We start from the raw sequence: 72,089 nt of genomic DNA, 5'->3' as shown, positions 1-72,089 counted from the left end.
GTGAGTAGGAAAGGAACTTACTGAGCCATGAGTGCTCACAGCTTACTTTCTTGTACCACAGATAAAAGCAAGGAATGGATGAACTAGGGGAGCAGCAGGAGGGGCTAAAAGGATGTGTGTGGTAGTGGCTTGGCTAAAGGAGAAAGACCTGCTTTTGTTTAATAAGAACTATGCCTAGTTTATGTTACTACTTTATGACTCCATGACATTTAATTATGTGTTTGGGTATTCTGACTTAAAAATCATGTTAAGTATGCTATGTGGTTTTATATGTCCAGGTGATTAGTCATGGTGATTTTAAAGAAAAGAAAAGTTTTTAATTTCTATAAATAAGACTTCCGCTGTAGTAAGTAGGTATGTATGTTAAAGTAACCCCCGTCACCTTAGCAGGAGGGGCGGGGCGTTACATAACCCCTCAAAATACATTTGTATATATAAAAAGGGTGTTTTCATATTGAAAACAAGGATGGATTGGTTAAGGGAGACTAAGTTGAAGTTTAGGTTGAGGTTTGCTTCAAATTTTGAACATTTGAACCTTTAAACTTCTAAATTTGGGTTTCCTAAAGGTTTAGGGATTCCATGTCATTGTTGGTGCAATGACAGAAGGCACGACCATGTCTTTAGGGGGAGGTACTCTTTAAAGACATGAAAACTATTTTTCATGAACGTTGGAAGGTGGTTAACCTTCTTTTAAGAACATGCTCAAGGATTGAGCGTTTGAACTTTAATGGAGAGTGGATATCCTCATTGTTCAAGTGGTTCAAGTTAGTATATGCTCATGAATGAGCATTCGATACAAATGAAGGGTATGGGACCTTCATTTGGGTTATTGGACCTTGTTAATGCTCAAGGTTGAACATTTAATTACAATGGAGAGTGGATTTCGTCAGTGTTTAAGTTGTAAATGCTCAAGGTTGGGCATTTGTCTACATTGGGGGAGAATGTAGGGTTGATAATGAAGGGTATGGGACCTTTATTATCGTGTTGATCACAACGAGTGAAGTTGTGAACAACGATGAGCAACTCTTCAGGGGGAGAGTCTCAAAGGGGAGGGTTGTCAACAAGTGAATTTGTGGATTTGTGCCAATAAGGGGAGAATGTAGGGTTTAAGTTAGGCCTTCATTATCTAAGAGGGAGTCTGCCTTCTTAGAGGGAGAATGTAGGTTGTAACTTACGCTCTCATTACCTAGTGGCATGAGAAAGAAGTTTGAGGCTATGGGACTAGCCTAACTTAAAGGTATTGTTAAACATCAAAAAGGGGGAGATTGTGAAGCCAAGCAGAAGGGAAGTCCTGGCGAGTGAAGCCAGACACGGGGAAATCCAGATGGGTCAAGGTTGACCAGACATTTGGTGAAAGTCCAAGTAGGTCAAAGGGATTGACCAGATACTTGGCAAGAAGGGAAAAGTCCAAGTAGGTCAAGGGAGTGACCGGATACTTGGCACGATGAGGAAAAGTCCAAGTGGGTCAAAGGGATTGACCGGACACTTGGTGAGGGAGTCGTAGCAGGTCAAGGGTGACCGGATACTAGGCATGATGAACCAACAGGTCATGGATTGACCGGATGTTGGTTTGGGGGCTTGGGACTTGGTTTTGGGCAAAAACTAAGTCTGGATCGATCAGCCGATCGATCGGCCGATCGATTGGGAAGGTCCCCGCGACAAGCCTCGAGTGGGCAAGTCGCAGAGTGCACAGAACGCCTTTGGATCGATCAGTGGATCGATCCAGAGACCCCCAATAGATCAGTGGATCGATTGGGGTGGAGCGTTTTTACGCGATAAAGGCTGGATCGATCAGCCGATCGATCTAGGCTATTCCAGAAGAGTACAGAGGCGCTCTGGATCGATTAGTGGATCGATCCAAAGCCTCCCCCGATCGATTGGGAGCAATCCAATCGATCGGGATCTGACCGTTGGCGCAGATAAAGGCTGCAGGCGTGCGATTCCTTCGGCAGAACTCTCAGCCATTTCTTCTGATTCTCACCAGCAATCACAGAGCTTCTCCACAGGGTTCTCACCGCCAGTTCTTGAAGGTTCTTGGAGGTCTTCCAAGTCAAGAGGCGGATCTACAGCAAGAGAAAAGCTAGTGTTAGGGTTTTCAGTTGTAAAACCTGTAAGTTATTGCTTGTATTTGTTTTCCTTTCTTTCTTCTTGTACTGTGAGCTTGTAGGGCTTCTCCGCCTTCGGTAGTTACCGAAAAGGAGTGATTTCTTAGTGGAGGGTGCGTGAGTAGGTGTGGATCCTTGGACTAGTCACCTCTTGTGAGGTGGATACCAAGTAAACCATCCTTGTTAGCATTGTGTAGTTTGTTTGTGTATTTTCCGCTGCGTATTTCTGAAGAAACAAGCTACAACGAGCACCTAGCACGCAACAAGCTATTCACCCCCCCCCCCCCCCCCCCTCTAGCTACTTTTCGGTCCCAACAATATTAGATATAAATTTTTTGCAATTATACTAGATTACCTGTCAAGTGTGTCACTTATGACGAATGTCTGACCAGCTAAATAGTAAGGAGCACCTTCTGGAACTTCCTACTCAACCAGAGAAACAAGACTAAAGCATGGAAACTAGATAGATTTATTAAAGTGAATAATATCATTATTTACCAATTACCTTCTCTCCTTTGTGTGGAGGATCATTCCTCTCTCCAAAATTCATAATCCTTTTGCTCATTGCAAATATCAGGAATAGCAGACCAGATATTATGGTGTGGAATCATGATCCTTTTGCTCATTGCAAGATACCCTTTTATTAATCCTAGGGGAATTCATCAATTGTTGATTACTACCTAAAAACAATTAATTTGTCTTTAAACTAATCCTCATAAAATATGATGGCAAAAGGTACCTGTCATCGAGAGAACCATTACACTGAATTGGAGTAAATGGTGGATGCCTTCCAGGAAGAGGAATAAGTAATATTTTGTGAGCAAACAATTGAAGATCTGTTGTTAGACCATTAGTTCTCTTGATATCTGCAATCTTTCATAAACAAAAGAGAACACTCTTAGTGCTAACCAATCTGCACTTGTCACTAGATGCTTGAAAGATCTAAAAGTGAAAAACTATGGAAAATTGACAAATATTAATCAAAGGACTACATAATGGAGAGAAAGAATAGCAACATCTAATAGTTATCACACATTGCAATAAACTATGAGAAAGGTAGCACACAGATATAATTAGAAATTCTTGACAATTCTGACATGCTTAAAAAAAATTAGTATGGGGAAGTATTAGCAAATAAAGGACTAGATCTAATTAAATGAGTCAAAGAAATCACCTTCTCACATGTCTCTCATTCTACTGTGAAATCTTGCAGCATAGTTACACAGATCCAATGGATCAGAGCCAGGTCGAAAATGTAGTAGACAATCTTAATTCATTACATGAAAGATGTGTGATGAGAACCATACCCGCTGTGGGTCTCAATCGCTTCAAGCTGGCGGAGGGCAATCCAAAGCCAGAAGGTGATCATGTGGCAAGGAACCATAGCGGGCCCTGCAAAGGAGGGGATCCCAAGGAGCAGCACCTCCGCCCAATGAGCATAGGGTGTTGCAAAGCCAATAGGCGTCGTGAATTCATGGTGGACACAGTGTATCTTCTCGTACCCCCATTTGCAGTGCAGTAGTCGGTGAATCCAGTAGTTGCCATAGTCCTCCACCACGAAGTAAACCAAGAGTTGCAAAGCCACTTCCCATAGTGAGGGAAGGGGAAGCCCAGTCCTTATCCCCACAAACTACAAATAACTCTTTTAGTAAAGATAGAACAAAAATCTTCAAGAAAGTGGATTGAAAGAAAAACAATGATGCTTTTATCTGGCTATGTAATTAAAAAGTATATCAACAGAAAATATAACAAATTGAATAATGCAAAAAAAAAGTGAGGTACTTGTTATTGAACTAATAAAGAGGTTTTTTTCTCCCTAGAAAATAGATCAAATTGCAGTGCAACCCTAAGGAATCAAGAAGAGACCTTGATGGTGGGGTAGGAGGAGAGTTGAAGCGGGTCGACGATGAGGAGGAACACCCGCATGACGTCCTTATAGCACTGGAAGAAGGAGGTCGGCGGGAGGCAGATCTTGGGCTGGATCTTGAAAGAGGAGACGGAGGCAGGGAAGCCAAGTTCGATGAGGGCGAGCTGGAGCGGCGCGAGGGAGAAAATGACGAAGAGGAAGATGATGTTGTGGTAAAATAGGAGGTAGTTGGGCATCCGTGCGGTGTAACGGAACCAAATGTCCTCGGCGAAGGTCAGACTCCGCCCCAACGCCGCCTCCGCCTCCCCCAGCGTCGCATACGACAACATCGCCGGCAGCGCAATAAGCGATCGGAACGAGAGCGACGATACCGTCGGCAATGGGGATGTGGATCCGAATCGCCGGAAAAGGCTGACGCGTCTAGTGCTCCGCCACTGGTGGCGCCGCGATGGCCATAGTGGAGGAGCAGAGAAAGGAGGAGAGAGAGGGAGGGGACAAATGTGATCGCTCTTCCCGGCTATTGCTGCTCCTACGCGGCTCCAGTGAGCGAGAGATTGTGAGAAAAGAGGGACGAAAATGCTTAGGGATAGAGAAGGTAAGGGGGGAATGCGGCGGCAAAAAAATTTCGGGGAGAGGGAAAGAAAAAAAGCGGCGGTAAAAAATGGTGAAGGGGAAAAACGGCGAAGGAAAAAAAAACACCGGTATTCAACATCACTTAATAGACAACGGTTTTCAAAAACCGTTGTCGTAACTCCAAAAAAGCGCACATAGACAACAGTTTTCAAAAACTGTTGTCGTAGCCTTTAAAAACCGTTGTCGTAGCCCCAAAAAAACATAAATAGACAACGGTTTTTAAAAATCGTTGTCGTAGGCCAAAAAAAACTACTAAAAGACAACGGTTTTTGTTAAAACCGTTGTTAAAAGGCAAAACAACAACGATTTGGCATAAAATCGTTGTCGTTTCAGTGTTGTTGAATGAGGATTTTGTTATAGTGTCCTCATCCTCAATGAGTATCACATCATTCGATTCTCTTACAAGAGATCCATATCTCTCAAGAATATTACGTGTCCTACTTGATCTATGAGGAGGTTGTATTATAATCGGTTATGGTTCTTGACAAAGCATCTCATTAGTGCTTATTACAATCCCTTGAACTTTATCAAGTTTAACCATACTCCCACTTGCTTTCTGTAAGAGAAATTCTTTCTCTAGAAAGGTAACATACCTTGAAACAAACACTTTTTGTTCCAAGGGGTGATAGAATTGGTAAATCTTAATTTCCTTAGGGTATCCAATAAATAAACACTTATCAGACTTGGGGTCCAACTTATCTGATATAGTCCTCTTCATATAAGTAGGACACCCCTATATCTTCAAATAAGATATAAGGGATTTCTTACTAGTCCATACCTCATATGGAGTAGTTGAGATTGCCTTCATTGGGACTCTGTTTAGCAAGTAAATAGCTATCATGAGTGCATAACCCTAAAAGGTCTTGGCAACATATGCACGATCCATCATTGATCTAACCATGTCTAACAATATTTGATTATGCCTTTCTGATACACTATTATGTTATGGTGTATAAGGCGGAGTCCATTGAGACAATATACAATTATCCCTTAGATAATCTAGAAACTCTTGGTTTAAATATTTACCACCTCGATCGAATCGAAGTATCTTAATATTTTTACCAAGTTGTTTCTCTACTTCACTTCTGAATTCTCTAAACTTTTCAAAGGCTTCAAACTTGTATTTCATTAGATACACATATTCATAACAAGAGTGATCATCAATGAAAATAATAAAGTAGCTATAACCTCCTGATGCATGAGTTGTCATTGGCCCACATACATCGGTATGTACGAGCCCAAGTAACTCATAAACTCGTTCACCCTTTTGAGAAAAAGGTAACTTTATCATCTTACCTTTTAAACATGAATCACATGTATCAAATGTATCTAATTCAAATGATTCAAGAACTATAATCTTTTGCAATTCGGACATGTGTTTCTTGCTTATATGGCCAAGGCGACAATATCACGAGTAAAAGGTTAATTAATTATCTATTTGAGTGCGTTTATTGCTCTTTTTGATATTGAGTACATCACTAGATATATATAACGCGCAGATGTCATTGCATAAAGTTTCAGTGCCATAAAGAATGTCATTTAAGGTTATATAACAACAATTGTTACTAAATGTTAAATGGAAACATTTTCTATTTAAGCAATAAATAGAAACAACGTTCTTTATTAATGTTGGAACAAAATAAAAATTATCTAGTTCTAAGACAAGTAGTCCACTAGGAAGCTTTAACAAGTATGTTTCGATGGCGACTGCAGCAACCTTTGGTTCATTCCCAACTCGCAGACTTGTTTCTCCCTTGACGGGTCTTCTACTATTCCTTAGCCTCTTTATGTCATTACATATATGTGTGTTACACTCAGTATCAAATATCCAAGTATCTGAGGAAATAGCATGACAATCAATAACAAAAATACCTGAAGAGGATGGGGCATTAGATGTCTTATTCTTCTTCAAGGACTCAAGATAGATCTTGTAGTTTCTTCGCGAGTGTCCTATCTTGCCACAATGATGGCATGGACCCTTTTGTGTCGGTTCTACTGTCTTGGCCCTTTTACTCTTCCCTTTAGCCTGATGTTTTGGCTTTCTCTTAGAACCTTTCTTGGAGGAGTCTACTAACATCATAATTTTCTATTCACCCTTAACAGAAGGCTCCATAGTCTTGAGCATATTTATCATCTTGGGGATAGTTGATTTCAAATTATTCATCCGATAGTTATTCAGAAATTGTGAATGACTTTTCGGCAAACTATGTAGAATTAAGTCAATACTTAACTCATGATCCATCGTAAAATTGAGTGATGATAAACGCTCTATGTAGCTGTTCATCTTTAATACATATTGTACTGCAGACGAACCCTCCTGCATCTTTGAGTGAAAGAGAAGCTTGGAGACCTCAAACCTTTCGGATCTAACTTGCTCATCAAATAGCTCATAAAGATGATAGACAATATCATAAGAATCCAAATGCTCATACTATTTTTGTAATTCAGGAGGCATAGCGGCTAGTATGATGCAACTAGCAAGTACAGAATCATCCTTATATTTCTGAAGGGCCAACAGTTGGTCCGCAGTTGCATCGACATCAAGACTGGTGGGAAAGGCTGATCAAGGACATAAGCTAGCTTCTTAGTTTTGAGAACAATTCTCAAATTTCAAAACCAGTCCAAGAAGTTTGGTCCAGTTAGTTTGTTCGAGTCCAAAATTGAATGCAGATTAACAGAAGTCATAATTAAATGATTAACCTAGAAATACAGAAACGAGAATGTATACGAGACATGATTTTATTTATGTAAACAATTTACATAAAAACTCTCTTATTTATCAAATTCAAATACCCTTATTTTGAATTCAGGAGATGGTAGGTTTTCTCCAAGTGGATTGATATCCACCATAGATAAGAATACCTTGACTTTGGCCAACAAGTCATTCTTAGCTATAGCGGTAGATAACATATTTACCGATTGCATATCACTTATATGCAACTATCACATTATGCTAGCAACTAATTGATCTTTGCATAAACATCAAGTTGTTAATATATTAACAAATATACATCACTCAACTTCACCTCTATCCACATTGATCATGGCTTTGATATAATAAATCAACGCTTTAAGTTTAAAACCAATCCATTAATCATGAGATTGCATCTCTATAGTTTAAACATGTTTAATTTCAAGTTGAGCTTGACTTTGGTCAACAACTCAAATAAGAACTTAAACTCTGGTTCTTACTATATTAATAGAAGGTGTAGGTTTTAATATTAAGTAAGAGATTTAGGTCTCATCTACATCATGCAAACTTCTATTTATATGACATTACACGCATGGAATAAATGATGACATGACACGTCGCACGTATGACATAAATGATGACATGACACATCACACGCATGACATAGCATGACACATCATACATATGGTAAAATCTAATCACATCACACGCATGGCAAAAACTAATCATGTCATAATTAATGCATCTACATGACATATAATATGATATGTTCATGGCATAAATTTACATATGTTATAATTCTATTCTTGAAATAAAAAATTTATTACAAATCTAATTTTAATAAATCAAGATTTATTTAATCAAATTAGGAAATCAATTTCTAAATTTAATTAACATATATCATCTACAATCTTTCTATCAATAAAGAATTTTTAATTATTTTGGAAACAAATTTTCAAATTAATTTCCTAACCATTTAGGAAATAAATAATTAATATTTCTTAATTTATTATAGAATAATTCAAAATCTAGATTTTTTGTGATTTTTCAAACCATTCCAAATTTGGTATTTCCTCACAATTTAGGAAAATTTTCAAAAATGAAATATTTTAAGAAATCTAAAAATTTCAGAAAATATTAATTCTATAATTTAATTTAAAATATCTCAAATCTAAATTTTTTATGATTTTTAAAATCCTTTAAAATTTGGTTTTTCCTAACAATTTAGGAAATTTTCTAAAATAGAATATTTTAATAAATCCAAAAATTCCAGAAAGATTAATTATATAATTTAATTTAGAATATCTCATATATGAATTTTTCTTTTAAAAAAAAATAGAATCTTTCCATATTTGATATTACCTAACAAATTAGGAAATTTTCCAAAAATATAATATTTTTTAAAATTTCAGAAAAGATAATTTCTAAATTAACAAAATATTTATAAATTTAATTTTCTGAAATTATTTCAGAAACTTTCCAAAAATAGAATTTTCTAACGATTTAGGAAACTTTCCAAAAATAAAAAAATCTTAATAATTCCAAAAAAAATTCTAAAATTAATTACAACACAAATTACGAACTATAAAATAATTTTATGATCATGTCGAAACACGATCAGACTTTGATACCACTGCTCGAATATGTCAATTGCGGTGTATGCAAAAACATGTTTCCTAAACATGCGCAGCAAAAAATAAAAAATAATAATTCCTAAATTATTACATCACACCACCATATATATACAAGGATACAACATGTCAAACATGATCGCATAATTAAATTTTTACAAAAAGTAAATTTACGCTAGGTGTACCTTACGGATGACCTATAATGAGAATGACATCAACCGTAGCGACGTTGTCGAACATCACCTCTATTTGTATCCACATCGAGCTCCTCAAGACAACTCCTTGAGTACAAACCTCTCCTTCGGAAGTTACTAGCCACAAGCGAAGAAGAGGGATCAAGAGGAAGAAGAGAAGCACACAAGGGAGAGCACGGCAACACGGAGAAAACATCTCCTTGTTGTTGTGTGGCTGGCGACAAAGAGAAGGGGAGAGGAAGAGAAGAAGAGAAATTGGGTTAAGGTTTTCTAAAAATCTTACAAGTCAATTAATGATCTCATGTGTATAATCTTCTCTCAACCATATCAATATATATCCCTCATTAATGAGTTGGATTAGAAAACCCAAATCCAATCCATTATCCCTTAACTAAAAATTAGCCCATTAACCCCTTAGTTTGGTTCACAACTAAACCATATTAGTTCATGACTAATTCATAATTAAACATGTTGGCGCTACTCGGAATTTCGTTCTGTTTCCCCTGTACAAAAATTTGTACAAGCATAGAACTTTTCCTAGCAACCCATGTGCTTTTCAGAAGTTAAACTTGGATTGTAAACGAAACTTAATATTATTAATCCAAGTTTAACCCATGTGTTCATCAGAAATTAAACCATATTACAGAAGTTGATTAAATATCTATTTCAAGGATTGGCTTCCAGGTCATTGGCGAGGCACTCGGCCTTCTTGGGTATGGGATCATCTGCCACTTCCTAGTCAAAGCCTTTCAAATAAATTGAATATTTAAACTCCTTACAGTAAACCCTAGGTTAAACTACAGAGACCTCAATCAAAGAACAAGATTGCTAGCCTCTTGTGTTGGTATTTCAGGATCCATACAAAGGAAAAATAAACTAGTACACAGCGGAAACAATTAACTAGTTATACCTTTCTTTGTAGCTTAAAGACCTCTTGATCTTCTATTGTATTCCTCTCCTCCTCTTGGACGTCGTGTGGGCGACGATCTACCAAGACGCAAAAACCACCCAAGTCCTTCTTTCTTCCAAGACTTTCGGCCACCAAGGGATCAAAACTAGGAACACCACCTCTTGTTCTTCTTTCTTCCTTGCAACCTGCCAGCCACAAGATGGTTGAAGCCTCTTGATGTCACCAACCTTAGGTGAGAAAGAAAGGGGAGAATAAGAATATGAGGGGGGTCGGCCACAAGGAGAATAGAAGAGAAATAGAAATTGTGTAGATGATTATTTCCTCCATCATCTATCCTCTTTTATAATCCTTGGTAATGGCTAAAAAGGAAAGATTTTAACAACAATTAAAATCTCTCTTTTAAATTTCCTATTATGGATGGCTACAAAAGGAAAGCTTTAAAATTAAAAACCCCTCTTTTAAACATTGTAGATGGCTACAAAATGGAAAAATATTTTTAAAATTAAAGCCTCTCTTTTAAATCATGATTACAAAAAAAGAAAAGTTTTAACAAAAATAAAATCTCTCTTTTAAACCATTGTAGATGGCTATAAAAGGAAAGATGTTTTTAAATTTAAAACTGTCTTTTAAAACCATGTGGATGGCTTCAAGAAAAGAAAATTTTTAAAATTTAAAATCTCTCTTTTAAAACATTGTAGATGGCTACAAAAAGATAGATTTAAAAAATTAAAAATCCACTTTTAAACCCATCTTGGTCGGCCCCTTGCTTGGGCACCAAGCAAGGGGTGGCCAGCCCCTTGGTTGGGCACCAAGCAAGGATGTGGTTGGCCATAAGGATGGCTTGGGTAGATGCGAGGCTTTATACATAGAGGCTACAACAGGGACCTAGAGGAGGAATTGGTTTTGGCCTCCTAATGAGCTTGAGCTTCATATTTCGACCCGAACACCCAACTTAAGTTCATCAATAATAACTCATACCACTAAAGAGTTATTATTGAACTACCGCACCAATCTCATATTACATTATGGGCTCCTTCTTATCATGAGTGTGTTAATCTCCTTATGTTTAAGATATTGAATGTCCATTAATTAAATGAGTTACTGACAACTCACTTAATTAACATCTAGCTCCAAGAGTAGACCACTCAACTTCATTGTCATGTCAGAACTAGGTCCACCTGCAGGGTTTATATAATAATCCTTATGAGCTCCTCAAGGGGACATCATCACCCTAATAAATAGGACACAGTTTCCTTCTATAATCAACAACACACCATATAAATAATATTATTTCCCAACTTATCTGGCCTATTAATTTAACGAATAAATCTCACCCTTTGATAAATTAAAGAAATAAATACTAAGTACATGTGCTTGTTATTATATTGGGATTAAGAGTACATACATCCATAATAACAGAGGTTTTGTTCTTTTATGCAGTTAGTATAAAAGGAACAACCTCAAATGATCCTGCTCTATACACACATAGTGCACTACTGTAATTTTATAGTTAAGATAAACTAGTGTCAAATTACACTACAACCATTCCAATGGTTTGTCCCAATCCATCATGTTTGTGAGCTTCTATTTATAATTTATAAGGAACTGATAACATGATCTTCTGTGTAGCACCACACACCATGTTATCTACAATATAAATTAAATGAGCAACTATATTTAACTAAATGCAGACATTTGACCAATGTGATTCTCATTTCAAAATAAATATTTATACAAAAAGCTAGGCTTTTAGTATACATTCTAACAAAACCAAATATAGTCCAACTCTTCCATAAGAGATGTGACCCATCCGTGCTTCCATTGCGACAAATATTTATATATTTGTCTTATATATGATCCAATCAAACATTTATCTCTTGATTTAAGAATCTTATCCTTTAACTTGTTTTATGTCGTTTAGAGACTTGTTAGTGCTTGTGACCTAATAGGTTCCCAGTTTATCTTGGTAATCCATAATTAACTACTTAATTATAGAACGATCATGAGTGACACCTAGTAGTCCATCATGATCTCCAATTAGTTAGAAAATCATAGTTGATCTTAGAATTAATTCTAAACCCTTCAACAGTTACAGTAAGTCATGCCTCGTTCTTCACTCATCTTATACCCACTTGGTTCAGGACATGGTTTATATGTCTTGTCCCCACTAGGCTGATTACATCACACCTAGCCTAAGTAATACTTCCTTGTTCTGTGAATTCAAATTACTCATACATATGTACAAGAGTCTCTCACTCTTAACATGTGATGTTTTGGCCAAAGACTTTAAGTAATAATCCTAACGAGTGATCATATGGTATACGTCTCCTTGCAAGGAGCAGTGAATCCTCTGTGGGTTATCCAAACACTTTCGGACACTTCAACTTATACCCAATAATCTTGGGTCCACACCTCAATGAGATGTTTGATTAAGATCTCAAAGTATAAGTTTTCATGACCAAGATAACTTGTATACCTCAAGTCTAAGGAAACTTGCACTTGTGCTGCAGTAAGTACTTCACAAACATATCTATATATATGTAGAGAACCATATGAAGTATTACAGTGAGTCACTCTAATGAACTAGTTACCATAACCAACATCCACGTTTAGCTCTCGACATCCCAATGTCTCCAGCCAGTGGGAAAATAACTGCTTGGCCAAATCAAGGAGTATAACCCATGCTAATCTTATAGAATTGATGATATCCGAATACATCAATTTGACGGCTAGGAGAATTTCAATATATTCATAATTGTACATGTAAAGATAATTACTAGTTGCGATATAATCACAAATTCTCTCATTCTATGAATTATATTACGAGCATTCAGTAAATGAGTTTAAGACAATCAAACATATAATATGAACTCAAATAATGAATCTATACTTATCAAATAAATAAAAAAAATCGTAAGGTGATTGCCTTAGGGCATCCCTTAAATTCTAACATTTTCTCCCCGACTTCTTGTCTCTCGAACGTTGTGCATATCTTCTCGTCCACCAATGTATTCTTCCACAGCATCTTGTCCCTCGGATACACCGAGCCCGTCGGTTCCTTTTCCGTACCATCTTTCTCACTAGCTACGTCTTTCACTCGACTTCTTGTATTCCTATGCTCCTGTGCATTTAAACACAAGGATCAAATACATAAGACCTAACTTAACTTAGTTAACTATATCAAAACTACCACTGAGTACTTACACAACCGGACTTGTGATGATTTGATTTATACTAAAGGTTGTACTGCATTGTAGGACGACATCTGTAAGTTGAAAGTAATATTGTAGAAGTAGAGAACTAAACCCCACTTGCTCAATCGACTTCAGGGTCATTCGGTTTAATCTGTATGTCTTGGTCCTGAATGGAGAGATAGGTCTATTAAGCCCACCCAACTATAGAGATGTTCGGCTTGAGAGTGAACACTTAGCTTATATAAGCCCGACCGTCCTTTGAGCCAACCGGATATAAAATAGAGTTATGTTGTGTGGGTTATAATTTCGATTGGACTTTGTGTCGGCAAGTTTCTCACAAGTGGAGCACTGGATATCCTTCAAGCACGATCGATCCTTAGGCTGATCATCTTTATACTGAAGGCCTTAACACCGAGTGAGGAACTAAATCCTGATGAGGATGATGTCCTGACTGTTACCTCACCTTGACTTTGACTACCACCTCTCATTCACTTTGACTTCCACGTCACTTCTAGCTCCGCTTATAACATTCCATATCACTTATGAAGTTGATTCGGAGTGCAAGTTGGTGATTGAAACGGAAGCGTTTTCATGGAAGATCCGAAGACAGAGGAGAAGGTTGACGACAAGAAGCAGCTTGAGAAATTACACGATGAGATCATTAGCTGTTGTCTGATCGGTTGGGCTCTGCAAACTGTGATGTAGATTAGAAAGCAAGGGTACTTTCTTTGTGCTGTTAATTGGCTAATTAATCCCAAACTTCTCTCAAAATTAAATATGGTATCCGAGTTAATTTTCATTTCTAATTAAGGTTCTACTATAAATTAAGTTACTTAATTGTTAAGTTGATTGAATGGCGACGCTGAAGATCATACTGAAAGGATAAAAAGTTTTTAACTTTTAGATTACATGTTCATGATTTAAAAGTAATTTTAAAAAAGAAATAAATTAAAAAGATGATGTGACTTTCTCTAAATCTAGTGGTACTTAACTTTAGAGATGTGAATATACCATCCATCCGTCCATTGAGCGCACCACCCGCTTCCCCGAAATTGAATGTGCCATTTTGGTGTTAACTATAACTGTTAATAAGAACACCACCCACTTCTCCACTAAATTAGATCACTTCAGCTACTTTTTTTGTCATGCCCAGCTAAATTTGATAAAAATATGTTCTTTTTCTTCTTCTTCTTTTGTCCATCAGACAGTCAATTTAAAATGCGAAAAACAAAAATTTAAAGAACATATCAGTAACTAACTTTGAGGCTTTCAGGTTTGATGCTTATCACCTGCAGTTGATTACTACAGATTGAATCCTCTCTCTGTACATATCTATATATCTACATGTCAAAGCTCAGAAGCTTCCAAATGTGTTGCAATCAGAGAGAGAGGTGTAGGCATTCTCCATTCCAGCAAGACTCAAACTTTTCACAGATCCAGGTGACTATGAGGAGGAGGAGGAAGCTCAATCTGACGTTTGTTCAATTCCTCTTCCTGCTCTCAATCTCACGCTTTGCGAGTCTCCGCTCTGATGAGCTCCCGAAGATGGCCTGCGAGTCTCCGCCCTATGCCTCCTTCACCTTCTGCAACGCCTCGCTCCCGGTGGCCGCCCGCGCCGCCTCCCTCGTCGCCGCTCTCACCCTCCCGGAGAAGATCCAGCAGCTCTCCAACACCGCAGCCGCTGTCCCCCGCCTCGGCCTCCCGGCGTACCAGTGGTGGTCCGAGTCCCTCCACGGCGTCGCCTCCAACGGACCCGGCGTCGCCTTCAACGGTTCTGTTCGTGCTGCAACCGGGTTCCCCCAGGTCATCCTCTCCGCTGCTGCCTTCAACCGGACGCTGTGGCGCGCTCTCGCCCGCGCCATCGCAGTCGAGGCCCGCGCGATGCACGCCGCCGGCCAGGCCGGCCTCACCTTCTGGGCTCCCAACATCAACGTCTTCCGCGACCCCAGGTGGGGCCGAGGCCAGGAGACACCCGGCGAGGATCCTTTGGTCGCCGCCCACTACGCTGTCGAGTACGTCATGGGATTCCAGGGCCAGAAGAAGTCTTCCGTCGCAGGGGACGACGACAGCTCGTTGTCCTTGATGCTCTCCGCCTGCTGCAAGCATTACACCGCTTACGATCTCGAGAAATGGGGCAATTTCACCCGATACACCTTCAATGCACTGGTATCTAACCAAAAATTTCAACTTTTTCCTCGGATTGCTCGCAAAGATGGGTAATTTCGCCGGAAACTCATGTTCTTCCTTGTGAATTGCTGATCAGGTAACAGAGCAGGACATGGCGGACACGTTCCAACCTCCATTCCAGAGCTGCATCCAAGAAGGCCACGCGAGTTGTCTCATGTGCTCTTACAACCAAGTCAATGGGGTTCCCGCTTGTGCTCGTGGCGATCTCCTGGAGAAAGCCAGAAAAGAATGGGGATTCCAGGGGTAATTCTGCTTCTATGAATATTAATTCCTTCACAATTTCTTCGGTTTTGAAGCAGCACTACAGATGCACTTCAGTTGTCTGATGATATTACTGACTAAAGGCTCAGGCCCATTTCCTGCTCGCTTTCAAATTGATACAACTCTGCTTCTACTCTCTTGGTTGAGGATTGATTGATTACCTAACAAAAAATGCAGGTATATTACATCGGATTGCGATGCTGTTGCAATAATCCACGAGAACCAGAATTACACCGCTTCACCTGAAGATTCAATAGCTGATGTTCTGAAAGCAGGTCAGAGCTGATCTTGCCTTGTTATAGCCTGTTAACATACTAAAGATTTTGAGAGAATTCACTAGTCTGATATTTTCCTATCTAGTTTCAATTTCATCCTTATCTCAGTACAACTATGATCATCATGTGTTGATTTATGAAGGAATGGACATCAACTGTGGAACATACCTACTTCGATACACTGAGTCAGCCGTCAAGTTGGGGAAGGTCCAAGAGGAAGATATCGATCGCGCCCTCCTCAACTTGTTCTCAGTGCAGCTGAGGCTTGGGCTCTTTGACGGTGATCGTGCAAGGAAGCATTATCGACGACTAGGACCGAAAAATGTGTGCAGTCATGAGCACAGAGAGCTTGCTCTCGAGGCGACACGACAAGGCATTGTCCTTCTCAAGAATGCCAAAAGCTTTCTTCCCCTGAGCAAGGATGCTGTGGGTTCTTTAGCAATAATAGGTCCTGCTGCCAATGATGCAACCATTTATGGTGGTGATTACACTGGTAATTACCAAATATGATTAAATTTCTTTTGCATCCAAGTGCAATATGCATAACATGGTAATTCTAACAATTTGTAGGAGTCCCTTGCAATCCAATAAGCTTTTTGGAAGGCCTCAAGATGTATGTGCCAAGAACAGCATATGCACCTGGTTGCATTGATGTGCCTTGTCAAACTACGTATGGCTTTGAGGAAGCTATTAACACTGCTAGAGAAGCAGATGTGATCATTGTGGTGGCTGGACTGAACCAAACTGAAGAAACAGAAGATCATGATAGGGTCAGCCTGCTGTTGCCTGGCAAACAGATGGAACTTGTAAGTGTCGTCGCAAATGCCAGCAAGAATCCTATAGTACTGGTTCTGATGGGCGGGGGACCTGTCGACATTTCCTTTGCCAAAGATGATCCTCTTGTCGCAAGCATTCTTTGGATTGGGTATCCAGGCGAAGTGGGAGGGCAAGCACTCGCAGAAGCTCTCTTTGGAGACTTCAACCCAGGTTAACTTGTTGATTCATTACCTTGATTTTAGTTACTAACGTAAAGTATGAGTCATGATGCCTAATGTTTGATCTTGGTTCAAATAGGTGGGCGGCTGCCTGTCACTTGGTATCCTGAGTCCTTCACCCATGTACCGATGAACGATATGCACATGAGAGCTGATGTATCACGAGGTTATCCTGGTCGAACATATCGATTCTACACAGGAAAAGTGGTCTATGAATTTGGATATGGGTTGAGTTACTCAAACTTCTCATACAGATTCTTATCAACACCTATAATGATAAAATTATCAGCATCGACTGCAGAGACTTGTATCAGCAAGCAGACCAAATATGCGATGAAAGATGGTTTAGATGCTCTGAAGATCGAGGATATCTCATCCTGTGATGCTCTGAGGTTCCATGTGGAGGTTTCTGTGTTTAATAATGGCGATATGGATGGAAGCCATGCAGTGTTGTTGTTTTGGAAACCCAAAACTAGAGGTGAAGGCTTCCCACTGAAGCAATTGATTGGATTCGAGAGGGTGCAAACAAGAGGTCAAGGAGAAACGAAGGTTCAGATTTTGGTAGATCCTTGCAGGCATCTCAGCACAGCCGATGCAAATGGAAAAAGAGTTGTTCCTCTTGGAGCAAATGTCATAACCATTGGTGATTTGGAGCATGAGTTCATCATAGAAGCTTAATAAGGGCTGTTTATTTAAAATATTGATCGATTAAGAATTGGCCATTGTGCCATGAGAAAATAAAGATCATTTTAAAAATATTGTAAAAGGAAACAACAAAAATGATAAGGTAAAAAAAAACAGAAAAATATTCATGACTCTTTAATCTGAAATGATTGAGAATCAACTTTATGCGTTAGATTAAGAAGACTTAACAAGATAAGACATGACTTTTAGTGAAATTTTAGAGCTATTTTACATCAACAAAATCTTTGGGATAAAAGTTGTTTTAGGGAGGAAAAAAAACATTTTAATAATTATATAATTAGTGATAAGATAGTCTGCTTTTCCTTGCTAGTTGTGATAAGATAATATCATTGGTTAAACGGCAATTTACCAAATCATCACCTAGATATCTTAATTGACCAAAAGGCGTATGCTACTTTGGTATTTACCAAAGGACGCACTTTTTCAAGTGCACTTCCCTTTTTATCCTTCTGACCAATCAAACTTTTTGTTATCGTTTTTCTTTTCTCCCTCTTCTCTTTCCTATCTCCTCTTTCATCAACGACATTTAAAATTTAGTTAATTTTTTGATAACATTTTAATACGTTTAGATGAGTTAAAATAAACTATGAATAGCAAATTTAAACTCCTTGCAACATCAGGAATCTACAGGAACTGAAATGAGTGTAATCTGAGGTCTCTAGGTCCATCAATGGGTTTCGGTCAAAACTCACTAATGGACCTAGAGAGCTCCGATTGCACCCATTTTAGTTTCTATGGATTCCTGGTGTTGCAAGGAGTTCAAATTTGCTATCCATTATTTATTTTGACTTTTAGAAAGTGTTAAAATACAAGAAGAAAGAATCAGCAAAAAAAATTCATATCAGGCCCACGTTGGGCCTGATATGATTCATATCAGGCCTAACGTGGAGCTTTTTTGCTGATTCTTTCTTCTTATATTTTAACACATTCTAAAAGTCAAAATAAACAATGGATAGCAAATTTGAACTCCTTGCAACATCAGGAATCTACAGGAACTGAAATGGGTGTAATTTGAGGTCTCTAGGTCCATCAGTGGATTTCGGTCAAAATCCACTTATGGACTTAGAGAGCTCCGATTGCACCCATTTCAGTTTCTATAGATTCCTGGTGTTGCAAGGAATTCAAATTTTCTATCCATTATTTATTTTGACTTTTATAAGGTGTTAAAATACAAGAAGAAATAATCAGCAAAAAGGCTTCACGTTAGGCCTGATATGAATTATTTTTGTTGATTCTTTCTTTTTATATTTTAACACCTTATAAAAGTAAAAAATAAATAATGGATAGCAAATTTGAACTCCTTGCAACACCAGGAATCCATAGAAACTGAAATGGGTGCAATCGGAGCTCTCTAGGTCCATCAGTGGGTTTTGACCAAAATCCACTGATGGACCTAGAGACCTCAGATTACATCCATTTCAGTTCCTGTAGATTCCTGATATTGCAAGGAGTTCAAATTTGCTATCCATTGTTTATTTTGACTTTTAGAAGGTGTTAAAATATAAGAAGAAAAAATCAGCAAAAAGACTCCACGTTAGGCCTGATATGAATCATATCAGGCCCAATATGGATCTCACTCTATTAAGAATTCTCAATTGTTTTAGGAACTCTTCATTTCCAATGTAGTATTTTATTTTGACTTAAATCTCAGTTCATGATGTATGTCTTTGTTGGGGGTTTGAAAAATTATGTGGAAAAACCTTAACTGCTGAATACCTCTTCAAATATCTTGGATTGGATATTGAAAAGTAATGATTTTTGCAATTCCTCTACCTTTTGCTTGGCATCTTTTTCCCATTTAAATAATTGACACACTTTTCTTTCAGCCTTCAGAATTTGGAGTGGTGTCTCTTTGTCCTTTTCCCTTATTTCTCGTAAGTGATCTCATTTTCTGGATTAATTTTCTTTTACAAAGAAAGAAGAAATAAGTGAGTCATGACTTATTTGCAGTTACATGCTAATAGAAGAATTAGGTCTATCTGGTATTGTGTCAATTCTATTTATTGGAATTATACGTATCTTCTCTTTTTTCAATAACTATACTATGACTATTTGTTCTAAGTGTTTGCATATGTATTTCTTATAGGTAATGAAACATTATACATTCTATAATTTGTCAGAGAACTCTCAACGTTTTGCTACTGCCTTTTTCCACTTGATTTCATCACTAGCTGAAGCATTTATGTAGGAGGATATGCATTGATGCCCTTATCTATTTTTCTACTTAGAGCAATCATAAACACATCCATTATGAAATGAAGAGTTCCTAAAACAGTTGAGCATTCCTAATAGAGTGAGATCCACGCTGGGCCTGATATGGAATCATATCAGGCCCAACGTGGGCTTGATATGATTCATATCAGGCCTAACGTGGAGCTTTTTTGCTTATTCTTTCTTCTTATATTTTAACACCTTCTAAAAGTCAAAATAAACAATGGATAACAAATTTGAACTCCTTGCAATATCAAGAATCTACAGGAACTGAAATGGGTGTAATCTGAGGTCTCTAGGTCCATCAGTGGGTTTCATTTTAACAAGAAAGAATCAGCAAAAAAGTTCCACGTTAGGCCTGATATGAATCATATCAGGGCCAACGTGGGCCTGATATGAATTTTTTTTTCTGATTCTTTCTTCTTGTATTTTAATACATTCTAAAAGTCAAAATAAATAATGGATAGCAAATTTGAACTCCTTGCAACACCAGGAATCCATAGAAACTGAAATGGGTGCAATCGAAACTCTCTAGGTCCATCAGTGAGTTTTGACCGAAACCTACTGATGGACCTAGAGATCTCAGATTATACCCATTTCAGTTCCTGTAGATTCCTGATGTTGCAAGGAGTTTAAATTTGCTATTCATAGTTTATTTTAGCTTATCTAAATGTATTAAAATGTTATCAAAAAATTAACTAAATTTTAAATGTCGTTGATGAAAAAGGAGATAGAAAAGAGAAGAGGGAGAAAAGAAAAAACGACAAAAAAAAATATTTGATTGGTCATAAGGATAAAAAGGAAAGTGCACTTGAAAAAGTGCGTCCTTTGATAAATACCAAAGTAACATACGTCTTTTGGCCAATTAAGATATTTAAGTGCAAATTGCCATTGGTTAAATGACGAAGGTATGCACTTATCGCGCGTCTTATCTCCGCCGGTCGATTTGTGATACTGATACATTGACAGAGAAGTCTCGATTTGGAAGGTTCCAGCACACAGGAAATGCAGCTATTTTTTACCCCAAAAAAAACCATCATTTCAAATTCCCAAAATCCCGCCCAATTCTCCTCATCTTCTTCTTTCTGTTCACCATTTATTGCACGAGGGCGAAGCCCTAAGCAGAGGAGATCTCCGCCAGGGCCAATCGAAGCCCTGAGTCGCCGCCGCCCACTCCCACAGAAGCCTAAATGGCGACAACAATCGGGATGATGGACTCAGCGTACTTCGTCGGGCGGAACGAGATCCTGACCTGGATCAACTCCACCCTCCATCTCAACCTTTCCAAGGTCGAAGAGGTTTGTCGTCTGCCCTTGATGATTTGATCTTATGTTTCGACAGATGCGAGTAAGTTCTGATGTGATCTGAAAACGGATGGCTCGGTGGCCAATGGGTGGGGTTTTCAGGCGGCATCGGGGGCGGTGCAGTGTCAGCTGATGGACGCCGTGCACTCGGGGATGGTGCCGATGCACAAGGTGAACTTTGACGCGAAAAGCGAGTACGAGATGATCCAGAACTACAAGGTCCTTCAGGATGTATTCAACAAACTCAAGATCACTAAGGTTTAACTTCTCCTCCGTTTATGCTCATCACATTCTGTTCTTTCCTTACCTTTACCTTTTTTTTTTTTTTCGAGGGGACCGTTCTGCGGTGTTTGTTTACATGCTTTACCCCTAGCAAAACTTAGTTTTCCACATTACCAATAGTTACAATACAGATTGAAGCTCCTGCCAACAATTTAGGATTACGAATATGCGTTGTTTCTGTGTCCATAGAGCACTCATTCTTTCATGATCATCTAATTCAAACCTAACCATATGATTATCGCATAATGATAACTGAAAGTCGTGAGAGTACACCTTATTGTAGTAGAAGTCAGAAATGTAAGTTAGAAACAAAAAATCAATCTTTTTGAAAACTGAATTGTCTGTCTTCTGTTATTCGAAATTTCGTTGATATTCATGCAACTTATATTACTCGGGTATTCAAATTGTTCAATTTTATACGTTTTAGGAGGAATTCAGTGTTGAATTTGCACAATATTGTGTTAATATATATATATATGCAATGATTCTATCTGAAATTGGGGGAGATGAAACACTAGGCAAGTGACTTTGATTGGGCTCTACTGTTAACTTGAAAAAGACTCCACTTTGTGCACATGTCGTGCAGTCCTACGTATCAAAAATAAAGAATGAAGTGAACAAATGTCAACAATCTGATCAGGGAGGGATTTTTGGCACAGACATTTCGACACTCAAGTCAAATAGGTGTCCAAGAGGAAAAATGTAGTGAATAGTAGCAAAATGAGCGGTAGAATAAAGTGATGTATTCTCTGCATGAATCTCGAAGTATTGTCAAAAATGGATCGACCCTTATGACGTTTTGACATTCTTTCCAGAAATGAGCTTACCATTTTTGTGATTTGCAGAGTAGAAGTTTCTTTCCTAAAAGTTGCATAGGGAATATTTTTTTATTTCTTTGACGCATAAAATGCCAAAAGGAATATTAAGTTGTTGAGTTGATGGACCCCTAATATGCCTTGTTGGTCAGCCGATCGAGTCCCCTTGGTAGCCCAATCGGCTCTTGTTCGCAGGAGCAATCATGTCAAATATAAGATGCATGTCACTCTTAAGGACTTGGTCTGCATATGTCCTCCATACAAATAAAAAGCTTGGTCTGGTCGAGCGGTGTGTCTAGCATGTCTGATCGGACTTTTGTTTCGATTGGCTAGAACATTCGGTGGGGACCTTTGACTTAGCTTTGAATAGCATTGATACGACTCACGGCTTTATCGATGTTGAGGGATTCAGGATCCGACTGGATCAATAGTCCAATTGGCTTAGGCCGTTCGAGCGAGACATACAACCTTATTAGCTCTGAGTGTTGACTCCTTTTTGATCTTGATTGCCACATTAGCCGGGCTCGTTGACTGTGACTCGACTTAGAGGGGCCCACCTTATTAGTCATGCAACTAAGAGGCTAAAATAGTATACTCCTTGTAATCTAGCTTTATGATGATTAGGAATGCTGAACTGATATGACCTGTTCACTTTACATTTTGTTTCTTCTGATGAATTAATAATGTGTTATTGAATCAGTTAGCTAAACTTTGTTGCATATTATGATTAATGAAATTATACTGAATGATATTCTTAATGTTAGCACATCGAAGTAAACAAGCTCATTAAAGGAAGGCCATTAGATAATTTGGAGTTCATGCAGTGGATGAAGAGATATTGCGATTCTGTCAATGGTGGCATCATGGGGAAGTAATTTGTCAACCATTTTTGTTCTGCATATCTATTTCTTTGGACTGTTAATAAATGCCTGAACACTTTCTTTTGATCCATTCCCTTAACATGATATTAAGAAAAATGTTTATTTATGTTCTCTGGTTGTCCCAGAAATTCCCTTCACGTTAGAGAATATTATGCACACGCTGTGATCATGCTTCTCCATTCCATTTTTTTAAGAAAACATCATTCACCATCAAAATTGACGATGGTTGTCTTCTTGACTTCAATCCATAGAACATAACAACAGATCTATCTACATGGTTTGTGCAAACAACTGCATGACCATTACCAAATGTATACAAGTTAAAAAGCTGATCCAATGTCATAGTCTTGCCATCTAACTTGGCTTAAGGTAGCTTATTTCCAGGGTTGTTTTTTAGTGGGACAAAACTGGTTGGGCATACTCATGTTCTAACTAGTTCAATATAAATCTCCAGTTTTGGAAAAAAAAAATTCTAGAACTTGATATGACCCTGAACATTGCTAGTTCCTAAAATCTCTTTTATCTGAATGTATTTTCAAAGATATAATGCTGTGGAGCGAAGGGATGGTTGCAAGGGAGGCAAAGAAGCAAACAAGAAGACAGCACCTTCGCAATCATCTGTAAGATCTTCCTCATCTGCCCCTAAAACTCAAGCATCGCATGGAACAAAAAAAGGCGACAGTCATGCTATGAATTCTTCACATAAAGTCACAAAACCTGCAGCAAATTCTGCAACTCAAGCTTATGATGAGCAGGTTTGTTAGATGGATGATAAGATTGTGTTTTCAATCGATAGTGAAAAAACATCAAACTTTATATGGGCTTGCAAATTGCAGATCACGGAACTGAAGCTCTTTGTGGATAGTTTAGAGAAAGAAAGGGACTTCTACTTTGGAAAATTAAGGGATATTGAAATCTTGTGCCAGAACCCTGAGATTGAGCACTTACCAGTAAGTGTAATACTTTTTTGATAAAAGAAGCAAATGCTTTTTCAAATTGTATCATATATTTTATTATCATCAAAATGTCTAATCATTATCCAATTGCCTTAAAAAATTTCATGATTGTCAAAATATTTCCTTACCAGACGTTTTTAAAACCTAAATATGTAGATAGATTTAGGTTTTAAAATGTAGAAATTTCCCTTTTGTTCCCTATAATTTCCCTTGCTTTTCCAAATCTCCTTTGAGTGTTAAACTTATCAAAATTTTCTAACTTTTAGTTCATTTAACAAAAATGTGTTCGCTACAGTGCTATTCCCATAACTGAACTAAGTTTGCTTGATAAAATGATATATTGAATATTCTGTTTAACATTCTGATCATCTATTTTTATTCTGTACTTGGAAAGAAACGTAAACTGTGAAGATACTTTTTTTTGGTAAAAAAATGCAGGTAGTTAAACTGTTGTTTGATGAACATTGTCACTGTGCTACAGATTGTTGCTGCTATCCAAAAGATACTCTATGCGGCAGATGATAGTCACTCGGTAGTGGCAGAAGCTCAGGCGATGATAACGCATCACCAGCAGCAGGCTGAAACGCCTTGCACTCTCAGCCCTATCCTAGAAGCCTCTGAGGAGAGGCCGAAGCCAAAGAGAAAAGATATCAATACCCTTGAGTTCGACATGGCAGCCAGCTCCACGCTGTCCCCCAAGCAGAAGTTCTCTGACATCTCCGACGTCCATTACTGTGGCTCTCCGCTCACAAACTACTGACCAATACTTATTTTCAAGTTAACGGTATTGGCTCGGTACTCTACAACTACTTGTCTGCCACTGCATGTTATCTAAACGGTTGGTTTTCTTTTTCTTTTTCCTTATACATCTATCCTGCAATTTGTTGAGATTGAGTACATCTGATGTGAAATTGTGTCAAACGATTTCCTTGAGCTTTTGATAAGGGCGTTGTCTTGTCCATCATCATAAACTCAGATGGTTTCCTCCGGTGATTTCTTTGGCTCATCAATTCTTATTTTAAAGCAAGTGCATTTGCTTACCTGTCTCTCCATGTTAATTTAGTGCTGCTGTTTTTGAATCTATCCAGCAATTTGTTTGCCCTTGTAGAGAGATTTGAGTACGTTTATCTGAAACCTGTCAGAATGATTTGCATGATCATTTTGGAAGACGATCTCTTTGCCCGTCACCATAGTTTTGGGCGATTTCCTCAGGTGTTTTCTTCTTTGCAGCATCGGGATACATTTTGACTTTGCCAGATATTGTTGTCGTCGTGTTTTCAGTTTTTAACCTTCATGAAAACAATATAATTTATCTGGTTGATCTCAAATAAGAGGCGGATCACGTAACCAATCAAAATTCATTCATTTACGAGCAATGAAGTCACCGTATTTTCTTTTATCCATATCTGTCCGTTGCCTATGATCACACTTTACTAGCCTGCAAAATTTTAAATTTTAACTATTTTTTAGTTCAGATGATATATATATCCAGTGATATCCAATTTATTTATAAGGGCGATTGATCTAATTTCATATAAGTTTTTTTTTTATAGACATAAATCAAAAAGTACTCAGATGATTCTTCAATCTAGCATTCTGTGATCAACCGTATACTAAAAAAAATACATCTGTTAAATCGCTAACATTTCACTATTTAGAACATGAGAATTAAAGAGGCTCGACCCGAGTTCGAGCAAGTTTGTGAATTTGAGCTTTTTAATCATGAACTTGAGTTCGGTTCGAAAAATTAAATTTAAATAACAAAAGATGTTGTAGCTATTTAATCATGGACTCGGTTCGAAAAATTAAATTTAAATGACCAGATGTTGTGCAGCCGCTGTGATTCAAACCTTCTACCACTAATAAACTCAAAAAAATCTTCTAGTCACAAACCTCTTTAATTTATTATTTATTTTTAAAATAATAATTATTTTAAATATTATAATATTAAATTAACCGGGCTCGATAAGACTTAATGAGTCAGTATAAAATTGGCTTGAATATTAAACGAGCCAACTTGATTTCGATCAATTCTGAACTCGAGTCGAGCTTTGACCGAGCAACTCATGAGCAACTTGACTCATTTACACCCCTGCTTTCATGCATACTTGCTCGACAATTGAATATACGGAGCCTATCACCAGCGTGAATCATTCATCCTGTCTTCTATCAACTAATTAGAATATTCAACCCTCCCGGTTAGTCCATACCGCAAGGAAAACATTTTAATTTTGTAAAATTATTAATATTTTTTGAGCTATTAGGTAACATACAAAAATTAAAATCAATCTTATAGATTCTCAAAAATCCATCTGAAACCTATAAAAGTTCTAAATTTTCAGATAATTTCGATTCAATCACCATTAATTAAACTTCTCATGGGGAAGACCGACCAAACGAACCCCAAGCATGAACAGGAACTCAGTCCACATACTGGAAACATCCACAACAGAAAAACAAGTTGGATCTAACTGAAACTACAAAATTTCACGTACAAACACAGACTAACCTAATGAGCCTTGATCCTTATGCTTATGTATGAAAAAGAACTCAAAGTTCATATGCAGGAAACCTTGCCTGGGAAAGATTAATCATGTCCAAGAAGAGGTAAGCCATTCCGGCTTGTCCTTCAAAAAGTGAATAAGGATGATCACCACCGTGCATCATCCCTTCTGCGATCAAATTATCAGCCAAATCCAGCAGAAAACAAACAAATGCCTTTGCACGACCCAAGTACTTCATATTGCCAGTTAGTCTGTAAAGCGATAGGAAAACATACACATTTCCACTCATGCCATGGCAAATTCCCACTCTCTTCAGCAAGCCTCGTTCCCACACCACATCAGCAGCTTCTTCTGCTGCTTGAAGAAACTTATGATCCTGGAGTACCTGACAAGAGATGTAGATGGTTAAATTTCATGAAAAATGTTCAAAGTTCAAATAAGAAAGGAAGGGAAGAGATGGAAAGAAGAGAAGAAGAAGAAATTCCTTGTCTTGCAGTCAAACAAATTCATTCTGTAAAATATTCCTTCACAAAGACAAGCTGCCACTTTAACTGATGGGATTGATATCATGTGCTTCATTCCCTTACCTGAGCAGCTTTGGTGAGGGTGAGAGCAACACCAGGTGCACCATGGCACCAATGCACAAGACAATCTGCATTGAATCCCTCGGTTGATGGGTAGTTCCCACTGATGAACCGGTTGTTAATCATGTAGTTAAGGGTGCCCTTAACATATTGCAGGTCATCTTCATTGAGATTAACATCCATCAAAGCATGCATGATCCCAGCAAGGCCATGGGCCGCCCCCCAGTACCTCTCACCGTTCCACTCGTACATCAATGGGCAGCTGCTCTTGCTGGCTAGTCTTTTTCCATCCCTAATCATGTCCTTAGCTACTGATCTCTACAAAATTATGCATCCAAGCAAACACTATTAAAAAGAGCAAAAAATGGAAATGAGAGAATAAATTTCATCATTTAGTCTCACATCTTCAAATGATAGTTCTCAGAATATGCTTATACTAGCATAACATCCGCCTACATGATTTAGTACTTCAGGTTGGATTAGAGTCTCTTAGACTTAAATATGGTATTAGAATCAGTCCCTCACCTCTAACGAGGTTGAGATTGAGGGGAGGAGGTTGAGATTGAGGGCGGAATGTTAAAGAAAGTTGGAAGTGAGAAAGAGATAAAACTTTCATTCCTACTCTCACATCTTCAAATGAGGACTCTCATAACATGCGTAAATACTATAGGTCATCCTTGTAAGTGTATTGATATTTTGAATTGGATTGGACTCAATCTTGGACATTACAACTATAATGAGTGAATGATTTAGAAAATAATGAGAGGAAACAAGAAGGAAAGTTACCATATGAGATGAGGGAATTGTTCCCTCGCCGATGTGTTTATTTAAGAAAGAACACGACCACAAGTAACCCGCTCTTCCATATAAAAGCTCATTGGGGACATTGTGAGGAAATTTAATCTGCTTAGAAGAAAATGATAAATCAAATTTTATGCAACCAGCAATAAGTTTCCTGTGGCACATGGCATATTGATTGAAACGTGAAAAACATTTCTTCTTGTATATAGTTAGATATATAAACTACTTGGATGATCATGAGAACTGAACATGAAAATATATTAGCACAAGAAATTAATCTTAATAATAGTGTAAAGCACCTAAGCTTTTACCATATCAGAAAGAAACTGATTACACAATAGGATCAGTCAGAAACAACAAAAGTGTAGACTTTACCATGAAACCAAAGTGAAATTTCCATGCATCGAGTTGAATAATCAATTCAATCATATACGTATGACAGATCAACCACTTATGCAGCATGCATTGCAACAAGGAGAACACAGTTGGAATGAAAATATGATTATGGTGAAATTTGAAGGCTAATCCTTTCGTTCATTTCATAACTTGGTATAAGTGGCCATACAACTACTCCTATTTATTGGTATATAAGTTAGTCTTAAACACCACTCCAGATAAATAGATAAGACTCTTGAAATATGCGTGCCTACGTTTTCCTTATAATATGCTTTTAATAAAAAATTAAATCAGACTTGTTTTCCAACAAACATAACAATTAGACCAAGCAACTGTTGGTCTTATCAGAGATCATTTGAAAATTAGTGAAAGATTATAAAGGACAAAACAATTCCCTATACATTCCTTCCCTTTCCCCTTTTGTATGCACTATTAACTTTACATTCCTCCAAATTGGTAGTATTTTAAATTGCCTCATTTCACCTTCCCTGTCATTCCTTACCTCCCCTTCTTTAAACGAGTCCTTAATGGAATTGGATACAATAGCAACATATCAAAATACTTGAGTTGTTATTCAAGAATTGATCCAAATTATCAAGAGAATAGATTTAGCAATAGGGTAACAACCTTCTGCCTTATACTAAACAAGCATTAGGTTTTGTAGCATTTTTCACAACTGCAAATAGAGATTGAGCAAGCCCTCGTCTCCAGCTTCCTTCGCCACCACAGCGCCAAGAGCACAGACGCCGGCCTTTCCACATATGAACGTCACTAACCTGATCCAATCCAATTCACAAGCAAATCAACCCCCAAAATATCTTTGCTTTACCAAAACACTCAGATCCTTAGGATGTTTCTCTTTATCTTACGGTGAACCCTGAGATGCTTGATGGCACGCGATGACGATCTCTGCGCAGAGATCGAGGTCGGCCCGATTTTTGGTCACATGGTAAGCCTTGAACAACAGAAAAGCTGTCCCTAGTGCACCGGTGTAGAGAGTATAGTCCCGTGCGCCGCGCCCACTTCGCAGCCATGTCTCCTCCACCACCTGAAGTCGAGTGATTACGATGATCCGATGAGTGCGCACAGAGTAAAGGGAGTCGATTGACCTTTTTCTTGAGATGGAGGGCGGAATTAAGCAACTTGTCGGCCAATTTGGGGTATGGGAGGTGGAGAAGGTCGAGAAGAGTAGATCCGGTGATTGCGCCTTCTTCCTCTACCACAAACTCCGGCAGACTGTTGGGGAAGAAGCGATCGGCCATCTCCGGCGGCTGGTGATGATCACGCTTTAGATGAGTGCCTGTGGGTTTAGTTTCTGCCGCTGATTTAAACGACAAATTAAAATGCTGTTCAGATATTCAAATTAGAAACTAACAACATATTGAACAACTTAAACATATAAATAACTCCCTTAGCTAGTTATAGTGTATCGTAGGATATTTTCATCCCGTGAGGCTATAAATCTATGATGTTGGATTGTTGAGTCGCCAACGATGAGTGCTTTTCGGATTTACTCTAATAGCTATGGAAAATTTTCATAAGACCAAATTGAATTGGCCATCAAAAATTGAATACCTTGTGTTAGTTTTTTTTTAAAAAAAGATTTAAAGTGAGTGTGTCGGTCGTGAGTACTTAGTTTATATATATATAAATATATATATATAGACACACACAGAATTGTTATGCTACGGATTTTTGGTTGTGGAACGGACTATCTTCATGGTAAATCCGCATCAATCTTTTTTATAAAAATTTATTAAAGACAACTTTTCTCAATCTACGTTATTCTCCCTCGCGTCATTCTCCTCGTCAAAAGCCTCTCGCTGCACCCTCCCTCGCCGCACATAGCCCTCCCTCCCTTGTCGTGATGGTCTCCCTCGTCGCCCTCGTGCCTCCCTCCCTTACCGCGATAGTTTCCCTCACCACACCAAGCCTCCCTCCCTTGCCACGACGAAGTTAGGTTTTCCCCACTGCACCCTCCCTTGCCGCGATGAAACTAGGTTTTCAGCGTGCGCCCCTCCGTTGCCACACCAAGCTAGCTTTTCCCTCACTCACCAATCTATCGTTCCTATCAACAAGTTGTACTCCCTCGTCACGCCCTCGCCTCAACGCGTCGAGTTTTGTGAGTTAATACACTGTTGATTTCCTTCTTATTTGATGCATACATCTCAAAAATATAAATATGAATTATATATGTCAACTTATTTACTATCTAGAATGTTTTTTACATCTGCCTTGTGGTGTTACAAATATATTTTTGTTATTTGTCTTATCCAACTTGCTCTCTCTATAGATTTCAAATGTCATGAATTTCATAGATGAAATTTTGTAACTTTATCTTTTTTTTTTTTGGATGAATATGAGCAAGTTGCTCATGAAGATTTCTTTGTTTGACTTTTTGCCAATCCTTTTTTAATTATGTTTTTATTTTATAGATAAACATCTATTAGCATATTATTTGGACAGCATGACTTGGATTAACTCAAACAACTGGTCATATTAAATATTTGACATTTTAACTATTATATCATGATAAATAACACAAGTTATTAGTTGCAGGATAATATGAATAGATTCTATAATGGTTTTTAATGTTTCTAGTATCTATCTGCAAGTTACGGCAGTTTTACATGAGCGACAGTGGACGACATCTGACATGGGTCATCTGACGTGGGTCATCTGATGTAGCCAAAATTTAAATTTTTTAATCTCTCTCTCATTTGCATGTAATAACTCTCTTCTCTCTTCTTTGATTGCATGCAATGTGGTGTTAGTTTCTACAAATCAACATCACCTTGATACTGATATCTATAAACCCAGCACCAAGGTAGTGCTGATTTCTATAAATCGGCACCACCTTGGTGTTGGTTTACGAACCAAATATTGATTTCTATAAACTAACACTAACATTGGAACTAGGAGCTAGTCTTTAAAGATCGATTCCAATGTGTTAGTGTTGGTCTTAAAGGATCAGTTCCAGTGTGCTAGTGCTGGTCTTTAAAGACCAACATGTTGGAGCTAGTCTTTACAGACTAACTCCAACATTGGAGTTATTCTTTCGATATCAACATCACATTGGTGGTGATTAGTAAAAAAAAATAGTACCATCTTGGTATTGATTTGGTTTGGTGGTGTCGGCACCATTAACATCACCTTGGTATTGATTTGTAAAAATCAACACCACCTTGCATACAATCAAAGGAGAGAGAAGTGGGGTCATATGTTATCCATAGCTACCCACTCTACATGAAGCTCATGCTGCAGTGCTTCAACTTTCAGATTGAATCACAAAGTCAGATACCCCTGTGGATGCAAATATATGGGTAACCACTGGATTGCTGGACTCCCTCTGGCCTCAGTAAGGTGACTTCGATGATAGGTAACCCCCTTTACACGGATAGAGTTATAAAGGACAAGGATAGGATTAGTTTTGCAAGGGTCTTGGTGGAAGTAGATATCACGAAGCCATTACCTGAGATCATTCCGATCACCTTACCTAACAGCAGAGAGCTCGACCTGCAAATTAGCTTCGAGGTTGTCCTCAAGCTATGTGTAATCTATAATGAATTGGGGCACCATCAGCAAGATTGTCCAACGTAGTCACTGATAAAATAGACCACAACAACTTCAACGGTTGACAAACTGAAACTGATGACTAGTTTGGTGCAGGAGAAGCAGCATATGGCCACAGAACCCTTGGAACTGAATGGACAGGATGTCAGGAATGTAGATTGTATTGAGGAAGGGAAAATTATTGCGCAAGACAAATCACTCACATTATTAACAACCCCCTTGGAAACGGCATGCTTTCGTCTGGCACATAAGTGGGCATGGTCCAACAGCTACCACAGGGTGATGAAATTCCAACTGAGAACTAGTTGTATGTGACTCAAAACCGAAAGGAGATGCTGGATCAGAATACCCATAATAGCTGCCAATTGAGGAGAGAGGTCATCCCTGCGCGGTTGTTAGGTAGGAATTCAGAATATGTAATATTGAATAGCACAGTACATTACCACAAGAAAAATAAATGTAAGAAATTATCAGTTTAGAGATCACGTTTCCAACAACTTAAGCATATGCAACCACAATACAGATTGGTCTCTAGGTCAATTAACAGTCAAGTAGTCAGGTATTAGGCTTTTACATCCAAGCAATAAGTCACTGGGAATGGAGATAAGCATGACACAAAATCAGTAACTACAACAAACACAAAGGCTACTGGCATTGGCCGACTAGTAGTTATCTCATACCCAACACAACAACCGTATCATAAGGTAACCAGTATAGCGCCATAAACTCGATCACTAAATAGGGAAGGTGTTGAGTCATCAATGCTGAACACACTGTTGGAACCCCAAGGTGTTTTGATGTGATCAAATAAGCTAAGTTAGGTCCTGCGTTTGTTTAACTTTTGTGTCTAAGTGTGCAGGAGCTTAGGAACACAAGAAGTCGAGCGGAAGATGCGGCTAGCGAGAAGGACGACACGGGGTGCGTCCGAGGGACGAGGTGACTGCGGAAGAGTACATCGGTGGACGAGAAGAACGTGTGCGGCGTTCGAGGGACGAGAAACCGGGAAGGAAAGCTGCTTGAGGAGAAGGTCGGAACTTGGGTTCGGGTGAGCCCTATTCCGGATGGTCGAGATCACCCAAACTAGCCGAGCCGGAGTTGAAGACCCGGACTGAGACGAGCTGAACCGAAGAAGAGCGACCGGTCAGAAAAAGTCAACCAGAGTTGACTTTTGGGGTCCGGGCGCCCGGAGCCCTCCGGGGTGCTCGGAACCCTCCGGGGGGCCCGGACCGAAGATGTTGACCAGATCGAGTCAAACTCGATCTGAACGTTGGGGGATAAAGTTTTATCCCCCAGGGCGCCCCGACCAGTGCTATAAATATAGCACTGGTTTGCACAGATCATTCAACTCACTTGTAATTCATTTCTTTCTGTGCTTTCTATTCTTTTGTACTGTCAACGCTGTAAGAGGCTACTTCGCCCAGAGGAGAATCAGATAGTGCATCATTTTTGCCTTGGATTAGCAATCCTCTGATTGCAAACCAAGTAAACCCTCTTGTGTCTGATCTTTTAATTTAGTCTTTTTTTTTATTACAAGTGTCTGTTAATTAGTTGAATATCCGAGAAAGATTTTGTGGTTAATTTTTGTAGGGCAATTCACTCCTCCCCTCTTGCCGGCCTCCAAAGGGACTAACAAGTGGTATCAGAGCAAGGCGCTTCAGGAGGACTAATCGCCGATCGAAGCAACAAGATGGCCAAACCAAGCATCGTTCCACCAAAATTTGAGGGGGACTTCGCAGACTGGAAGCGACATATGGAGGTATTCCTAAGAACTGATTTTGAAATTCGGTCTATTATGAAGTATGGTTTTGTAGCTCCGATGAATCAAGACGGAGAAGAAAAAGAAGAGAGCCACTGGACAAAGAAGGAGCAGAATGAGTCTGTAGCAAACAGCCGTGCGGAATATCACCTACTGAGCGTGTTGCCGCCTCAAGAGGTTAACCACATCGGAAGCTATTCATCCGCTAAAGAACTCTGGGAGAAGTTCCTGGAACTCCATGAAGGCACGTCCGAAGCAAAGCTCGCTAGAAGAGACATCCTCCGGAACAAGCTGATGAACATACGTCTGGAAAAAGGTGAGAAGGTAGCCAATTTACACGCGAAGGTAAAAGAACTAGTTACTGGTCTCGAGAACCTCGGAGAAACGGTTACAAATCGGGACACAATACGCTACGCACTCAATGCGTTTCCCAGAACTTCAGAATGGACATCAATCGTCGACGCCTACTACATTTCGAAAGACCTGGAGGTAAGTAGTTTGGAAGAACTGTTCTCCACTCTTGAATTGCATGAAACCAGGTGTGTAGGAACAAAGGAATCAAGCCAGATGATTGTGCTAAACGCAACCAAAAGGGATGAACCCGAGTCAGACTTAGAGGATGATCGGGAAGCGTACATGGTAAGAAACTTTAAAAAGATTTTTAGAGCTAATAAATTTAAAGAAATGCAGAATAAAAAGAATCCAAGAAATAGAAGAAGGATGCGTTGCTACCAGTGTCAAAAGGAAGGACACCTAAAAGAAGACTGCCCAGATCTAAAAAAGGACAAAGGCAATATTCCTAAGAAGCACAAGAACCTAAAACCTAGTTGGGACGACACTTCTTCATCTGAGTCCGAGATTCAAGAATATGTCGGGATAGCACTGATGGCAAGCTACGAAGGACAGAGTACATCAGAACCCAGCATCGATGAAGGAGGAGCGACCTCAGATGGAAGTAGCGAAGCAGGGGGAGATTCAGGCTTCAAGTCTGATATGGTAAGTGAGGTATGCCTCTTACCCCCTGATGAACTTTACTTTGGTATTAATGCAATGACAAAATCCATGTATAAATTAGAAAATAAAAATACCAAATTAGAAAATGAAATTTTAGAAACAAAAAGAATTTTGGCAAAATCATGTCTTACAGAGGATTTTGAAAATTTGAAAATGAAAAACTAAAAGAAGAAATAGAAAGATTGAAAAAAATCTAATGGTCCAAATATTTATACTTTTAGAAAATATAGAGGTTTAAATTGGTATTATAGATTTCATCAAAGTCAAATCAGAAATATATCAAAAATCTATGTACCTAGGAAATACTTGGTTAATCCTGTAGGTAGGAACCTCTACTGGGTTCCAAAAACCTGTTTAATTTAAAATTAAAATTAGACTTAGCATTTTCAGCAAGGAAATTAAACAACTAATTTCATTATGAGGCTTTGTCTAAGGAAGTGGTTGTTGCTCCAATAACCAAGAAGGCTTAGTGCCTCGCCACGACCTGGAAGCCAAGTATCGAAATGAAAAGTTTAATTGACTAACTGAAAAAGCATTAATTTAAATTACTTAATACTTTAAAAGAGTTATTCAATTTGTGTTAGAAAATATTTAATTTTTTTTTAACTTGACTTAGAAATTTTTTAAAATTACCTTAGAAATTGTTTATGAAAGTTAACTTAGAATATTTTTTTTGCCTTAAGATTTTTTAAAAAAAAAATTTTGACTAAGAATTTTTTATGATAATATTGCCTTAGAATTTTTTTTAAAATTGACTTAGAATTGTTTCTTATGAATATTAACTTAGAAAATTTTTTTTCTGAAAATTAGAAAAAAAAAATTTAGGAAATGTTGAAATAAGTTTCAAACTTAAAATTTTAGAAAGTTTTTGTTAACACTTATGACTGTTTTATTTTTGAAAAATGTTTTACTTAAATTTTTTTTTCTTCGAAAGAAAACTTCTGAAGAGTGTCTTTACTTAGACATTTTAAAAAAAAATTTTACACTTAAATCTTTTTGAATTTACCTTAGACTTGTTTATAACCCTAATTTTTATGTGATCAAAGGGGGAGAAGTATGTTAAGTCTAGGGGGAGGTAATATAATTTTTCAATTGAAAAATATTTGAACATATTTGAATATAAATTTTTTTTATTGCATATGTTTACCCTAACTTAACTTGGGTTGCTCACATCAAAAAGGGGGAGATTGTTGGAACCCCAATGTGTTTTGATGTGATCAAACAAGCTAAGTTAGGTCCTGTATTTGTTTAACCCTTGTGTCTAAGTGTGCAGGAGCTTAGGAACACAGGAAGTCGTGCGGAAGACGCGGCTAGCGAGAAGGACGACACTGGGAGAGAGCCGACGGGCTCGGTGAGTCCGAGGGACGAGGTGACTGCGGAAGAGTACACCGGTGGACGAGAAGAACGTGCGCGGCGTTCGAGGGACAAGAAACCAGGAAGGAAGGCTGCTCGAGGAGAAGGCCGGAACTTGGGTTCGGGTGAGCCCTATTCCAGATGGCTAAGATCACCCAAGCTAGCGGAGTCGGAGTTGAAGACCCGAACAGAGACGAGCTGAACCAAAGTAGAGCGACCGGACGAAATAACTCAACCAGAGTTGACTTTTGGGGTCCGGGGCGCCCGGAGCTGATCGGGGCGCCCGGAACCCTCCGGGGCGCTCGGACCGAAGATGTTGACCAGATCGAGTCAAACTCGATCTGAACATTGGGGGATAAAGTTTTATCCCCCCAGGGCGCCCGGAACCCCTTCGGGGCGCCCCGACCAGTGCTATAAATATAGCACTGGTTTGCACAGATCATTCAACTCACTTGTAATTCATTTCTTTCTGTACTTTCTATTCTTTTGTACTATCAACGTTGTAAGAGACTACTCTGCCCAGAGGAGAATCAGATAGTGCGCCATCTTTGCCTTGGATTAACAATCCTCTGATTGCAAACCAAGTAAACCCTTTTGTGTCTGATCTTTTAATTTAGTCTCTTCTTTTTTTTATTACAAGTGTCTGTTAATTAGTTGAATATCCGAGAAAGGTTTTGTGGTTAATTTTTTTAGAGCAATTCACCCCTCCCCTCTTGCCGGCCTCCAAAGGGACCAACACACACAACCAGATATGTGGAACCACCTCCAGCAGGGGAAGAAACATCCCCAACAATAGTCTGTAGTCATTCCCATTTCAGCAAAGGAAACCCAGCAGACTGCACATGGCACGTTAACTCCAGAGCAGCAGTAGTCTCAGTAGTAAACGTTGGGAATGTAGCAGAATCTTGAGCCAAAAGGGAAGCTAACTGCCAAGCATAGTCAGTCAACAGGGAGTTGTCTGCATATTGGTATAGAGATTGGCACAGGAGTTAGTATGCAAAGTGGCATAGAGTATCAACCGGCAAAACCTGTCACTGGGGAGCAATGCCACTTCCAACACAGCTCTTACAAGGCAACACAAATAGCTCCAGGCAGAGAGATAAATGAACTAATTCATATGAAAGTACCAAGAAGAACCAAATGCTTGCCCAGGGGACAGAACTTCAACTTGGCACTATCCAAGAACCATCCAAGGGTGAGCTTCAAAATGAGTAAAGTGACCCAACCAGTGGAACATAGACTCACTAGCAGAAAAAAATACAATCTCAAGCAGTCTTTCTCTCTACATCAGACCATGCTTCAGGATCTGTTACAACACTCAATTAATGAACAGTCCTTAATTCCTCAGCAATCACAGGTGGGTTCCCCAACAACTGGACATTGTAGTCAGAAGGAGGTAAATACTGCTATAACAAAAACCCAAAGGCCAAGAGATGATGGTACTGGTGATGAGGGAGCTGAGATTAAGCAGCTTGCTACTCCTGTTCAAGCAGGGCACTAGCTTGGAAGCAGTCATCACACAAGACATCTGACCCAAGTGGAGGAGAATGACCAGGATGACAACACACAACAATCTAACTCAGAGGGAGGGTTCTTCTCGCAATAGCTATGGGAACAACAACATCAGTGGTACAGAAAATGGCACAGAGAATGGCACGGAAAAGGAAATTGACTTGGTCCAGTAGTGGATAATGCAAACTGGGACTCGAGCTACAAAAAGGTAGATGCATGCCAACCAAGCACATATTAGTATTCTGACAGGATAGAAGTTTGAGTTGGTCTCAACCTTGACAGCATCATGTTACCATCAAGGCTTACATGCACCAAAAATGGACAACACCAGGCTGGATTCTGTAGACAAACAGTGACCAGATTTGGCCGAGACAAGGGTCAACAGGCAGCAACAAAGCAGAAATCAACAACCCTCTGGAAGCTAGCTTACAAAGAAAGCTACTGAATTGCTCAAGAATAGGTTCTAGGTAGCCAAATAACAGGGATCACTGAGCAGTAAGTCTAGTCTCTCTTTGCTCAGTGATGAGGATAGTATGGATGATAGAGTTCAAACACGAAATCAAGCAGCAAGGCGGTCTAGGTCGTCTACCTCTACATGAAGATAGCATCTTGGAATGTGAGGGGCTTCAACCAAGCCCCAAATAGAGAGAAGTGCAGAGCTTCTTTCTAAAAAGTAGATTAGCAGTGATGGACCTCATGGAGGCAAAATTGACAGACCAAGCTTTCCAAGCAATGAAACTAAAAAGATTTCGGCAATTGGAGATGGTACGCTACATAAAGGAGGGTTCAGCAAGGAGTAGAATGTTGATTATATGGGACACTCAAAAAGTGGCCTTTAATACACTCGAATTGGATGATCAATATATACATGGCAATCTCAGTTGCAAAGTAACACAAATTCTTTACCATCACCTTTGTTTATGGACAACCCACCATAAGTAAAAGGAGGAGACTATGGGAGGGCCTCAACATGATAGGCACAGACATGGATACTACTTGGGGATTTCAACTCGCCCCTCTCTCTTGATGATAAACAAGGAGGTATGCCGATCACTTCTTACCGGGTTATGGATTTTCAAGAATGTGCCATGCGAAAATGGGTTGGAAGATCTTACTCAAGTGGGATGCACTTACACTTGGTCCAAAAATGAGGTGTTCTACAAATTGGATAGATTCATAGTCAATAAATGGTGGTTAGAGCAAGATATGAGGGGAATGGTTGAGTTCCTCCCATTGGGTTTTGTATCCGACCAAACACAGTGTTTGGTGACCATTGTGGGGGACTTGGAACACACCAATAAACCTTTCAAATATTTTAATATGTGGACTACTCATGAGGACTACAACACCGTGGTGGAGAGGAAATGGACCATCTTGAATTGGGGCATTCATGGTGGCACGACACAGTACAAGTTTAAGCAAAAGCTGCAAGGGTTAAAGGCAGAGTTTAAGCAAAATTCAATAGACTCTATTTTCAGCACATCAAAGAGAGGGCGATCTGGGCATAGGAAGATCTCCTTCACATGCAACAATTGGGATATACTACTGGTCAATTTGAGGAAAGCTATCAAATGGTCTGAAAACAAGTTGATCAATTAAGCCATGCAGAATTCCTCTTTTGTGCTCAGAGGCAAAGTGCCAATACCTTCGAGAGGTGGATAAGAACACCAAATACTTCTATTAACTCATCAAAAGAACGAATTATAGAAGAGAAATAGTAGTCCTTGAAATGGGAGATGGTGCTAACACAACAAGTCTAAACAAGATTGTGAATAAATTTATGGAGGCGTTCCAAGGCTTTCTCGGCACATAGGACGCCACTCCAAGCCGAATGTTTAACTTATGGGAAAATGCTAAGCTTCTAACAGCCAACAGCCCTTCAAACATTGCTGACCGAAGTCGACATCAAGAAGGCTCTGTTTAGCATTGGAGATCAAAAAGCTCCCGGGCCGAATGGGTATGGATCCAAATTTTTCAAGCACTCCTGGGACATTATAAAGGATGATTTGGTAGCGGCCATGAATGAATTTTTCAGATATGAGAAGCTACATAAATAATGGAATCACACTCTTATATCCCTAGTCCCAAAAGTGCTACATGCTAATAGAGTTGTAGATTTTTGACCCATCTCATATTGTATAGTTTTCTACAAGATAATTTCAAAGCTACTATCTTCTAGGCTTACAGAGGTTACAGAGCACATCTTTCACCCAACCCAGGTGATTTTTGTTAAAGGGAGGAATATAGCATATAACATTAATTTAGCACAAGAGATCATGAGGAATTACACAATGAAGATAATCTCTCCTAGGAGCACTATGAAAGTAAACCTCCAGAAAGTTTTTGATATTGTTCACTGATATTTCTTGATGGAAACCCTTGCAGGATTATAGTCCCCCCCCCCCACCTTCATTGCTTGGATCCGTGAATGTGTCACCACCACTGGCTTTTCCTTATCCATCAATGGTGCCATGCATGGTCACTTCAGGGGTGCCAGAGGACTGTGACAGGGGGACCCTCTCTCTTCGTATCTCGTTGCCATATGTATGGAGAACAGATTTTCACTTCCGCTCAAAATGTCAGGAACTCAGGATTGCCCACCTTGCATATGCTGATGATCTACTGTTGTTCTCAAGGGGTGATAGTTCCTCCACGAGCATTCTGATGGGATGCTTGGAGCATTTTGGGATGATGGCAGGTGTGCAGCCGAATCTAGCGAAATCATGTATTTATATGGTTGGCCTAGAGGAGGATATGCGACAGGAGTTGTTCACCATCATAGGTTTCCAAGGGGCACATGCCTTATAGATATTTGGGGATTCCTTTAGCATCAAAGAAACTTAAAATTGTGGACTATGGTCCCTTGTTAGATGCATTGATCAAGAGGATCAATGTGTGGTCGAAAGTTACCCTCTCTTATGCGGGGAGGGGGCAGTTGATACAGTATGTGTTGCAAATGGTGGAATACTATTGGATGTCTATCTTGCCATTGTTGAACGGAGTTGTGGAGCGTATCTATAGCTTGTGTCGAGCTTTCTTTGGACATCCTAGCACCCCCCCTTCTCACACACACACAATTGGTTGGACTGAGATGTGTAAGTCTAAAGAAGAAGGGGGATTGGGGTTTAGGGAGTCATCTGCATGGAACACTGCTTTATTATCCAAGGTGCTTTAGCGCATACATGATAAGCAGGATGCCCTCTGGATTCGATGGGTCCATCACACCTATCTAAGGGACATTGACATATGGCGATGGAGGAATAAGCATACAGACTCTTCCCTTTTGAAGCATCTGTTGGTGCGGAAAGTATCTGACGGCCGAACCTATGTTTTGATTATGTCAAAGGGTTCAAAGTTAAGGTGTTTTATTTTCTGATATGTTTAATGAGCTTTGTAGGAAAAGTCCTAAGTGTACTTAGGAAAAAGTCCTAGCTGTGGTTAGGCAGGTACAAAACCTTAGAGGGTGGTAATCCTAGGTCATAGGGGGTGGTAACCCTATGCGAAAAGCCTTGGTGGGTCGAAGCTTCGGGCAAAATCCTAGGGGGAGGTAACCCTAGGTTGAAATCCTGGTGTCGCGAACAGGGTAGAAGTCTGGACGGGTTGTGGACCGGACATCCAGCATGAACACCGGAAGCATCGGACACTGAGCAAAGGTCCAGTCGGTCTGGAGGACCGAGTTGGCAAAAGGTAAACTCTCCTGAGTGGAGTAGGTGAGGACGTGTTCCCTGGAAGAGGGAACAGTAAGCGTCGGCTCTGTTAGTTAGAGCCCTAGAGCCAATCATTTGATGATTGTATGGACTCATGTATATCATATTCTTGTATATATATTAAGGCATTTGGTTTTTGGTTATTATGCTTATTTGTATTAGTGCCAGATAAAATAAGTATAGTAACGTCCTTGAGTAGAAGGTTCTTACCTATATCAATCGATTGGTTGAATCGATAGTGAGATGATATAGGGAACACTACTCTAAATCATTCCTAGTCGAGTATTAACATTCAGGGACAATGTTAATACAATAAGACTAGCATGTAGGTCAGCTCGATGACTTGATCTCACAAGTCATGGATATAGAGATATCAAGCTGACACATGGGTATGCATTAGAGAATGTATACTGAATGACCCGCCATGAGAAAGTATCATGGATCGTTATATGAGTGTCATATACTTTCTCATGTGGCTATTAGTATGACTATTAGTCCTTTGACCTGAAGTCACCATGGATCCCTACATAAGGAGTTATGTACCTTGGTTTCGTCAAACGTCACCCGTAACAGGGTGGACTATAAAGGCGATTACTGGGTATGTAACAAATTATATAGAGGGATGTGAGTGATGTAGATGAGATCTATCCCTCCCATATGACGGGAGCGACATCAATATTCTTGATAGAGTTAGACCACGAAGTGCATGGCCATGCCCAAGTGAGTCAACATGATATGTTGAGCTCATTTGATTGAGTGAGTCTACTTGGAGTTCAAGATTTAGATTGATTAGAGGATGACACGGTCTATGTCTCACATTGATCAATCTAGATGTCTAGGATAGAAGGACAATGTCATATATTGTGAGGAGTCACAATTAGTAGTCACAAGGTGATGTTGGATCTCAACATTCTTGTAACTTGGGTAGTAATGATGTGTTGCTAGATACCGCTCATTACTTATGCTCCTAAATGAGTTTAGGGGCATTGCCAACGTTACAAGAACCTATAGGGTCACACACTAAGGACAATTAGATGGAGATTTGGTTCATATGATGAACCAAGAGAATTAGATTCATTTGATGAATCAAATTGGATTAAGAGTAATCCAAATTGGGCTAATTGAGTTAGACTCAAGTTGATTCATGTATTTAATGAGTCTAATTTAGATTATGACTCATTAGATCAATTTAATTTAATAAATTAATTTCATTAAGTTGGCTTGAATCAAATGATTAGATTAGATCAACCATGAGAGAGATTGAGTCAAGTTTGACTTAACTAGAGAGGAAGAGGAAGAGTCAAGTTTGACTTGACTCTTTACCACATCATGAGTGAGGTGGCAAGATGTGGACCAATAGTGTTGTTCCACATCATCTTGCTTTGCCACCTCATGGAGGTTACAAGCCTCCATTTCATTTAATGTGGGTTGGCCACATTAAATGAGTGAAGGTTACTCATTTGCCACATCATTGTGAGGTGGCAAGATGTGGACCAATGGTAATGGTCCACATCTTCATGATGTGCCACATCATAGGAGTTACACAACACCTCTTAATGGCTTCACATTAATTGTGATTAATGTGGAATGGGAGTTACACTCCATGGAGTGGCCGGCCACACAAAAGTGATGAATGAAATTTGATTTTATTCAAGGCATTACTTCTTCTTCTTCTTCCTCAAGAGAGCTCTCTCCCTCTCCTCCTCTTGCCGTGACCACATAAGGTGTTAGCACACCTTTGTGTGAGGTCTTCTCCACCTACGTGTCCGTGTGGATACTTCTAGAGGACCGACGCTTGACGGTCTAGAGATCCGGCAACTCCTTGGACGAGCGGGAACGCGAAAGGGCACACAACAAGGGTAAAGCTCTCAACACATAGATCTAGGAGTAGATCTAAAGGTTTTTTTTTTGAAACTTGTACTTGTATTTCGTTCGGTTTTCCTTGCACGGATCTACGGCTTTGGGTGATTCGGGGTTTCCGCGACGCGAAAAGCGATTTTCGCGGTCCGAAAAACCCAACAGTGGTATCAGAGCCACCTGCAAGGCTTGTACGAGTTTAATTTTTGGTTTTATGAAAACTAAAGTTTCTGTAATTTTCTATAAAATTATGATTTTATAGTTTTTATGGGTAATTTTTCCGTAGAAGCGAAGCACAAGTGTCTCGGCACTTGTAGGCTTCGGCTACCGGAAAGATTTTTCCAAAACGGCTTCGTTTTGCCCCAAATCCGTTTGGGACAGCGGGCTTGGGTGCCATTATATCGCAACTAGATCGTGGGTAGGGCTACTGCCCCTAACCCCGCAAGGGGATTTGCTCCGCGATTGCACCCGAAATCGCTAAAAACGAACCTGCCGGGAAGATTTTTCCGAAACGGCATTGTCTCGACCCAAATTGTTTTGGGACAGCGAGTTTGGGCGCTGTTGGATCACAAAGGAACCCTCGCGATGGTTAGATCGCGGGTAGGGGCGCTGCCCCTGGGATCCGTTCCGCGATTGCGCCCGAAACCGCTAAACGGGACCGCCGGGAAATTTTACTCGTAAAAATTGTAAAAATTATTTTTAAAATTATAGAAAATTATGAAAATATATAATTTTGAATTATATATTAATTTTGTGATAGTCATGGCCCAAAAACCCAATATGATTGGATTGTGTTGTAATTCATAATACGGCCTGCGTGCCGTTATGTGTTTGCGCGTGTTGTATGTTTTTATTTTTCTGCGACCTGCGCGTCGTGCCTTTCTCTTATATTCTTGTTGTAAATTAGATTTAGACTCGAATGTAACTCGAGTTTCAAATTGTAATGTACAAATTGGAGCGGTGGAGGGTCCACACGAGACGGAGTTCCGAGGCGGGCACGAGCAACACAAGGTGGTCAAAGGGAGGAGCTTGGAGAAGCTGTTGACCCTAGGTTGACCATTCGATCTTCTCATTGGCTTGAGAAGATCGTAGTAGGGCCATGACTAAATCACAAATAGATTAATTAGTTAATTGATTATGTATATGATGCATGTTTAATAAGTAATTAATTAATTAGTGCCTTACGATTAGATTAGATCTAAGTCGTGCACATGATGCACCCTTGCGATTAGATTAGATCTAAGCCGTGCACAAGATGCATCCTTTTCGATTAGATTAGATCTCGATCGAACTAACTTTAAATGCCTAACCGTGACGTGATACCTATCACTACCTCGATCACATGTATTGTTGAATCTGCCAAAGCAGAGCAATACATATTATCTTGGTAGGGTACGGAGGGACAATCTTGGTCCCGCCTATCAACGCATGGGTGAATACAAACTCAATTAGATTGAGTATTCCTAGTTACTCGGTTGGATCGAGTCAACTATAGACATTCTTCCAATAGTTGGAAAGGTAGGACCAAATCACGTTTATATTAACTCTCGGGCGTATTAGCCAAAGCTAACTCGAGTTTTAATATAAATATGGATCTTGATCCTATAAACAAGAGTTGCATAGAGATGTAATTGGTAATCGTTACCTACCGATCATACTAAGCCTTGGGCGTATTAGCCAAAGCTAACTCAAGGGTTAGTATGATGTGGATCTTGTCCCACATGAATTCAGTGGGAGCATCATTTAGTTAAAGGCCTAATTAAATGATTTTAAAAGAATATGATATTTATTTCGCAAATTTTCTTTGTAGATAACCATGACGTCGAACACGAATTCCTTCTCCTGCGATCTGTCCTCGAGAAGGACAAGCTCAACGGAGCGAATTTCCGACTGGTACAGGAACTTGAGAATAGTTCTCACCCAGAACGTAAACACGTTCTCGAGCAGCCCATTCCGGAGGCTCCTCCCGCCAATGCCCCGCGAGACAAAGATGCTTACAAGAAGCATCAAGACGACGATTAGATGTGTCCTGTCTAATGCTCGCGACCATGAACTCGAGCTCGTAAACAACACGAGTTGATGGGCGCTTACGATATGGTTGAACATCTTCGCCAACTATATCAGGACAAGCGAGGCATGAGAGATTTGAGATCTCTAAGGCAATCTTTCAATGCAAGATGTCGACGGGGCTCTCAGAGGTCCCATGTACTCAAGATGATTGCACAGAGAACCTACAAAGACGGGTTCCCACTGCCAAGAGTCGCCATCGACTTGATCTGCCGGATAGCTATAGTCAATTCGTTCTCAACTATAACATGACGAGATTGACAAGCCACTGCCCGAGCTACTTAGTATGTTATGAACTGCCGAGATTAACCTTAAGAAGGTTAAGCCCATTCGATGGTCCGAAGGACAAGGGCAAGCAAAGGTAAGGGAAAGTCCCAAACCAAGGGCAAAGGCAAGGCAATCAAGCTTAAGGAGGTCGCCATGATGCTACCGCCCACCGCTACCACCGCACCGAAGAGGAACCGCAAGGTATACTTGGAGGATCTTAAGATGAAGTGAGACTTCCACTCTGTATATATGTTATAAGTCAATCTATCTATTTCACATCATGGGTATTAGATATCGGATGCTTCTCACATTTGTGATGTAGTGCCGAGAAATAGCAGAGCATCGGGCAAAGGGCGAGGGACCTACGAGCAGCAATGGAGCACTTGCTCTATTCTTGTAGGAACTTATCACTATCTCCGCCCCAGGCTTGTACTAGATTTAGATGATTGTTGTTATAGCTCTTACTAAGAACATAGGTTCAGTTTCTTGTTTACAAGAAAGGATACTCTTTTATAATAAAAGACAAATGTTGTCTATTTATTTAAAAGATATGTTCTATTGAACCAATAATAAACGGACTCTATATTCTGGACCTTGAGAGCCCTATCTATAACATTAGTACCAAGAGGTTCAAGTCAAATGACAACCAAACCTATCTCTCGCATTGTCGCTTAAGTCATATAAATGACAAGCGCTATCCCACTCCATAAGGATGGTTTCATGGACTCATTTGATTTTGAATCATATGAGATATGCGAGTCATGCCTACGAGGCAAGATGACCAAGACTCAGCGAGAGAGCGATCGATTTGTTAGGACTCATACATAGTGATGTATGTGGCCCTTTCAATGTCACCGCTAGAGGCGGTTATAGGTACTTCATCACATTTACTGATGACTTGTTATATGTATTTGATGAACATAAATCTGAATCCTTTGAAAAGTTCAAAGAATTCAAGAATGAAGTATGAGAACCAACAAGAGTATTAAGGTACTTGAGGATCGAGGTGGTGAATACTTAAGCCATGAGTTTCGTGACTACTTAGCCGAGTGTGGATTTTATCTCAACTCACTCCTCTGGAACACCACAATGGTGTATCCGAAAGGAGAAATCGTACCTTATTAGATATGGTACGATCTATGATGAGTCACAGATCTTCCGACATATCTACGGGGATATGTTCAGCACTTCATTCTCAACCGAGTTCCATCCAAGGCGTGATAAAGACACCATATAAGATATGGTGTGGGAGAGATGTCGTGTGTCTTCATGAGGATTTCAATGCGACGACGACGTCAAGTCTCAGACAAATTAGGACCCAAATCCGACAAGTGCTATTTCATCGGATATCCCAAGGAAACTAAGGGATATTACTTCTACATTCTCAGTCACCACAAGGTAGTTGTGGTAAAGACTGGGGTCTTTCTAGAAAGGGACTTTGTTTCTAGAAAGACTAGTGGGAGCACGTTCGATCTTGGAGAAGTTCAAGATGCGAATACTAGCACTGAAGCCTCGATGAAAATTGAACTGGAACCACAAAGTGTTGTGGATGATGTTGTTCCACAAGGAGTTGAGGAATAACAACCAGTTCAAGTAGACATACCTCTTCGCAAGTCTGATAGGGTACGTCGTCAGCCTGAGAGATACTCATTTCTCTTGTCTGACCATGATGACATTGTGCTCATAGAGTGAGCCTACCACCTATCAGGAAGCTGTGATGAGACTAAATTCCGAGAAATGGCTAGAGGCCATAAGATCCACAGCATACTAGCAGAGTATGCAAGCTGCATAGGTCCATTTATGGACTAAAGCAAGCTTCTCGGAGCTGGAATCTTCGATTCGATGATGCAATCAAACAGTTTGGTTTCATCAAGAACGAAGATGAGCCTTGTGTCTACAAGAAGGTTGTAGGGGATATAGTTGTCTTCCTCATATCAGATGGATGGACATACTACTCATGGGAAGGACATCCTACGCTCAACTGTCAAGACCGCTAGGAGTTGCTTCTCAACGAAGGACTTAGTGAGGCATCCCGATTCTTGGGATATGATCTATAGAGATAGATCTAAGAGATTGCTGCCCAAGTCGAGTACATACATCAAGGTACACGGTTTGCCGTAACTCCAAGAAGGGATTACCGATGTCATACGGCGTGAGTCTTCAAGACTCAAGGTCCCTCTTCAGAGAGAGAGAGAGACCGCATGGATCGATCCTTATGCCTCACCATAGGATCGATCACGCACGCCATGGTACTCGACACGATGTCTCGATGCTTGAGTGCAGATACTCGAGATCCGGTGAAAGTCGATACGGTCAAGAATATTCTTAAGTACTTATGGACTAAAGAATATTTCTTGATATATGGAGGCAATGATGAGCTAACTCAGAAGGGTTACGGTGATGCGACCGATCGGGATGATTAAAGATCACGATGAGGTTCGTGTTTTCTTGAATGGTAGAAGCATGTGGTGGCGAGTTCATGCAGCTCTACAACGCTTCCATCTCATTCGAGAGATTATCGATAGAGGAGATGCGAGATTGCAGAGTACCCACAGAGGCTAACATCGCAGATCCCTTGACCAAGGCTTTGGCACAGAGTCACACTAGGTCGTTGGGGCTTAGAGCCTATCTTGATTGGCACTAGTGCTAGTGGGAGATTGTTAGTAGAGCCCAGAGCCAATCATTTGATGATTGTATGGACTCATGTATATCATATTCTTGTATATATATTAAGGCGTTTGGTTTTTGGTTATTATGCTTATTAGTGAGTGCGGATAAAATAAGTATAGTAACGCCCTTGAGTAGAAGGTTCTTATCAATCGATTGGTTGAATCGATAGTGAGATGATATAGGAACACTACTCTAAATCATTCTAATCGAGTATTAACATTCGGGGACAATGTTAATACAATAAGATAGCATGGTGCACCAATCAATCATCCTCAAAGTATATATAGATATCGTCGATGAAGTGCGTCCGCTAGAGAATGTATATCGAATGACCCTGAGAAAGTATCATGGATCGTTATATGAGTGTCATATACTTTCATGTGGCTATTAGTATGACTATTAGTCCTTTGACCAAGTCACCATGGATCCCAACATAAGGAGTTATGTACTTCACAAACGTCACCCGTAATGGTGGGCTATAAAGGCGACATCGGGTATGTAACAAATTATGTAGAGGGATGTGAGTGATGTAGATGAGATCTATCCCTCCCATATGACGGGAGCGACATCAATATTCTTGATAGAGTTAGACCACGAAGTGCGTGGCCATGCCCAAGTGAGTCAACATGAGATGTTGAGCTCATTTGATCGAGTGAGTCTAGTCTATGCCTCACATTGATCAATCTAGATGTCTATGATAGAAGGACGATGTCACATATTGTGAGGAGTCACAATTAGTAGTCACAAGGTGATGTTGGATCTCAACATTCTTGTAACTTGGGTAGTAATGATGTGTTGCTAGATACCGCTCATTACTTATGCTCCTAAATGAGTTTAGGGCATTGCCAACGTTACAAGAACCTATAGGGTCACACACTAAGGACAATTAGATGGAGATTTGGTTCATACGATGAACCAAGAGGATTAGATTCATTTGATGAATCAAATTGGATTAAGAGTAATCCAAATTGGGCTAATTGAGTTAGACTCAAGTTGATTCATGTATTTAATGAGTCTAATTTAGATTATGACTCATTAGATCAATTTAATTTAATGAATTAGATTCATTATATTAAGTTGGCTTGAATCAAATGGTTAGATTAGATCAACCATGAGAGAGATTGAGTCAAGTTTGACTTGACTAGAGAGGAAGAGGAAGAGTCAAGTTTGACTTGACTCTTTACCACATCATGAGTGAGGTGGCAAGATGTGGACCAATAGTGTTGTTCCACATCATCTTGCTTTGCCACCTCATGGAGGTTACAAGCCTCCATTGCATTTAATGTGGGTTGGCCACATTAAATGAGTGGAGGTTACTCATTTGCCACATCATTGTGAGGTGGCAAGATGTGGACCAATGGTAATGGTCCACATCTTCATGATGTGCCACATCATAGGAGTTACAAAACACCTCTTAATGGCTTCACATTAATTGTGATTAATGTGGAATGGGAGTTACACTCCATGGAGTGGCCGGCCACACAAAAGTGGTGAATGAAATTTGATTTTATTCAAGGCATTACTTCTTCTTCTTCTTCCTCAAGAGAGCTCTCTCCCTCTCCTCCTCTTGCCGTGACCACACAAGGTGTTAGCACACCTTTATCTACGTGTCTGTGTGGATACTTCTAGAGGACCGACGCTTGACGGTCTAGAGATCCGGCAACTCCTTGGACGAGCGGGAACGCGAAAGGGCACACAACAAGGGTAAAGCTCTCAACACATAGATCTAGGAGTAGATCTAAAGGTTTTTTTTTAAACTCGTATTTGTATTTCGTTCGGTTTTCCTTGCACGGATCTACGACTTTGGGTGATTCGGGGTTTTCGTGACACGAAAAGCTGTTTTCGCGACCCGAAAAACCCAACAGGCTCGACCTAAGATTTCCAATCAGAAATCCGAAGTCAGAACCGGGTAGTCTGGAGACTGTCAAAGTATTTCGATTATCATACGTATTATGTGCTAACTTTGTTTTGCATGATATGTTGTGTTTGTATGGTCTAATATATCTTGCAGGATCAAAAAACAAAGTTATGCCTCGAATGAACAGTGTTTGAGGCGCCTCCATGGAGCATGAAGGCGCCTCGGGTGCAGATTGTGAGCTAGCCGTGAAGTAGTGCTGGAGGCGCCTCGGATGGAGCTGGAGGTGCCTCGGATGGAGCTGGAGGCGCCTTGGACCAGAGATTGGAGGTGCCTTGGATTGGCTTGAAGGTGCCTTCAAGTGGATGAGTTGCGACCATGTCCGTTCTGATCCACGCGGCTGACTCGGCTTGTTGGAGGCGCCTTGGATGGTGTTGGAGGTGCCTCCAGCAGTGTATAAAAGGAGCTCTCGAGTAGCAAGTTTAGAAATCACTGAACAAGCAACCCTTCTGCTTCGAGCTGCTAAAGAGACCTTCCGACGAAGCTGCGACTTGACACCGACAACCCAGAGCTATGAATCTACGATTTCTATTGTTATCGGTATATTTTCTGTATTCAATTGTGTTGGTGCGGGAAGCATCCGACGATCGAACCCAAGTTTTGATAATGGCAAAGGGTTCAAAGTTAAGTCTTGTTGTTATCTAACATGTTGAATGAGTGTTTCAGGAAAGTCCTAACTGCGGTTAGGCAAAGGTGAAAGTCCTAGGGGGTGGTAACCCTAGGTCCTAAGGGGCGGTAACCCTAGGTGGAGGAAAGTCCTAGTCAATGCAAAAGGAAAACCCTAGGCGGTAACCCTAGGTCAGGGGTGGTAACCTACGCGAAAGTCTTCGGTCGATGGCTTCTGTAAAAGTCCTAGGGGTGGTAACCCTAGGTGGAAAGTCCCGTGTCGCGAACCAAGACCGAACTAGCCGGAAGCGGATGTCCAGCAGAAAGTCCGAGTGTCGTCGGTCGATCCGAGGATCGTCGGCAATGTAAATCTCCGAGGGGAGTAGGTGAGGACGCTCCCCGTAGTGGGAAGTGGCGCTTGTCACCTAGGGTTTCTTGGAAATCGAGTCGACTTTGACGCCATAAACATTCTTTATTATTCATTATTTTGTGCTAACTTTGTGTTGCAGGATGTTGTTTGGGACTAACATGTCTTGCAGTACAAAATAACGAAGATTCTCTGGATGAACGAAAAGTCCGAGGCGCCCCGCAAAAGTCGACCGGCCGAAGTTTATGAGGCGCCTTCACGAGGCATAATGGTGGAAGGCGCCGAAAGGCATAAGGCGCCTTAAAGGGATGAAGTTCAACCAGATCAGATTTGATCCACGCGGAAGACTCGGCAGCATGGAGGCACCTTGAATAGCCTTCAAGGCGCCTTGAACACCCTTTATAAGGGGGTTTCGACCAGCACTTCATATAATCAAGTTCCAGTCTTTCTGTCTTCAACGTGCTGCTAACAAAGTCATTCCGAAGTGCTGCTGCAACATTCCGACGACCCAGAGCTCCATTTTCTTCTTTCTTAAGTTGTCGGTACAAAGTTATTTTAATACTTTCGTTGTAATTTGTAATTCTTATCGAGCTTATAGTTGTTGCCCACCGGAAGCGATCATGGATCGCGGGCCTTCGAGTAGGAGTCGTCTTAGGCTCCGAACGAAGTAAATAGCTTGTCTTTCTGTGTGTTTGTTTACTTTCCGCTGCGTGTTTTAACTCCGATAGTTTCACGATTCCGATAAACGTACAATTTAGCCGCGAGCGCTATTCACCCCCCCCTCTAGCGCGGTCTCGATCCAACAAATTGTACTTCATTTGTAATCATTTTACGAAATAGTAGGTGTTGCCCAAAGTAAACGTTCAATGAACGTGGGCCTTGGAGTAGGAGTCGCACAAGCCTCCGAACCAAGTAAATACCTTGTGTCTTTGTGTGTGTTTGTTATTTCTCTCTATTCCGCTGCTTAAACTCTCGAACGTTTTACGAATCCGAAACGAGTGAAAGCCACGAGCGCTATTCACCCCTTCCTCTAGCGCTTTTCGATCCAACAACATCTAGTACAGATACGTGACGAGATGGTTACTTCAGCTGGGTCCATCTAGTTGGCACAACAGACTTTGGCTAGTTGGTTTAGCCAACCTACGTTAAGTTGCAGAGGCATCAGTCAGGCATATGATTTCTTCCGTGACATTAGAGCCCGGGTACCATGGACAGCGAGAATGTGGAAGAAGCATATCCAACCTAGCCATAGTTTTACCTTATGATTACCTGCGCATCGTAGATTACCTACCAGGGATCGGTTGGAGGACCTAGGAGATACTGATAGAGTCTTCTTGTTCTGTGGCATGGAGGAGGAGACACAGGAGCATCTATTTTTTGGGGTCCACAGATACGATACATCAGAGACTGGTTACACATGACGCATGCCATGACTACCACCGACGGATGTTGCGGGTGTTTGTGCACCGGTATCTGGGGCCAGGGATACTGATGAGAGCGCGCCACCCTGTTATGACTACTATAATACACTTTGTTTGGCAAGGCCGCAACCGTTTACGGTTTGAGAGTGAGCCGTTTGATGGAGATGATGCCTTCAGGAGGATCCAAACTCATGTCTACCACTCTCTAGATTTACACTCGGATTATGTACCTCACCAACCACCTGGATGACTTGCTCGAGAGGAGCTCTCATGGGAGCTACACCAGCATGAAGGAGCATAGGAGCTTCATTAGAAGGGCTCTCATGGGAGCTACTGCACTTGTTTGTTGTGTTTTGATTTTGCTTTTTATTTTGCTTTTATTTTATATATTGTGGGGTGCGGTTTTTCTTCCAGGAGAATGACGTGGGGAGAAAAAAACAAAAAGGCAAAAAAAAAGGGAAAAAAAAAAGGAAATGTGCAGTCTTACTTGGTTTGGGATGCATGACATGAGGCTCCATCTCTATAAGGCTTGCTAATTGGGGTAGTATGCTTCTTGACATGGAGTTGTGGGATGGAGCACCGATGGATATAGCAAGGGGATACTGTGTGTAGTGAAGACATGAGGTTGCATTTTGTACACTTTGGCTATGGAGAGGGCGAGAGAAGTAGGAGGCATGGGTGAGGATAGTAAATAGATCCATCATAATTGATCTATCTAGTTTACAGTAAACGGCTCATGGTAAGACAACATTAAATTCGTTGATGGCTGGGATTTTGCCAAAAAGTCCAAGAGGGCTAGTGAATAGATCTACCATAATAATTTATCTAGTCCACAGTAAATAACTCGTAGTAAGGATCGCACTAAATCTGTTGATGGCTGGAGTTTTTCCAAAAAACCCAAGAGGATTCATAGATCCACCATAAGGATCTATCTAGTCCGCAGCAAATGACTCACAGTAAAAACACGATAAATCCGTTGATAGCTGACCACTTTCTAAAAGTGGGGTGACGACCTTTGGCGGGATGATAGCTTTGGTGTGGTGGGACTTATCTCAGGTAGATTCATGGAGCCACCATCGTAGGGTTGGACCAAACATTGTAGTAGCCGGTGGAGACAGGATGCACTGATTTCAGCATATGGCCAGTGTCGAGCGCATAGTTGCTATAGATCACAGAGCTACACAGCTGACTCAGATGGGACACAGATGTCGAAGAGGTCAGGTTGAGGATGGATTCAACATGCTTCTGAGTCGATACGTGGAGGTGCTCACGTTTATGCTCCAAGGCATTGCTAGGATTGACAGTATTATCGTCATCTTCGGAGGATAGCATGGAGAGCGCATCGATCAGATTAGGGGATGGTACCGTAGCATAGGCATGGTTGTCTCATGGTAGATGGGATGATGCATGCGGAGAGTACTACGAGATGATACGGACTTGTATAGGGCATACCTCCGATATATAGTTATCCGATATTTCATCAAGTATGGTTATCCTGACGGTCGACACATTCTTGATATACGATGATCCGTCCGAAAGTTCAATCGACCGGGCACGTGGGCCGTCGACACATTCGATTTACGTAGACTCCATTGTACGAAGACCTTCGCGGTCGGGCGGGAAGGGTTCCGGCAGCGACTCCCACGCCACGCCAGACGATAGCTAATGAAGAAGTGGCTCCCAAAATTAAACGCAGCTAAGTATAAGGCCCTTATAGAGGGTGAAAGAGCTCACGACACCTACCGAGGCAAATACGTGTCTTTAGCCCATACCGTGTGTTTGTCGAAGCTTACACCGACACCATACTCGCCATCCAGCACGTCGTCTGGAGTATGCCTAGTCATGGACTCGACACTGTCATAAGATGTTCCTCGTCTTCTTCTCCCTACTCGCCGGGCCTCGTCCGGCCGCATCATCTCCGTCCACCGGACGACCACATCACGTCCCCGCTTCCATACGGTACCTGAGGAGATCCTTGTGTCCGCTGGGACCGCTAGCAAGATGTTACCTTATGTCTACGACCAGCTACGATCCGCCGCCCTTTGTTCATATCGCTCAATCGAAAGAAACGAACCCCGACCTCGCGGGCGCCCATGGTTATTCATTCACCGGCCGACCGTACGAAGTCGACCCATCCTTTCTTCTGGCCGGCCGACCGTCCGCTTTCTCCACCCACACCGCCTCGACTTTACCGTGGCGCGACCTTCAAATGGGGTCCTCGTCTAACCGCCGGATCACTTGCCTCCCCTCAAGTCTAGTCGGGAGGCGAAGTCCGACCGATCGGACCGCCGATCCGACGAGTAACGCCGCATTAGTCCGCCCGACCGAGCTTAGGATGCTCATCCGCCGGGCTGTCTTGCCCGCGCTCTTGATTCCTCGGAATCCATGCCGAATCCTCCCCATCGCTAATCACGCACGCGCGCGCGTAAGTGGCGCCACAATGTGACTCGTGTCCTGGCCGACACGCGGCGATCTCGTCCACAACAGATGGTGGTGGCGTTACGTCCGATGGGACAATTTAAAATGAGCGGTTGGATGATCGCCTCGTTCTTCACGACCTGAATCGGACGGCTGAGGCCGTTCGAGGCTAACGCTATAAATCTCGCGACCTCTTCTCTCCGCCGCATTCTTGCTTCGTTGACCTTCGACTTCCCGCTGTTCTTTCTGCTCCGGCGACCTCGTGTCTCAGCTCCCCGACGACCCCGAGGCCCCTTTCGATCATCCCTTTTGCTCGTAAGCCTTCCTTTTCCTCGTTCCCTCCCTCTTCTTTTTTCTGTTAGCTGTCCCCTTCAGTTTGCCACCTTTTCTTTCTTGTTCGAACCCTTCTTTTTGTCTCGAATTCTTTACTGTGTTTCGACCATGACTAGTGCTTCCCAGCCGACCGCCGGCGCTCCTGGTCTTTGGTACACGACCATGGAGAGCCGGTTTGACGAGGAGGACACGCTGCACCTCGCTCGGACTTACGAAATCCCTGCCGACCACTACATAGTATTCCCACAGACGGCGCCAAATTGATCTTGTCCGAAAGCTGAATCAACGGGCGCTGGACACGTGGCACTCTCCGGGTCGCTGACGTAGATCGTCGACTGATCGTACGAACCTCCGACGAACCTGCACAGAAGTCGGGCCGGGAAGGGGTTTCCGGCGGCGACCCTCCGACGCTCAAGTCAGGCAAGCTAACAATGAAGAAGTGGCTCCCAAAATTATAAAACGCGTACCTCCGGCGAAGTATAAGGCTCCTTATATAGAGCGGTGAAAGAGCTCACGCACACCTACCGAGGCAAATACGTGTCCTTAGCTCATACCTCAGTATGTGTTTGTCAGAAAGCTTACCTGACACCATACCGCCATCCTGCACGTTTGATGGGACAGAACACCGTCGCGCAGATTGGAGTACGGCCTAGTCATGACTCGACAACCCTATAAGATGTTCCGTCCTTCTCTCCCTACTCTCACGCCAGGCCCACGTGAAGACTCATCTCCGTCCGGCCGGACGACACTCACATCACGTCCGCCCATGCATGACTTATCTTCTGGGAGATCTTGTCTTTGGGGGGCTAGCGAGATGTTACCTTATGTCTACCAGCATGCACGATTATCGCTCAATCGAGCGCCGAACCCGCTCACCCGCCTGCTGCGTGCATTCCTCGGTCAAGGTTGTGGTTGTCGACCAAGCTCGAGTCTTGGCTCGATTTCGCGTTTGACAACGCAAGGATCAAGAAGAGTCAAGTGTCAAGGATGACCGATACTTGACCGAGAGAAAAACACCGTGAGTGAAGCTGAAAGAGACCTGTGAGCGAAGCAGCGGAGAAAAATCTTGGTGAGTGAAGGTGAAAGACCTAGTGAGTGGGAAGCCAGTTAACTGGGAAAGTCCCGAGTGGGAAGGGATAATCCAGATGGGTCAAGGGACGTGAGAGTCCAAGCAGGTCAAAGGGACCCGATACTTGCACGTGGAAGAAAAGTCCAAGTAGGTCGAGGGATGACCGGATACTTGGCAAGAAGAGAAAAGTCCAAGTGGGTGGATCGACCAGGACACACTTGAGAGAGAGTCCTAGTCGGTGGTGACCGGCGTAGGTCTTATGTACCACCAAGTCATGGTTGACTAGATGTTGGTTTAGGGCGCTTTCGTGGTTTGGCAAAACCGGATCGATCCATCCGGTCGATCGATTGGATTGATCGATCGGATTGATCCATGAGTTCGATTGATCCACGGATCCAACAGGTTGAATCGATCGTGGATTGATCGTTAATCGATCCACAGATCGGATCCCGGATGATCCAGCAGTCCTCGCCGGTCGAGTGATTCCTTCGATCGATCCGATCGATTCAGAGGTCCCAATCGCGCTGATCGATCGGCCGGTACTGCCCGACTACCGCTCGGATCGGATCGTGGATCGATCCGAAGTTTTTCCAGCAGAGAGGCGGCCTCGCGATCCGTGCGATCCAGCCTCCCGGGAGCATTCAATCGATCGATCGACCGATAGCGTCGCCGCAGCGCTGACGAACTTCACCGATTCACCTGCATCTCTCGCCAACTCCTCCACAGCGCTCAAAGATCGGTTCTTGAAGGATCTTGGAAGCTTTCAAGTCAAGAGGCGGATCAAAGGCAAGAAGAGAAGCTAGGTTAGGGTTTTACTCATTGTAAGTTTTGCTTGTATTTTGTTTCCTTTCCTTTCTTTCTGTATTGTCGCCTTCGGTAGTTACCGAAAAGGAGTGTTTTCATAGTGGAGGTGCGTGCGCCGTGGTGTGGATCCTTGATTAGTCACCTCTGTGAGGTGGATACCAAGTAAACCAACCGTGTTATTGTGTGTTTTGTTTCTATATTTTCCGCCTGCACATCTTTGAAGAAACAAGCAACGCCGAGCCGAGCACGCGACGAGCTATTCACCCCCTCTAGCTACTTTTGGTCCTAACAAGTGGTATCAGAGCAAGGCCGCTCTTCACCGGAATCATCGCCGGAAGGGTTAAGCATAACAAGAAAAGCTAGAGGGTGAAGAAGTTGGAGCAAATTCTTCAAGTTCAAGATTTTATCAAGCTCAACTTCAAGATGCAATTCCAAGATGGACTTGGATTTGACACAAGGGTGGCTCCACCATATTCATCCACAAGCTTCGATTCTTGGAAATCAAGAATCGAAAATTTTCTTATGATGGAGATAGAGCAATGGTTTGCTCTTATGGAAGGCTTCAAGACTCCAACAAACTCAAAGGGCAAAGTTCTCAAGAAAAGCAAATGGAGCTCGGAGCAAGTCCAAAGGTGCGAGGCAAATGACAAAGTGACCAAGCTTTTGGTCAATTTATTGCCAAGCATCATTCTTTGCAAAATTGGAAAATTTGAAGATGCAAAGGAACTATGGAGTAAATTGGCCAAGCTTCATGAAGAGATCCCCTCCACTGTACAAGAGCAAGAAGAATCCAGAGAGGGTGACTCCTTGGAGCAAGACCAAGAGGAGGACTCCGAGGTTGAGAAATGCTCAACCTCCGAAGAAGAAGCTTCATCTTCAAGGGAATGCAACGAAGGGAACAAGGAGGGAGCATACTCCTTGTTTCATATTCAAGATGATGAAGCCTCCACCTCTAGGATTGAGGGGGAGCAATCCTTGGTGACGCCGGATCAAGAAGAAGGAGAAGCTTCTACATCCGGGTCAAGAGACGAAGAGGAGGAAGAAGATTCTACCTCCACAAGTCAAGAAAAATCAAATGGAGGAGAATCAAAGTCCGATCAAGAGGAAGCTTCTAACTCCGGATCCAAAGGAAAAGATGCCACCCCTACAAGCAAAGGTATAAATATTTCAATTAATAATAAAATCATATGCTTTGAATGTAGGGAACATGGGCACTACAAGAGCAAGTGCCCTAAATTGGCCAAGAAGAAGGGCCAAGTGGCACAAAAGGGCAAGGTGAAGCCCAAGGAGATCATTCCCAACACAAAGAAGAGCAAGGAGCATATTATATGCTTCTCTTGCAATAAAAAGGGGCATTACCGAAGTCAATGCCCCAAGGGGAAGAAGGTGGTCAAGGCTCAAGGAGGCTCTAGTCAAGGGGGAGCCTCCAAGGTAAAGAAGAAGGTATCTTTTATTGAGCCTACCCCTTTACATTATGGTAAAAAGCATGATAGTTCTAATTTTTATCATTTTAATGCAATTTACCATAAGAATAGAAAGCATGAGGGCTTTAAGGAAAAGCATGTGGCCCTACATGCCAAAACTACCCAACCTAAGGTTAGGAAGGTAGATAGACACTTGGGCGGGAACACTAAGGAAAATAGATACATGCCCAAGATAAAAAATGCTCATGGACCAAAACCTAAGGATTTAATGATAGAAAATCAAGTCTTGAGGTCAAGACTTGATAAAATGGAAAAGACCCTAAAAAGGATGGAAAATATCCTAAAAGGGCAAAATGAGCAATACCTAGGGCTAGGAGCACAAAGGTTATCCAATGGCCATAGAGGTTTGGGATACAAACCAAAGGTTAAGAAGGATGCTCCCTCTTACCATAGAGTTCCATACAGTTATGGAACAAACCCTAGGTCTAGTGGTCAAGTCAAAAATACTAGGGAGGTCATCCCTAAGAGTGTTTTTGAAATAAAAGTGACTAAGGCTTCTAAGAAGTCTAAGAAAGTCACCAACAAGGTCACAAGGGAGGCTATCCCTAGAGTTGACCTAGAAAATGTGACCAAGGCTTTTAAGAAGCCCAACAAAGTCACTAGGAAGATATCTAGGGAAGTAATCCCTAGTGAATACCTAGAGCATCCAAGGAGCACCAATAGGTGTTGGGTTCCTAGGAGCATCTTCTCTACCCCATAGATGGGTTAGAGAGTGTCAACTCCGATTAGAAGGGTAGTTAACCCAACTTTGAGGAAATTGACACTCAAGGAGCATTTTGAAAATGGAATGGAATTATTATTTACTCCTTGAAAGAGTAAAATGTGCCTAGTGGTGAAAAATTGATTTTATCTTAAAATGGCACAAATTAGGAAAACCTTGAGAAATACCAAGTTGGGATTTTGGTATTCTCTTGGAAATTTAAGGCAATCCGGGCCTTGATTTATGAGATTACTCTTGAAGAAAAATGGAATATGCCCACAATTGAGGACTTGCTTAATTTTTAAGTGGTATAAACAAATCAAGAGAAATGGAAATGTCAATTTAGGTTTTGGCATTTCTTTGGAGCATTTAGGGCAATCTAGGTTTAACGTTGTTAAGTTAAAAACAAGTAGTATATTTTGAGTTAGCTAAGTGATTAAGGATACTTAGATAGGTAATCTAAGTATATTTTTATTCATGCTAAACTTTGCCATGATTGTTTGCCCATAACATGCCATGACATCATATTTTATTTGTATTTTGCATTCATGACTTATCATGAAAAATACAAAAATACCATGCCATGTCATACATACATCATGTAGTATAGGAACTTTCTTTTGAAAGCTATTTCATTTTGATGTATGCCATAACATAATCATACATTAAGTTTAATTCCTTGTAATTAAGGACAAATGGCATTTAACAATACTTATTAACAAGTGACATCTGGGTGGATGTTTAATATCTCTAAAATGCCTAGATAGACATGCATGATCCCTAGATTAGGGCAAAACCAAAATTTACATCTCACAAAGACCTATAAGATGACTTGTATGTGTTTTGTGCACAATAGATACAAGTGAGATGTTAGGAAGATGAATAAAACTCAAGATGTTGATTTAGTGCATTCTTTTGAGTTTTAGGTTCATCAAAACACATAGTTATGTGTGTTCCCATCATTGGGAAAGCTAATGTACCAAGTCATGTGCATTAAGCCCAAGGAACATGGTGGGATATTGGTTTTGAAAATGTTTTTAAAATAATTTTGGAAAACCTTGGTGAAGGCTATCTTTTGATAGTAATCACCATTGAATAGTTAGACACAAACTTGAAGAAAACACTAAAGTTTTTGCAAGTTCTCAAGTTTGTGTCAATCTTTGAAAATATGATGTATTTTCATAGAAAACTATTTTTCCATGATAAATTATACCCTAAATAATGTCTACACAAATTTTTACGATTTTTGGAATTTTGTAGAATTTTCTAGGGGTTTCTGAAATTGGCTGAAATTAAATTTCAGCAATTTCAGGCCTCCAATCGATCGGTGGATCGATTGGAGTGCCTCAATCGATCGATCGATTGAGAAGGGACCATGAAATCGTTGGATCGATCACCGATCGATTCAGAAAATCGTCCGTGGACAGTAGCATTCAATCGATGGAACCCAACTCCAATCGATTGAAGATGCTGATTTTGGAAAGCTTATTTTCAGCATTTTGAACCTATTTTAGTCTAGGAAACCACTCCAAACCCCTGAAAATACATTTGTATACATAAAAAGGGTGTTTTCGTGTGGAAAACAAGGATGGATTGGTTAAGGAAGGCTAAGTTGAAGTTTAGTTTGAGGTTTGTTTCAAATTTTGAATATTTGAACCTCAAAACTTCTAAAATTGGGTTTCCTAAAGTTTTAGGGATTCCAAGTCATTGTTGGTGCAATGACAGAAGTTACCACCATGTCTTTAGGGGGAGGGACTCTTTAAAGACATGAAAATTATTTTTCATAAACCTTGGAAGGTGGTTAACCTTCTGTAGAGAAAATGCTCATGAATGAGCATTTGAACTTGAAATGGGGAGTGGATATCCTCATATTTTCAAGTGGTTTTTCGAGTGATTGAAAAAGGCTCAAGGTTGGGCCTTTGTCTACATTGAGGGAGAATGTAGGAAAAATGAAGAGTATGGGACTTTCATTATCGTGTTGATCACAATAAGTGAAGTTGTGATTACGATGAGCAACTCTTCAGGGGGAGAGTCTTTCAACAATGGATTTGTTGATGTGTGCCCAATATTGAGACATGAGTTGATGTGTGCTCAGGGGCTGGGTTGATGTGTGCCAATAGGGGGAGAATGAAAGGACTTGTGAAAGGGAGTAAGTTAGGCTTTCATTACCTAAGAGGGAGTTTGCCCTCTTAGGGGGAGAATGAAGAGCTTAATTTCTGCTTTCATTACCTAGTGGCATGAAGAATGAGGCTATGGGATTAGTCTAACTTACATGTGGGATTGTAAGTGTTATTGTGGTATTGTCAAACATCAAAAAGGGGGAGATTGTTGGTGCAACATTCCTCAGGTCAAGGTTGACCTGGTTGACCAAGCTTGAGTCTTGGTTTGGTTCGACGATTGAAGAAGAGTCAAGGTCGAGGATGAGGATGCTTGACCGGGAGAAAAATCCTGGTGAGTGAAGCCGGTGAAAGACCAGTGAGTGAAGCTAGGCGGGAGAAAAATCTTGGTGAGTGAAGCGGTGAACTAGTGGTGAAGCTAGGCAATTGGGAAAGTCCCGGTGAGTGAAGCCGGGCATGAGAAATCCAGGATGGGTCAAGGTTGACCCAGACATCCGGTGAGAGTCAAGTAGGTCGAAGGGATTGATGCTTGCACGTGGAAGAAAAGTCCAAGTAGGTCGAAGGATTGACCGATACTTGGCAAGAAGAGAAAGTCCAAGTGGGTCAAGGATTGACGGACACTTGGTGAGAGAGTCTGGGTCGGGGTGACCGGATGCTAGTCTTATGTACCAACAAGTCATGGTTGACTAGATGTTGGTTTAGGGGCTTTGGGCGTGGTTTTGGGCAAAACGTGTTGGATCGATCCGTGGATTGATCCAGCAGATCTGGATTGATCCGTGGGATCGATCCATGGATTGATCCAAGTTTGAATCGATCCATCGGGTCGATCCCGTCGCATGAGCTCGATCCATCGATCCAGTCGATCGATCGGATCGATTGGGACGGCTACCTGCGATAATGCTGGATCGATCCGTGGATCGATCGGAGTTTCGATAGGCGCCGGATCGATCCGTGGATCGATCCCTCCGATCGATGGGCATTCGATCGATCGGGATAACTGTTGGCGTGCGATTCCTTCGGCAGAACTTCACCGATTCACTCCGATCCTTACAACATCTCCTCGCAACTCTGAAGATCAGATCGCCGGTTCTTGAAGGATCTTGGAAGCTTCCAAGTCAAGAGGCGGATCAAAGGCAAGAAGAGAAGCTAGGGTTTTCTTTACTACATTGTAAGTTTTCTTGTTTTGTTTCCTTTCCTTTCTTCTTGTCTCGAGAGCTTGTAGGGCTTCTCCGCCCTCGGTAGTCCGAAAAGGAGTGTTTTCATAGTGGAGGGTGCGTGCGTGGTGTGGATCCTTGGATTAGTCACCTCTTGTGAGGTGGATACCAAGTAAACCAACCGTGTTAGCGTTGTGTGTTTTGTTTCTATATTTTCCGCTGCACATCTTTGAAGAAACAAGCAACGCCGAGCGCCGAGCACGCGACGAGCTATTCACCCCTCTAGCTACTTTTGGTCCTGTCAGCCGACTGGTCCACCCTTCTCCAGTCAGCCACCTGGGCCTTTGACTTCCACGTGGCGTTGACCCCTCAAAATGGGGGTCCCCTGTTCTAACCGCCGGATCAATATAATTTATCTTTCATAAAAAAACAAAGAGAGAGAAGAGACCCCCACAAGCTAGCTGAAATGGTAAGTGGCAGGGTTGATGCCCCATAAGGTCTAGAGGTCGATTCTCGGGGCTGGCAAGGCGTAAATCCCTACAACTGGTGTAAAACTCACTCCACTTGCCACTTGCCTTCTCAGTCACTGTGATTTACCTCCTTTGTGTTGATCCTGGATGGGCTGACGGAAGCCCTGGGGGCGAGCGTATATGCCTTTTGCCTCAAAGGAGAGAGGAGTTATTCATTAAAAAGATAGAGAGAGAGAAGAGAGTCACTATGTGAAAATGGATAATAGACTTCAGATATTATCCAAAATAATAGGTAGATAATTATCGAAGTAGATGCACGTAAAGTAAAATGTTCAATTTATTATTTTGCTATACAATTATTGAAGTCTATCACCAGTCTAAAATTGATTCAAAATCGAATCATTTTTAAAGTAAAAAAAATTCTATTACTTCATCGGGATCCATAAAAGTACTGAAGTGGTTGATGATATATTACTTCGTAGGTTACATTAATTAACGAAGTCAAATATGTATACAACATCACAAGTTTTATATTCTGGTGCAGTAAATATTTATTTTTTGCTTCTGCATAATTTGACTTGGTCGAAGTATTTTGTGTTATATTACTTCATCGTAGTGTAGATGTAATAGAACATATTTTACTTTAACAAAATTTTTAATTTAGCAAAATAATTTATACCAATGACTTCATAAATTTGATCAGTGGTAAAGTAAATTGTTTCTTTAACTATGTTATTATTTACATTTGTCGGAATTTTTTGTGTTGTATTACTTTACCATTTGTTTATAGTGTCAAAGTAATTGACAATATTTTACTGCAATACAATTTTAATTGACAAAAGTGTATATCATAATATTTTACTACAATACAATATTTTTCACCACCAAAATTGAACAAAACTATCATAAATATCTATCAAATACAACTTAAAAGTGTATTCATTAAACATGTTTAACCAACTTCACCCAAAACCTTTTGTATCCATAAATCTCTAAATATAGCCCAAAAATATATTCACAAAAGACAAATTTGACTAACTTTATCTAAAGCTTTTGTATCTAAAAACTTTAAATATAATTCAAAATTTATATCACAGCCTATACTTAGGCATCCACATAGAAGTAAATGAATTCGCTTTATTCACTTCTGACTTCATCATACTAAGATTAATTAGAATACTATTTTTTTTTTGATATTGTACACTGAAACATTAAAAGAAGGATGAGGCCAATGTAAAATAATTCAATATTTCATAAAGAAAATAACTAACTTATATATTAGAGATAGACAAACAATGCAAACTTTAACTCAATGGGCAACCGCTATAATCCATAAGTTGCTTTATGTCACTATGTGTTAGAAAAAAGGACAACTTAGTAAATCTAAAAATTGTGTAAAACATTCACATCAAGAACAGCAAGAATGACAAGTAGTAGTGTCCTATGTGGAAGCCCGGCATTGATTTTTTTTCAAAAAAAAAACATATTGAAGACTAATCAACTTTGCTCGTATAATCATGACAAGCCCAATGAAAAAAATGGTTAAACAGGTAAAACTCTTTCAATCATTAAAAAAAAGAATAGATTCATTTGTCAGCGGATCTAATTAACTGAGTTGTCAAATCCAATGGAAATATAAGTAAAATATTAAAGAAAATTTTGACATTAGATATAACCTCTCATTGTATTCAGTGGAGCTATATTTCATTCTACTTAAAATATATGTCACATGCGGCACGATAAAATGGCTAAGCAAGCAAAGGATGTTGCTGCGCAACTGGATCACATTCGCGCACAATAGTATGGAAATCAGAGATATATTAGAGTATATTACTCCACAAGCTAAATTCGACATGCAAGAAAAGGACAATTTGAATCTTGAAGAAAATTAGGCACAAACATCAAAATTAAGTTTTGATTTTAAAATAAATGTTAAAACCAATAGAGGCAGCAACTAGTACAAGAGTCTTAAGCAGGATGCAAGTTGTAGAAAAAAATGCAATATTTGCTTGTATGTTATCCAAGATATTAATTGGTTAAGAGCATATGAAATGAAGAGAAAAAAAATAATACCATGTAGTTGTAAAAAGAAAATCAAGAAAGAAACATTATATCAGATCACTTGAGATAAGTGCAAAGGTAAAATATCATTATTAGGAATTGTAGCTAAAGTTATGAGCACAAGTAAAACCATAAATGCTAAACTAGAATTTTACATAAAACTCATCACAGTAAAAAAGGAGCTTACTGTGATCCATTGGCACCTCAATGCAACATCTCTTATAGTCTTCTTAGGCAATAAAGCAGATATCTTTGTGTGCTTTTGTATTCCCCCATGAGATGAGAATATCTGTCTTTCACAAACATAAATTAATATTGAAACATATAAATGAACAACAAAAGCAATCAATATCACTATGATATCCATAATGTACAAGATAAATCTATGGTAAACAACAACTGAGCAAATTTTGAGAAATGGCTTATGACATTTCAGCATGCACTCTCCCACAATAAAGACTGAAAAGGTTGAAGAAATTTTTTCATTAGAGGAACCAACATAGTACTAACATTAGTACATACTTGATAAGACCTATGTGCAAAATTTTAATTTCTTCTTGTGAGCAATATACAGGCGAGCATGACACATGTTCAAACCCTGGCACTAGTTCATGAAGAACAAATCTTGTAGAGTACTGAATGGAAGTCGTTGCATTCATATAATTGATTAGGCCTGGACCAAGAGAATTGAACTGGCTAATGATACTGTTGTTTCCACCCAAACTGCAGATGTCATCAGGAACCATGCCACTCAAGCTATTTATTGCACCTGATTGAAAAGAAACCATGAGAGGATGATGGAAAGATGAAGGCAGGTTTGCTTGGTAGGAACCCATATTATAATCAGCTGCCATCTCTACCAGCCGAACTTCAAAGCAACAACCGTTCACACTTTATGATCTTATCATAATATACTCCATGTTAGCAAGCTATGCAAATAACAAAACTAAATAGCACTATGTGCATGACATTGGTATAAAGATGCAATGTAGAGTGATATCCTTATTCATTAAGCTAATATCATCAAATAGAAGAAAGACAAGCCATAAGTCAAACCTGAAAGATAAAGATGTCTCACACTAGATGTAGTTTGTTAAAGAAACATACCAAAGAATTGTATCATACATCTCTGTGCATCCTTGCAAACTCCCAACAAAATTTTCCCGACAAAAAGAAATTCTCTTGAAAAGTTCTTCAACGGGAAGATGGGACTCAAAATCAAATGCTTTAACATTTGAAGGATCATCTCCAATCAAATGGTCTACATGTATTGAATCATGTGTTCTCGAAGCATCCCTAGATTTATCATGACCATGTGTTATTCGGGCTAATCATCCTACTTGACATCCTTCTCCTTGTCAATCAAGAAGGAAAATAAGTAAAAAAAAAATGTAAGAAAAGAGCAGTGAAATTGGGGGCAAAGGGATCTGACCGGAAGGTAGCTCATATTTGAAGGGACAAGACAACCCATTGGAGTAATCGAAATCACCCCAACTTGCCATCCTTCTGCTTACCAATCAAGCTTAAACTCCTGCTAAATCTGGGCACTGCCACATCAAACCAAACCTTGAATCCCACCTCCTCAGCTCCCCTTTCATCGACATCCTCTAGAGACACCACCTTGGAAGCCCTCTACACCAAATCATCGAAGACCTAGAACCTCCTGTCTAAGTCCGCCATAACCATTACGTCCCTCTGCTGCTCCTAGTCCTACAACGGCGCCTAGTTCATCTTCGCCTCTTACAGGATGAGGAAGAGCTCGTTGAGGAAGTCAGGGGGCTTCTGGTGACGGTGAGGTGGAGACAGAGTTGGAGAAGGGGTGGGAGGCTGCTAGCGATGGTTGTTGGGTCACGTCGAAGCAGGGGGGTGAATAACTAGTCGCGCTCGTTCGCTTGCTTCATAAATGATGATGTGCAGCAGAATAAACTCGAAGCCAATACTAACAAGTAGATTTACTTGGTATCCATCTCAAGAAGAGGTGAATAATCCAAGGATCCACACACATTAGCACTCTCCACTAAGAAAGAAACTTCTTCTTAGATACAACCAGAGGTGGAGAAACCTCGTACAAGACTCTCACAGCAAGATACAACACACACAAGAACTAAATACACAAGAATACAAATAAAACCTTCTTCTTGATTGATCTTGTTGATGTAGATTACCTCTTGAATCCTAGAAGTGTAGTAGCACTTGTCCCCAAGAGCCTCCAAGAATTGGCATGAAGAGATGTGAGCTCGGTAAAGAATATCGGGAGAAGTTTGTAGAGAAGAAAGCTCGCCAACGACTTTATACTTTGCGCTCCTAGGGCTCCCAATTGATTGTCACATCAGATCAGCGCAATCCTAGCCGTCCAAAGCTCGCTACCTGTACAACAGACATATCCCAATCGATTGGTTGATCGATTGGGGAGGCTTGAATCGATCGACCGATCGATTCAGAGCGTATTTGTGCTCTAGTTGAAAACACCTGGAATCGATTGACCGATCGATTCAGGCTTCCTCGCAATCTCACGAGAAATCCAACCCTAATCAATTGGTTGTTCTATTGGCGGTGCCCAATCAATCGACTGATAAATTAGAAACCTTTCTGTGCTCGCGAGAATATCTCCCAATCGATCAACCGATCGATTGAGCCCCTTTTTCTTGCAGCACTCTCCCATTCGATCGGCTGATCGACTGGGCTCTGGTTCAATCGATCTCTTGATCAACTTGACCAACCCTAACTTACCTAACTCAAGTCTAGGATTCTCAAACCCAATATCCGGTCAACCTTGACCTGCTGGAATTGTTGGTACCCCAAAGTTGTTTTGATGTGATCAAACAAGTTAGGTTAGGTCCTGTTGTATTTAATCCTGTGTCTAAGTGTGCAGAAACTTAGGAGCACAGGATGTCGAGCAAAAGATGCAGCTAGCGGGAAGGACGACAGAGGAGAGAGTCGATGGGCTCGGTGTGTCTGAGAGACGAAGTGCTGTGGAAGACTACGCGGGCGGACGATAAGGAGGCGCGCGGTGTTTCCAAGGGATATAAGAAGCCAGGAGCGGAAGCTTGCTTGAGAAGGCCGGAAGTTGAGTTCAGATGAGCCCTATTCCGGATGGCCGAGATCACCCAAGAAAGAGGAATTGGAGCGGAAGACCCAGACGGAGGCGAGTGAAACCAGAGTGGAAGGCCCATATTAAAAAAGTCAACTTGGTTGACTTTCCTGGCCCGAGCGACTGAAATCGAAGTTTATCCTGATCGCATTTGACCGCGATCATTTGCGAAGGGTGTAACACCCATAAATTTTTGTTAGCTAGAGCGCTAGAGCCAATCATTTGATGATTGTATTTTGGATTTATTGTATCATATTCTATATAAATAAAGACATTTGAATTTTGGTTATTATACTTACTTGTATTGGTGCCAAATAAACTAAGTATAATAATGTCCTTGAGTAGACGGTTCTCACCTATATCAATCGGTTAGTTGAACCGATAGTGAGATGATATAGGGAACACTACTCTTAATCATTCCTAGTCGAGTATTAACATTCAGGGACAATGTTAATACAATAAGACTAGCATGTAGGTCAACTCGATGACTTGATCTCACAAGTCATGGATATAGAGATATCAAGTTGACACATGAGTATACATTAGAGAATTTATACTGAATGACCCGTCATGAGAAAGTATCATGGATCGTTATATGAGTGTCATATACTTTCTCATGTGGCTATTAGTATGACTATTAGTCCTTAGACCTGAAGTCATCATAGATCCCTACATAAGGAGTTATGTACTTTCGTCACCCGTAACTGGGTGGACTATAAAGGCGATTACTGGGTATATAACAAATTATGCAGAGAGATGTGAGTGATGTAGATGGGATCTATCCCTCCTATATGACGAGAGAGACATCGATATTCTTGATAGAGTGAGGCCACGAAGTGCATGGCCATGCCCAAATGAGTCAATATAGGATATTGAGCTCATTTGATTTAGTGAGTCTACTTGGAGTTCAAGATTTAGATTGGTCAGAGGATGACACGGTCTATGCCTCACATTGACCAATCTAGATGTCTAGGATAGAAGGACACTTGTCATATATTGTGAGGAGTCACAATTAGTAGTCACAAGGTGATGTTGGATCTCAACATTCTTGTAACTTGGGTAGTAATGATGTGTTGCTAGATACCGCTCATTACTTATGCTCCTAAATGAGTTTAGGGCATTGCCAACGTTACAAGAACCTATAGGGTCACACACTTAGGACAATTAGATGGAGATTAGGTTCATATGATGAACCAAGAGGATTAGATTCATTTGATGAATCAAATTGGATTAAGAGTAATCCTAATTGGGCTAACTTGAGTTGGACTCAAGTGGATTCATGTATTCAATGAGTCTAATTTATATTATGACTCATTAAATCAACTTAATTTAATGAATTAGATTCATTATATTAAGTTGGCTTGAATCAAATGGTTAGATTAGATCAACCATGGAAGATATTTGGTCAAGTTTGACTTGACTTGAGAGGAAGATTAAAAGTCAAGTTTGACTTGACTTTATGCCACCTCATTGTGAGTTGGCATTGATGTGGACCAATGATGTTACTCCACATCATCATGGGTGCCACCTCATGGAAGTTACAAAGCCATTTTCTTTAATAGCTTCACATTAATTGCACTTAATGCAATTTTTTGGGAGTTACACAACTTGAAAGTGGCCGGCCACTTTTGAATGGGAATCAAATTGATTTTTCTCATTCAAGTGCATTATTCCTTCTTCTTCCTCTTGGAGCTCTCTTCCTCTCCCTCTCCTCCTCAACTTGGCCGAACCACACATAGGTGCTAGCACACCTCTTTGTGTGTTTTTTCTCCACCTACGAGTCCGTGTGGATACTTCTAGAGGAGTATCTATCTTGATACTCTTGAGATCCGGCACCGTTTGGACGAGCGGGAACGCGAAGGGCTTCGCTTCAAAGGTATAACTCGTTTCATGTAGATCTAGGAGTAGATCTAAGTAGAAACTCGTACTCGTAATTTTTGTTTTTAAATCTTTTCTTCGCACAAGATCCGTTGGCTAGGGTGATTCGGGGTTTCCGCGACGCGAAAATGCAGTTTCCGCCAGAGCTACGTGCGAAGCGAGTACGAGTTTAGATTCATATTTTTATGAAAAATATAGATCTGTAAACTTTCTGTAAATTCATGTTTTTATAGTTTTAATGGGTAATTTTCTCGTAGAAGCGAAGCACAAGTGTTTCGGCACTTGTAGGCTTCGACTATCGAGAAGTTTTTCCAAAAACGGTAATGTTTCGACCCAAAATCTTTTGGGACAGCGGACTAAGGCGCTCTTGAATCGCTTAGAAGCAACTCGCGATGGTTAGATCGCGGGTAGGGGTACTACCCCTATCCCCGCAAGGGGATTTGCTCCGCGATTGCGCCCGAAATCGCTAATCGGGTCCGCCGGGAAAAATTTACTCATAAAATCTGTAAAATTATGAAAAATTACAGAAAATTATGAAAAATAAATAATTTTGAATTATATATTATTTTTGTGATAGTCATGGCCCAAAGACCCAATTCGATTGGACAATTGTGTTGTAATTCATAATACGGCCTGCATGCCGTTATGTGATGTGCGTGCTTGTATTTTATTTTTTATTTTATTTTCGCGACTTGCGCGTCGTGCCTTTATCTTATATTCTGGTTGTAAATTAGATTTAGACTCGAATGTAACTTGAGTTTCAAAATTGTAATGTAATTTTGAAGCGGTGGAAGGTCCACACGAGACGGAGTTACGAGGAGGGCGCGAGCAACACAAGGTGGTCAAAGGAAGAAGCTTGAGAAGCTATTGACCATAGGTTGACCATCCGATCTTCTCATTGGCTTGAGAAGATCGTAGTAGGGTCATGACTAAATCACAAATTAATTTAATTAATTATTTTTGTGTGTATGTGATGCATGCTAGTTAATTAAGTAATTAATTAGTATCTAACGATTAGATTAGATCTAAGTCGTGCACATGATGCACCCTTCGATTAGATTAGATTTATCGAGTATATGATACACATCATCGTTTAGATTAGATCTAAATCACGTTAACTCGTAATGCCTACCATGCCGTGATACCTACCACCACCTCGATCGCATGTAGTTGTTGAATCTGCCAAAACAGAGCAACACATACTATCTTGGTAGGGTACGGAGGGACAATCTTGGTCCCGCCTATCAACGCATGAGTGAGTACAACTCAATTAGATTGAGTATTCCTAGTTAACTCGGTTGGATCGAGTATAACTATAGGCATTCTTCCAACGGTTGGAAAGTTAGGTCAAAATCACATATATATTAACTCTCGGGCGTATTAGCCAAAGCTAACTCGAGTTTTAATATAAATGCGGATTTTGATTCTATAAACAAGAGTTGCATAGAGATGTAATTGGTAATCGTTACCTACCGATCATACTAAATCTTGGACATTTTAGCCAAAGCTAACTCAAGGGTTAGTATGATGTGGATCTTGTCCCACATGAATTATAGAATTCAGTGGGAGCATCATTTAGTTAAAAGGCCTAATTAAATGATTAAGAATATGATACCTATTTCTGCATTTATTTCTGTTGTAGAATTGCCATTACGTCGAACACGAACACCTTCTCCCTGCGATCTGTCCTCGAGAAGGAAAAGCTCAACGGAGCAAACTTCCTGGACTGGTACAGGAACCTGAGAATAGTTCCCACCCAAGAACGTAAACTGTACGTTCTGGAGCAGCCCATTCCGGAGGCTCCTCCTGTCACTGCCCTGCGAGCTGACCGAGATGCTTTCAAGAAGCATCAAGATGATGCATTAGATGTGTCTTGTCTAATGCTTGCAACCATGAACTCTGAGCTTCAGAAGCAACATGAGTTAATGGGCGCTTACAATATGGTTGAACATCTTCGTCAGCTGTATCAAGGACAAGCAAGGCATGAGAGATTTGAGAACTCAAGGGCACTGTTTCAGTGCAAGATGTCAGACGGGGCTCCC

General features: G+C 40.6%; 4 protein-coding genes across 10 annotated transcripts; 2 read left to right on the top strand and 2 right to left on the bottom strand.

Annotated features, from left to right (window-relative positions):
- Nucleotides 1–3,376: 3,376 nt before the first annotated feature.
- LOC122025017 (very-long-chain aldehyde decarbonylase GL1-10-like) lies at nt 3,377–4,402 on the bottom strand. The gene is made up of 2 exons (XM_042583774.1): nt 3,972–4,402; nt 3,377–3,735 (listed from the first exon to the last, which is right to left on the bottom strand). The coding sequence occupies exons 1-2, from the start codon at nt 4,299–4,301 to the stop codon at nt 3,382–3,384; spliced, it is 684 nt and encodes a 227-aa protein (XP_042439708.1). The 5' UTR covers nt 4,302–4,402; the 3' UTR covers nt 3,377–3,381.
- Nucleotides 4,403–14,519: 10,117 nt separating this feature from the next.
- On the top strand, nt 14,520–17,700 carry LOC122024051 (probable beta-D-xylosidase 6). Its single transcript, XM_042582565.1, has 6 exons — nt 14,520–15,392; nt 15,490–15,656; nt 15,852–15,949; nt 16,092–16,442; nt 16,520–16,936; nt 17,024–17,700. Exons 1-6 carry the CDS (start codon nt 14,571–14,573, stop codon nt 17,620–17,622), a joined length of 2,454 nt encoding a protein of 817 aa, XP_042438499.1. The 5' UTR covers nt 14,520–14,570; the 3' UTR covers nt 17,623–17,700.
- Nucleotides 17,701–20,916: 3,216 nt separating this feature from the next.
- On the top strand, nt 20,917–25,069 carry LOC122022566 (microtubule-associated protein RP/EB family member 1C-like). The gene is made up of 6 exons (XM_042580598.1): nt 20,917–21,158; nt 21,267–21,422; nt 23,026–23,132; nt 23,684–23,897; nt 23,979–24,092; nt 24,580–25,069. Exons 1-6 carry the CDS (start codon nt 21,051–21,053, stop codon nt 24,856–24,858), a joined length of 978 nt encoding a protein of 325 aa, XP_042436532.1. The 5' UTR covers nt 20,917–21,050; the 3' UTR covers nt 24,859–25,069.
- A 1,294-nt stretch (nt 25,070–26,363) lies between these two features.
- LOC122023401 (lanC-like protein GCL2) lies at nt 26,364–66,975 on the bottom strand. Of its 7 annotated transcripts, none has more exons than XR_006123108.1 (8): nt 66,593–66,975; nt 65,266–66,432; nt 32,160–32,340; nt 31,880–32,085; nt 29,493–29,704; nt 29,253–29,431; nt 29,011–29,159; nt 27,970–28,089 (listed from the first exon to the last, which is right to left on the bottom strand). XR_006123108.1 is itself a non-coding variant. In XM_042581492.1 (7 exons), exons 1-7 carry the CDS (start codon nt 29,643–29,645, stop codon nt 26,649–26,651), a joined length of 1,212 nt encoding a protein of 403 aa, XP_042437426.1. In that variant the 5' UTR covers nt 29,646–30,227; the 3' UTR covers nt 26,364–26,648. The 7 variants fall into 7 exon arrangements, 1 of the variants encoding a protein (XP_042437426.1); XR_006123109.1 differs by having other exon boundaries at nt 65,266–66,426; XR_006123112.1 differs by having other exon boundaries at nt 65,266–65,847; nt 66,593–66,974.
- Nucleotides 66,976–72,089: the final 5,114 nt, after the last annotated feature.

Source organism: Zingiber officinale, chromosome 9B (assembly GCF_018446385.1).
Source record: "Zingiber officinale cultivar Zhangliang chromosome 9B, Zo_v1.1, whole genome shotgun sequence".
Classification (NCBI taxonomy): domain Eukaryota; kingdom Viridiplantae; phylum Streptophyta; class Magnoliopsida; order Zingiberales; family Zingiberaceae; genus Zingiber; species Zingiber officinale.
This window is presented reverse-complemented; position numbering and strand designations above follow the sequence as displayed.

Bases quoted from the DNA above. Each gene is read 5' to 3' on its own strand.
- LOC122025017 (XM_042583774.1), bottom strand. From the start codon at position 4,301: ATGTTGTCGTATGCGACGCTGGGGGAGGCGGAGGCGGCGTTGGGGCGG. The intron at 3,736-3,971 runs GTCTCTTCTTGA...AGTTATTTGTAG, and splicing joins CCTCCTACCCCACCATCAAG to TTTGTGGGGATAAGGACTGG.
- LOC122024051 (XM_042582565.1), top strand. From the start codon at position 14,571: ATGTCAAAGCTCAGAAGCTTCCAAATGTGTTGCAATCAGAGAGAGAGG. The intron at 15,950-16,091 runs GTCAGAGCTGAT...TGATTTATGAAG, and splicing joins AGCTGATGTTCTGAAAGCAG to GAATGGACATCAACTGTGGA. The intron at 16,443-16,519 runs GTAATTACCAAA...AACAATTTGTAG, and splicing joins TTATGGTGGTGATTACACTG to GAGTCCCTTGCAATCCAATA.
- LOC122022566 (XM_042580598.1), top strand. From the start codon at position 21,051: ATGGCGACAACAATCGGGATGATGGACTCAGCGTACTTCGTCGGGCGG. The intron at 21,423-23,025 runs GTTTAACTTCTC...TCTTAATGTTAG, and splicing joins ACAAACTCAAGATCACTAAG to CACATCGAAGTAAACAAGCT. The intron at 23,898-23,978 runs GTTTGTTAGATG...TGCAAATTGCAG, and splicing joins CTCAAGCTTATGATGAGCAG to ATCACGGAACTGAAGCTCTT.
- LOC122023401 (XM_042581492.1), bottom strand. From the start codon at position 29,645: ATGGCCGATCGCTTCTTCCCCAACAGTCTGCCGGAGTTTGTGGTAGAG. The intron at 29,432-29,492 runs GTCAATCGACTC...ACTCGACTTCAG, and splicing joins CCCTCCATCTCAAGAAAAAG to GTGGTGGAGGAGACATGGCT. The intron at 29,160-29,252 runs GTAAGATAAAGA...GGATTGGATCAG, and splicing joins CAAGCATCTCAGGGTTCACC to GTTAGTGACGTTCATATGTG.